Consider the following 72,089-nt stretch of genomic DNA (forward strand, 5'->3'; position numbering starts at 1 on the left):
GGGTTGAACTTCATGGGTTTCAGGGTCGGGGGTAAGTTTTCACGATCCAAGTCCCATCAGGCAACCCGTAGTCATTGTTGGTTGAAAAATGGCAGACGTAGTCTCAATGCACACCCATCTTTCTACCTTCATTTTTAAAAAATGACTTGAATCTCTCGGCAAGGTCACCGATCAACGTTTCAGACAAATCTAGTATGACTTAAAAATGATCAGAATTACTATCAAATTCAATCAATTTAAAATAATTGACGACAAGACAAGTAAAAAGAAGTTAGTTTCAATTCTTTCAATAATAAAGAATGGTATGTTGGAAGAGCTGAGAAGAAATATGAGAGGGAAATAGAATTGAAACATCGTTTTGAGCAGACTGTAAAGGAAACGGTCGACAAATCCCAAGGACTAAACCTGTATATCAAAAATCTTGATGATAGCATCAGTGATGAGAAGCTCAAAGAATTGTTCTCTTCATTTGGATCGATAACATCATACAAGGTTGGTGGATAATTCATGAATTTGGTTGGAAAATGTGTTTTGTTGATATTTAATCCTCTGGTATTCTCTGGCTTACTGAATTTGCTCTAATTCTTATTCAGCTGATGCGGGATCCCAAAGGAATAAGCAGAGGGTCAGGATTTGTTGCATTCTCCTCACCTGATGAGGCCTCTAGAGCTGTGAGTTTACTTGTGTGCATTCTCATAGTTTGTTACTTTCTCACTTAATTATCTTATTTCAATTTTTTTTAGCTTTCTGAAATGAATGGTAAGATGATTGCTAGCAAACCTCTTTATGTTGCACTTTCTCAAAGGAAGGAGGATAGAAGAGCACGTTTGCAGGTATTTGTGGTTGTTTTTTGAACTTATATGACGTATTGTCTAGGAACATTGAAACTGAAAATCTGAAGGCTCGATTATAGACTTGTTGGCCTGATAGATGATTGTTGTTCTGTACTGCTGCTATTTTTATTCACCATTTTTGCAAAGCTTTTTTAGTTCTTCCTTGAGCAGTTTGTATTCTCCATTTCTATATTGTTCAGCTTTATACTTGTCCCTTTTGTATTTGTATTACCTTGTGAATGATTGGATGAAAATATTGATTTTCCCAATCATTTTATTCAGGCTCAATTTGCTCAAATGAGGCCGATTTCAGTCATGCCTACTGCCACTCCTCGCATGCCTATGTACTCTCCTGGTGGCCCTGGCTTAGGGCAGCAAATATTTATGGAAAACCTCCGCCTGCCATACTCCCACCCCAGGTAATTATATTTTCACATGATACTTGGTTCGAGTAATTACATTTTCGCATGATTCTTGGTTTATGAAGTCTGATATTTAGTGGATATTACGTATTGGAAAAGAAGTATTGGATAACACAGCGTGTTTGAAACTAATATTGCAAATACTTGAGGTTCTAGGAGATAGGAGGGGGTGATAATATTACTGGTGAGTAGAAAATTTCTTTGTCGCTGAAAACTATCTCGCAACTGAATTTGAATGGTAGATTTTTTCATGAAATATTCCAACTGGTATCAGCTCCGGATTAGACCATGTGTTCGAAATCTTTATAATGAATGTCAGGCCATGTCTTTCTTGTCAGCCTGGATTTGGGTTTCAACAGCAGCTTGTTCCTGGTATGCTTGTGTCTATGGTCCAACAAGGGCCTCAAGGTCCACATCCTGGTGGTAGGCGTGCCAATGGTGTTCCTATGCAACAAGGCCCACAGCCAGTTCCTGTTATGCAGCAGCCGGTTTGTGCCCTTTGACTCATGCCTTTTCCCCTTGATTTCTTAACTTCTCATTTGTCTTCTCTGCAGATGCTTCCTAGGGGGCGCGGCTATCGCTACCCCCCTGTGTGTAGCACTCCTGATGTCTCTTTGCAAGGGATGGCTGGAAGCATGATTCATGTCCCCTATGAAATGGGTGGCGTGCCGTTGCGTGAAGCAGGAATCTCTCAGCCCATTCCAATTGGCGCGTTGGAATCTCTCAATATAAATGAATATAAGAACAAAGTAGTCATATGTTAATCGGCCCAAAAATATGTTATTTCATGTTTTTTGAAGGTAATGATTTAATTGAAACTAACTTTTTTGTACTTATCTTGTCGTCAATTATTTTAAGTTGATTGAGTTTGACCGTCATTCTAATCATTTTTTAGTTATACTAGATTTAATCTGAAACATTGATCGGTGACCTTGTCGAGAGATTCAAAAGGTAGAAACGTGGATGTGCATTGAAACTACATCTGCCATTTTTCGACCAACAATGACTACGGGTTGCCTGATGGGACTTGGATCGTGGAAACTTACCCCCGACCCTGAAATCCATGAAATTCAAACTGTCGTATTTGGCAAAATTTCATTTAGATTGAACTATTTATTGTTTTTCTTCTATATTTTTAATCGACAAACATCATCATTGTTATTTTTATTTTTGTCAAAACAGTGCAAGCTTTTTTATTTGCAAGCACTCCGGCCAGACAAAATTGCAGCCGATATTATTGCATGCGCCGGAGACGATGACATCCAGTGTGTGGTATTGAGGTATTATTCTGGTGGAGATTTACGTTGAAAAGTAGGAGGTAATTCTATTTATATTTTTTGGAAGCTTCAGTTTGAATTTTATCGACTACTTAATATTGAATGCACATACATAATAATTGCGATTATATTTGAGTTACTTCTATTCTTTAGTTAGTGCAACCTTAAACATGAACATATACTAATTGCATATTGGTTTAATTGCATAAACAAATTTGAAATGGTATGAGGCACTCCACACTTTGGTAAGGGTGTCATACATTTTTAATGTAATTCACATATTTTTTAATAATGTGTTTGTGAAGAATTTATCTGAATCAACAACCGAAGAAGATCTTAAGAAGACATTTGGTGAATTTGGATCTATAACTAGTGCGGCAGTGATGAGAAATGAAGATGGAACATCAAGATGCTTTGGATTTGTCAACTTTGACAATGCAGAGGATGCTTCTTGAGCTGTTGATTCTCTTAATGGCCTGAAATTTGATAATTAAGAATGGTATGTTGGAAGAGCTCAGAAGAAATCTGAGAGGGAAATAGAATTGAAACATCGTTTTGACCAGACTGCAAAGGAAACGGTCGACAAATCCCAAGGACTAAACATGTATATCAAAAATCTTGATGATAGCATCAGTGATGAGAAGCTCAAAGAATTGTTCTCTTCATTTGGATCGATAACATCATACAAGGTTGGTGGATAATTCATGAATTTGGTTGGAAAATGTGTTTTGTTGATATTTAATCCTCTGGTATTCTCTGGCTTAATGAATTTGCTCTAATTCTTATTCAGGTGATGCGATATCCCAAAGGAATAAGCAGAGGGTCAGGATTTGTTGCATTCTCCTCACCTGATGAGGCCTCTAGAGCTGTGAGTTTACTTGTGTGCATTCTCATAGTTTGTTACTTTCTCACTAAATTATCTTATTTCAATTTTTTTTAGCTTTCTGAAATGAATGGTAAGATGATTGCTGGTAAACCTCTTTATGTTGCACTTGCTCAAAGGAAGGAGGATAGAAGAGCACGTTTGAGGGTTTTTGTGGTTGTTTTTCGAACTTACGACATATTGTCTAGGAACATTGAAACTGAAAATCTGAAGGCTCGATTATAGGCTTGTTGGCCTGATAGATGATTGTTGTTCTGTACTGCTGCTATTTTTATTCACCATTTTTGCAAAGCTTTTTTAGTTCTTCCCTGAGCAGTTTGTATTTGTTTCTCCATTTCTATATTGTTCAGCTTTATACTTGTCGCTTTTGTATTACCTTGTGAATGATTGGATGAAAATATTGATTTTCCCAATCATTTAATTCAGGCTCAATTTGCTCAAATGAGGCCGATTTCTGTAATGCCTACTGCCACTCCTCGCATGCCTATGTACTCTCCTGGTGGCCCCTGGCTTAGGGCAGCAAATATTTTATGGACAACATCCGCCTGCCATGCTCCCACCCCTTGTAATTATATTTTCACGTGATACTTTGTTCGAGTAATTACATTTTCGCGTGATTCTTGGTTTATGAAGTCTGATATTTAGTGGATATTACTTCTCGGAAAAGAAGTATTGGATAACACAGCGTGTTTGAAACTAATATTGCAAATACTTCAGGTTCTTGGAGATAGGAGGGGGTGATAATATTATTGGTGAGCAGAAAATTTGTTCGTCGCTGAAAATTATCTTGCAACTGAATTCGAATGGTAGATTTTTTCATGAAATATTCCAACTGGTATCAGCTCCGGATTAGACCATGTGTTCGAAATCTTTATAATGAATGTCATGCCATGTGCAGCCTGGAATTGGGTATCAACAGCAACTTGTTCCTGGGATGAGGCCTGGTGGACCTCTCATGAAAAATATGTTTGTGTATATGGTCCAACAGGGGCCTCAAGGTCCACGTCCTGGTGGTAGGCATGCCAATGGTGTTCCTATGCAACAAGGCCCACAGCCAGTTCCTGTTATGCAGCAGCCGGTTTGTGCCCTTTGACTCGTGCCTTTTCCCCTTGATTTCTTAACTTCTCATTTGTTTCTTCTCTGCAGATGCTTCCTAGGGGGCGCGGCTATCGCTACCCCCCCTGTGCGTAGCATTCCTGATGTCTCTTTGCAAGGGATGGCTGGAAGCATGATTCATGTCCCTTATGAAATGGGTGGCGTGCCGTTGCGTGAAGCAGGAATCTCAGCCCATTCCAATTGGCTCGTTGGAATCTCTCAATACAAACGAATATAAGAACAAAGTAGTCATATGTTAATCGGCCCAAAAATATGTTATTTCATGTTTTTTGAAGGTAATGATATAATTGAAACTAACTTTTTTGTACTTATCTTGTCGTCAATTATTTTAAGTTGATTGAGTTTGACCGTCATTCTAATCATTTTTTAGTTATACTAGATTTATCTGAAACATTGATCGGTGACCTTGCCGAGAGATTCTAAAGGTAGAAACGTGGGTGTGCATTGAGACTACGTCTGCCATTTTTCAACCAACAATGACTACGGGTTACCTGATTGGACTTGGATCGTGAGAACTTACCCCCCACCATGAAACCCATGAAATTCAAACCATCGTATTTGGCAAATTTTCATTTAGATTGAATTATTATTATTTTTTTATATTTTTAATTGATAAACATCATCATTGTTATGTTTATTTTTGTCAGAACAGTGCAAGCTTTTTTTATCTTTTTTATTTGCAAGCACTTCAGCCAGACAAAATTGCAGCCGATATTATTGCATGCGCCAGAGACGATGACATCAAATGTGTGGTATTGAGGTATTATCCTCGTGGAGATTTGCGTTGAAAGTAGGAGGTAATTCTATTTATAGTTTTGATAGCTTCATTTTGAATTTTACTGACTACTTAAGATTGAATGCACATACATAATAATTGCGATCTTATTTTAGTTACTTCTATTCTTTAGTTAGTGCAACCTTAAACATGAACATATACTAATTGCATATTGGTTTAATTGCATAAACAAATTTGAAATGGTCTGAGGCACTCCACACTTTGATAAGAGTGTCATACATTCTTAATGTAATTCACACATTTTTTATTCACAAACCAGAACAATTTCTTCTTGACGCAAGTTTTTGAATTTAAATTGAAATTATATAAATTATTAATGTATTGTAAAATATACATGCATGTTGACGATAAATTTTTTCATGGCGATGATATCATCATTTGTGATTTAGAGTCAATGTGTTTCGATGGTAATACTTACGATCTTTTCGAAACAAAACCATATAATTATATGCTATACAATTGTAATTGTATTTTTATTCACATGAAGATATTTTAATATTAGGTAAATTTGTAATTGCATCCTTGACAATTATACCACTTCTAGATCCAAACACAGGGGATATGGTGACTAAATTTGGGAGATTAGTATAAAAAATGCTTGATGAACAACCATTAGATCGCTATATATTTTTTTAGCATTTTACGGTCTAGTTGTTTAGAAAACAATGTCAGAGAGATTATTGGTTCGACTACAATTTTGAAAATATGTCAACTGTAGATTTTATAGCAGATAACTTATTAGCTATCAAAGAACAATCTATAGTTTAAAAAATTTTGTAACTGGAAAATTCTTTTGTCACATTCATACTAATCAGAGATGGGTTAATCTGATAATGAGACTACATCATCATGAACCAGCTATAGTATGAATGTGACAAAAAAAATTCAACTACAAAATTTTTTAAACAATATATTGTTTTTGATAGATAATAAGCTATCTGCTATGAAATCTACAGTTGGTCAGTTTTCAGAATTGTAGTCAAACCAATAATCTCTCTAACATTGTTTTCTGAACAACTATACCGTAAAATGCTAAGACTCGTATAGAGATCTAATGGTTGTTCATCAATCATCTTTGACACTACTCTCCCAAATTTCGTTACCATATCCCCTGTGCTTGAATCTAGAAGTGTTATAATTGTCATGAATGCAATTATAAACTTACCTAATTTAAAAATATATCATTTTGGCGTGAACTCTACCCCGTGGTACATCATGTCCTACCTCTGAAAATTAGAAGTAAAAGCAAAATAAATATATTATGGAATTTTAAGTACTAAAACAAAAGAATTATTTTATTTTTCAACATAATTGCAAAAGTATAGCATATAATACCTTCCTTGTATGGTTTTGTTTCGAAAAGGTCGTAAGTATTACCATCTAAACACATTGACTCTAAATCACAAATTATGATATCATCGCCATGAGAAAAATTTATCGTCAACATTCATGTATATGTTACAATGCATTAATCATTGGTATAATTTCAATTCAAAAACTTACGTCAAGAAAAAATTGTTCTATTTTGAAATCTTGATATACAACTTTAGTTGGTGAATAAAATGTGTGAATTACATTAAGAATGTATGACACTCTTATCAAAGTGTGGAGTGTCTCAGACCATTTCAAATTTTTATATGCAACTAGTATTTGTTTATGTTTAAGGTTGCACTAACTAAAGAATAGAAGTAACTAAAATGATATCACAATTATTATGTATGTGCATTCAATTTAGGTAGTCCGTAAAATTCAAAGTGAATGTACCAAAAACTATAAATAGAATTACCTCCTACTTTTGAACGTAATTCTCCACGAGGATAATACCACACACTGGATGCCATCGTTTCCGACGCATGCAATAATATCTGCTGGAATTTTGTCTCGCTAAAGTGCTTGCAAATAAAAAAGCTCGCATTATTTTAACAAAAATAAGCACAACAATGATGATGTTTATTAATAAAATATAAAAGAAAAAACATAAATATTTCAATCCAAATGAAAATTTGTCAAATACGACCGGTTGAACTTCATGGGTTTCAGGTTTGTGGGTAAGTTTTCACGATCCAAATCCCATCAGGCAACCCGTAGTCATTGTTGGTTGAAAAATGACAGACGTAGTCTCAATGCACACTCACCTTCATTTTTTAAAAATGACTTGAATCTCTCGGCAAGGTCACCGATCAACGATTCAGACAAATATAGTGTGACTAAAAAATGATCAGAATGACCGTCAAACTCAATAATCTTAAAATAATTGACGACAAGACAAGTACAAAGAAGTTAGTTTTAATTATATTATTACCTTCAAAAAACATGAAATAACATATTTTTTTGACCGATTAACACATGACTACTTTGTTCTTATATTCATTTATATTGAATTAACCTAAAAAACTAAACTAAATATAAATACAGGGCATTGAATGAAAAATGAATAAAAAAAAAAGAGTGAAACATATAATAATATATTTTTGAAATGGCCAACATAAGGCTGCATACTTTTTTTGTTGTATTAATTTTCTACATTAAATTAAATTGATATTTGTACTAAATAAAGAAGTTACTCAAATGGTCATGAATTTAAACCAAAAGTTTAATACAAGTTTGACAGGTTGCTTTGGTCTCTATACTGTGACGATTTCTTTAGTTTTTTTTTTCTTAGCATCTTTTGTTGGTTGTATGGTATGTGATTTCACTTCCATTCAAGTTTTTTGTTCTTTTTCTAAGAAAAGGTTTTTCAGAAAACAAAACAGCGGAACTTTGGTGGATTTTCATAGTAGCCAGTATATATAAAGTTTCGATTTCATTCAATTCAACTTTAGCAGGTTGTTTTGGTGTTGGAAGTGGAAATTTTTGTTTAATTTTTGGTATAATCATGTATCGTATGTGGCTTCACTTGATTTCATTCGTGTTGGGAAGCCGCATTGGTGTTAGTGTAATGTTTAAAGTTAATCTTGTGATCAAGACAGCAACAAGTGACAGAGCAGGGATCATGCAAAAGAAGGAAGAAGATTAGAGATACAAGTAGCAATTAGAAAACTAACGATCATGGATCATCAGTTGATGTTCTTTAGAACTTTGATCAAATTCAGACAGAAAACGTATAATATCCTCTACTACTATTTTCCAACAATATATTTTGTAGTTACAAAACAAAATGTTTTACCACGTACAAAAGTGAAAAACATGTTTTAAATAAAGCTGAATTTTTTTCAAGAGAATACTAAATAATTCAATTTTAATGAAAAAGTACAAAACAAATAGAAAAAGAAACTACATAAAATATCTAATCGATATTTAAGTGATTGTCACATTGCAATACATGTTCATACTAAACCTCATTTCCAGTGGAACCTTTTGAGGAAAAACCCCACATATTGCAACAAATTTTGATCTCTGCTTATATATATATATATATATATATATATATATATATATATATATATATATATATATATATATATATATGATAACATGCGTGCAGCTCAACTAAATTGATTTCTTACTTTTGCATTGATAATAAACTACTTATTAAATAAAAGAAATTAAAGTTGTATATACAGAAATTAGTTGTATGATGTGATCGTAGTCATACTTAACCATTTTTTTCATAATATGATGGCAACTGCGATAAATGACGTTTCAATTTCGTTAGCAAACTCTTCGTTCCTAGTTAAACACAAACAATTGTGTTAGAATGACTTCTAATTAAAAAATTAAGGAAAACTCCAAATAAAAAGTGTATAACATTAGGCAGAGAGGTTCGCGCTCGAGCGGTAATTCTTTACCGCCCGAGCGCGAACGTCTGCCTCGTGAAAAAATTTCCCGAGAGGTTGACGCTCGAGCGGTATTTTTGTACCGCCCGATACATCTCAAAAAAAGTGCATTTATGGTCTAAAGTATTTGATAGAGTGGATTACTTGATCAAACACCTTATATATATAAAGATAAGTTGTATGTTCCTGAAAAATTTAATTAATAACAAGTGTAGAACTAAAGATACCACGTATTTTCAAAAAAAAAAAAAAAAAAAAAAGATACCACGTCACTTTCTTTGCCTAAAAATATTGAAAACACAAATGTCATCAAGGTTGTTTATATTGATTGACATTCTTCTTCTGGTAATTGATTTACCGTCGAAATCCCAGTGTGTTGATAATCCAATAAGTGGTTGGATATTGATTCTTGAATCCCTTTTATGTTAAGTAGAAACTCGATCACCGTATTTAAAATATTGTGTACAGTCGACATCTGGTTCAGTAATTTGGAATTGTACTTCATTCTCTTTTAAATAGAGAAATACAACAACAAATGTAACGGAATTCATTTCAGAAAATTGTGATGTTCAGAACAAATTGTAAAATCGATGAAATGACACACTATAATATTACAAAGCAGGAAAAGCAACAAAGTTCAGCGAACATTTTTTCGTTCATACTTGGAGGAATCAATATACATCAAAACAAGTAATAGTGGAAAAGAAAAAGGGAAACAAACTTTTTCTTCTAATCAACCTAGCAAATAATAAAACCCAAGCTTTATTTCTTCCGATCAATCCAGGCCATTTTTGCTAGAAAATCCAATGACATAATATAATATCACAAAACAAGAAAATCAAAAAAGTTTAGTGAACATCATGTCGTTCATGCCACGAGGGAACAATATTATTTTAGCGATTGAACATGAAAATTCAAGAATACATGTAATGGTGGGAAGGAAAAAAGAAAACATACTCACATGTTTTTTCGAATCAACCCAGCAAAGAAGAAAAACCCTAGATTTTTTTCTTTTAATAAACCCAAGCCTTTTTTGTTAGAAAATCCCAAAATAAATGTTGGTCTGCATAGGAAAGAGGTTTAAACGGCTTGATAGTGCAGCTAGATGTGGTCTCTGTCGGTCGGCTCGTGCAGAGGAAAGAGGAAGTATATGTACAATACAACGCGTCAGCCACAACATATTTATTTTTGTTAATTATTATAATTGATAGTAATAATTAAAATAATAAATAATTTTGGGTTAAAACATAAATATTTTAAAAAAATATGGTGTCTCTATTAACGGTCATATTTTAATAAATATAGTTGACATGCAAAATGTCATTATATAATAATATAAATACTAGTTTAAGTAATGATAATTTGAGCTAGTAATTAAAATCACTTCATAGTATCGACATTGGAGAAAGAGAAAAAAAAAACAGAATTTTACCCCTTTTCATGTATACACCTATGGATGTCTACCTTAAAGTATTTCACTTTCTAGCTTATTCGTATCTATTTTTCATAAAAGAGTCTTCCTTACTTCCATCTTGATTGAGTCTATTTTACTCTCCACAACTTTTAATTTTCTCTTCTTTTATCCCATGGTTAATGTTTCATAAACCCCTGCATGTTAATTTTTTATTTTTTGCCAAAAGTTACAAGAACTCAATTATATGTTATCAACTAATATATGATTCTCGTACCTTTTAATTTTAATTTAAATATAATCATTTAATATTACTACGAAAAGTACTTACACAGTAATCATCATGTTAAAAAAATGAGATACTTACTTTTCCAATATTTTCAGATACATACATTTTTACATTGCTCAAGTTCAATTTCGATTTGATTATCATATTAATTCTAATATGTGCTTTATTTTATTTGTTAAGTCGAAAAAGTTAAAAGCACTAAGAGATATATAATTGCACACACCAAATTAGAGTTGTGTGTTTGAGAGTTTGATGTCGAACACCAATAAGCAAAATCTCTCACTAATATCAAAACAAATAAAGATTTCCGAATTAATTAGTGCAACTTCACATATGATAGTGTATTGGTAAACACTAGAAAGATTTCTTTCATTTAAGATCATACTATAAGCCATTTTTAACTATAAATTAAAAAAAAAATCTGTAAAATTATTTTTATTTGTAACTACTTGAGTTATATAATTTTGGAACGAAAGAATGAACACTAAGGTAGCACCAAATATGTACGTTCATGTTTTCTTGTCCAAATTGTCATTTACGTGTGTGTGTGTGTGTATCGCTGAACTAACATGAAATCCTTAATTTAGTGATGTATTTACTCATCAAGAATCAATCTTAGACACCATTCTCGGGATATTTAAGAATGTGTGTTTACTACTTTTGAAATAAGTATGATTGGTGAGTTAAGTTTTTATCTTTAATTGGAAATTGAGCAAATGCATTATGGTACTTTTCTATGCCAAAGTAAATATCCTAAAAATTTGATTAAGAAATTTTAAAATGAAAATGCTAAACACATCAAAACACCTATATGCTCGAGTGAGAAATTGTGCAAGAATGATGTTGTCGAAAATGTTGACAACAACTTATATCGCACCATCATAAGAAGCCTTTTGTATTTGACTGCTAGTCGCCCTGACATCATGTTTAGCGTCTGCTTGTGTCCTCGATACCAATCAAATCTTAAAATATTGCATCTGTTAAGATAGGTTAAATTAATTATTGCACAAAATCTGGGAAATCCACTAACTTGCCTCCATCGGGCTTCTTCCATTTAGAAATTTATATTGTATTAAGTTATATATCCGTTAATTTAGGATCTAAATTAGAGGTTGTATTGTATATATTTTCTAATGTAAACAGACAATGATATAGAATTTTATTCTCTTTACATGGTATCAGAGCAGTCATCGTCCCACCTCCCTTTTCACAACCAATATTTTCCTCATCATCTTCTAGCCATAACACATGGCAGGAAAAGATGAAAACCAGAAGTCAGCCAAACACGAGGCTAAAAAATTTGATAATCCTAATGATCCTCTTTATCTGATCAACCTGGGCTAATACTTGTCACACAACCCTTAAATGGAGAAAACTACAGCACTTGGAGCCGTGCCATGCTCATGGCTCTCAACATCAAGAATAAAGAAGGCTTCGTAAATGGCTCCATCAAACAGCAACCGGAGACTTCCATCACGGAGCTTCAACAATGGAGGCGGTGTAATAATCTTGTAAAGGCATGGCTTTCCAATTCAATCTCACAAGATATTGCAGCAAGCGTGATATATTATGAAGATGCTAGCGAAATTTGGAGCGATTTGAAAGATCGTTTTTCCCATACCAATAGTGTCCATCTTTTCCACGTTGAGGAAGCCATATACAACTGCAAACAAGACAACATGACTATTGCAACTTACTATACCAAACTTAAAGGGCTGTGGGATGAACGAGATGCACTATATAGCTTCCCACAATGCTCATGTAGTGCTATGAAAGATGTTTTACAGTTCCAAAAAAACCAAAAGACCATGAAATTTCTTGTGGGACTTAATGAAATCTATGCCACAGTTCGAGGAAAGATTCTGCTTATGGATCCACTCCCTACTATCAATAAAGCTCATTCTCTTGTCCTTCAAGAAGAAAAGCAACGAGGAATGCCGAATAGAGGCTCACCATTGACCGAACCATCAGCTTTTGTTGTGAAAAACAATATGCACGGATTAGAGAGGTTTCCCACACCCAAACATCCACATCTTCAATGTGAAACTTGTAACAAACCTGGACACACTGCCGAGACATGCCGAGCACATCTGAAATGTGATTATTGTTGTTGGTCGGGTCACGCCATTGATATCTGTCGAAAGCTGCAGAAGACGAATTCCGTTAGTAATAAACCAAGACAGCGAGAACAGAAGAATTTTTCTTCCAAAGTCAATCACGTAGAAGCCAATGTACCAGCAACTCCTAAACAATTCATTCTCACAGGTGAACAATACCAAAATCTCATGGCACTACTTGATGGGAGTAAGTCCAATTCGATTGCTAATCACGTTGGTAGTACATCGGCAATGATTGATATCTCAGGTATGGCTTACCAAGCTTCAATTATTAATAGAAAAGTTTGTTGGATACTTGACACCGGAGCCACAGATCACATGGTTCATTCGGCTGATTTGTTGACGACAAAGTCTTGTGTAACCAATCGATCCGTTCACCTAGCTAATGGAACCACTGCCACTGTCACACATATAGGCAGTGTCCATTTTCCCAATTTCACGTTACAAAATGTGTTGTGTGTCCCTTCCTTCAAGTTGAATTTGATTTCCATTAGCAAACTTGTGCATTGCCCCGAATATGTCGCCACGTTCACCGATACTGCTTGTATGCTATAGGACCAATGATCGGGGAAGATGATTGGGACGGGAACTGAGCTAGGAGGACTCTACTATCTTGATACTCCACAAGCAACCAAATGCAATGCAATCACCGCAAATTTGCTTTCTCGTTTTGTCAGATATATTAATTTTTGTGATATTTCTGATTGTTCAATATGCCCATTAGCGAAACAAACTCGCTCTCCATTTACATTAAGCTCTATTCAGACTAAAACACCCTTTGCATTCATTCACGTCGACATTTGGGGGGAATCATGTTCCTTTCATCCAAGGGGCACAATATTTTCTTACTATAGTTGATGAGTACACTCGTTGCACATGGACATATTTGATGCATAAAAAATCAGATACTTGCCCATATATTACTAATTTCATCAATCTCATTAAGACACAATTTGGTTCGAAAGTCAAAGTTCTCTGAAGTGATAATGGACCAGAATTTACAATGGAAAGTTTTTATTCAAGTAAAGGTATAATCCATCAAACTTCCACCCCACAACAAAATGGAGTTGTCGAGCGAAAACACCGACACCTCCTCAATGTAGCTCGAGCCTTGCTATTCCAAGCTAATCTTCCTAAGAAATTCTAGGGAGATGCCATCTTGACTGCTACCTACCTTCTCAATCGAACTCCTACACCTCTTCTACGAGGAAAAACACCTTTTGAGATGATTTCTCACAAGCAACCCACATATAATCATTTACGAGTATTTGGTTGCTTGTGTTTTGTCTCTACACATCACCAACGTCCCACGAAATTTGATCCCCGAGCCACTAGATGTATTTTCTTGGGTTACCCATATGGCCAAAAAGATTATAGAGTCTATGATATATCAAGTGGTAAAGTTCTTGTTTCACGAGATGTTATCTTTCATGAAAATATTTTTCCATTTTCACCTTCCGCTACTGCAGACACAACTCCTATGCATCATCATTTATCCAAAAATGATGTAGTCCCATGGTTTTTAACCACTGAAGAGTCACCACTCGAGCATTTCACCAACAAAGAACCTTCTGATTCCGACATTGAATCTCCTTCCCCAATTGTTCCATCACTTACAAATTCACCCCCACCAACCAGCCTGATTCAACTCTAGTTCCCTAAATGCCTTCATCACGACCCTCAAGAACTACGACAACACCCAGCTATCTACGTGAGTATCATGTCGGTATTCCTCTTTCCTCAAGGAACGCCCCAACATCAAACTCGGCATTGGCTGAAGCTACAGGTACTACCTATCCTCTCTCTGATGTTCTTTCTTATGATCGACTATCTGCCAAACACTGTGCTTTCACAATTTCTCTTAATATTGGAAAAGAACCATCTTCCTTTGCACAAGCTGTTCGCGATCCTCGTTGGAACATGGCCATGCAAGAGGAACTTGACGCTCTCGAGGCCAACAACACATGGTCATTGCAACCATTACCTCCCGGGAAGAAACTAGTAGGGTGCAAATGAGTATATAAGATTAAACTGCATGCTGATGGTACAATCAGACGTTTTAAAGCTAGGTTGGTGGCCAAAGGATTCAACCAAGTCGAAGGACTAGACTACCGAGAGACCTTTGCTCCTGTTGCAAAACTTGTGACAGTTCGTCTACTTCTTGCAATTGCTTCGAGTCAAAATTGGCACCTTCACCAACTCGACGTCAATAATGCATTCTTAAATGGAGATCTTGATGAAGATGTCTACAAGTCATTACCTCCTGGTTTCGGACAAAAGAGGGAGACAAGAGTCTGCAAACTCCACAAATCCTTGTATGGCCTCAAGCAAGCTTCACGTCAGTGGTTTATCAAATTCTCTACTGCTCTCAAACAGGCCAACTTCAAGCAATCAAAGGCTGATTATTCCTTTTTCGTCCGATCCCAAGGTAATAAGTTCACGGTTCTCCTCATTTATGTAGATGATGTTGTCATTGCGGGGAATGACTTGCAATATATTGAAGATACAAAATTATTCTTAAAAAATCAGTTCAAATTAAAGGATCTTGGACAATTGAAATACTTTCTCGGTATAGAGGTTGCACGATCTAAGAAAGGCATCACTTTTTCACAAAGGAAATATGCACTTGAGATTCTTGAAGACGCTGGTTATCTTGGTGCAGAACCAGCCCTTTTTCCTATGGAACAAAACTTAACTCTAAGCAACTTTGAAGGTGAGTACATTAGTGACCCATCTTCGTACCGAAGACTCGTTGGACTCTTGATTTATTTGACAATCACACGACCTGATTTGACATATGCAGTGCATATTTTGAGTCAATTTATGGACAAACCACGGACACCACATTTGGAAGCAGCTCATCGCGTCTTGCGATATTTGAAACAAACAGCTGGACAAGGGATATTTTTCCCTGCTGAATCTACAATGCGACTGAATGCCTTTTGTGATGCTGACTGGGCAAGATGTCGTGATATTCGTAGGTCGGTTACTGGATATTGCATATTCCTTGGCAGCTCACTGGTTTCATGGAAAACCAAGAAACAAACAACCGTATCACGATCTAGTGCGGAAGCTGAATATCGATCTATGGCTGCCACTTGTTGTGAAGTGATCTGGTTGAGAACAATCCTAAATGATTTGGGAATCAAACATCTTCATCATGTCAACCTGCATTGTGACAATCAGGCAGCACTGCACATTGCCTCAAATCCGATCTACCATGAACGAACAAAACATATAAAAATCGATTGTCATCTTATAAGAGAAAAGGTTCAAGAAAGAATAATAAAGATGACTCATGTCTCCATGACAGAGCAACCAGCAGACATTTTTACAAAGCCTTTGACCTATCTGCAATTCTCTGCTCTACTCAACAAGTTAGGAATTGTCAGCATGCATTCCAAACTTGAGGGGGAGTGTTAAGATTGGTTAAATCAATGATTGCACAAAATCTGGGAAATCCACTAACTTGCCTCCATCGGGCTTCTTCCATTTGGAAATTTATATTGTATTAAGGTATATATCCGTTAATTTAGGATCTAAATTAGAGGTTGTATTGTATATATTTTCCAATGTAAACACACAATGATATATAATTTTATTCTCTTTACAACATCAAAAAGCTATAAAGCGTATTCTACGCTACATTTCTGGAACTATAGACTTAGGATTATGGTACACTCAAGAAACCAATACCAACCTGGTAGGTTTTTTCTGATACCGATTGGGCTGGAGATTTAGATGATAGAAAGAGCACAACGAGAGGATGTTTCTACGGCCGTCTCTTGATATAGTAGAAAGAAAAATTGTGTGTCACTTGTAACTGTTGAATCCGAATATGTGATAGCTGGAAGTTGTTGCTCCCAACTTTTATGGATGAATTCAAATAGTAGAAGATTAGGAACTTAAGAGTGAGACCCTAATTGTGTAATGTGATAATTCTAGTGCAATTGAAAATTTCAAAAAAATCCAATATAACACTCTCGAACAAAACACGTTGACATTCGACATCATTCTATTCGAGATTTAATAGAAAAAGATTTGATCCGCATGAAATTTTTTGGTACAAATAACCAATTGCCAGACATATTCACAAATTGATTGGATTTTGAGAGATTCTTCATTCTTATGAAATATCTCAGCATGTGTGTATCCTGATATTTCATGGATGTTGTTTTAGGTGTTACAACATCTCGGGCAACATCTAATGTGCATGTACATTTTTAGAACTTAGGTATTCTGCATTTACATTCATACTATTATATGTTGTGTTTTCACTGTGTTGCATAATCTTCTAATGTGCTTACAATTTCTTAGTTCTAGTTAAATCAACACAACTGGACATGATATATATTCCAACTAATTCACAAAGTAGCTGATGGATGTTCGTGTACACCATGATCTTGTCCCATGTGGAAAGTGACTTAAGAAGATTAAGTAAAGAAGCAAAATAAATTGTGTTATGTGTCAGAAGAAAAAGAATGAAAAAAGCTATTTAAAAGAGTCCAATGAAGACTGTGCTTTTAGTGTGAGAGCTACTACGTCTTCCGAATTAAATACAGAAATCCTAATAGAAGAAAATAGAAAAATCTACCTAGAGAAGTCCCAAGAAGACCGTTCTTCTAGCGTGAGAGCTACCATTTCTATATTCAAATAGCTAACAAGCCTCTGAGTTTGTAGAAAAATCAAAATTGTTTTTAGAAATTGGACGTGTTGTCAGAAGATGTTGCCAATATCAGTAAAAACACCCCATTTGTAAACATATCACATATGTCTTCATGTTTTTAATTATGTTACATTCTGTTATTAGGCATAATTAGATCATGCATATACATAACATTGTGAATATTGTCGAGTCAGAAGGTATGAGTATTCAACAAAGAAAATTCGGTGGAAAACTCGATTTTACTATAAATCCAATATTTATTATTTTGGAAGATTAAGTGGTGTTGACCGATGCGGAGTTTAAATCTGGAAACAAATTTTGGAAAACAATTATGTTGAATTTGAGTCACACTTCTTGGCTTGTTTTTCGGAAATTTTTCACCCGTTCATTTTTTTACCGTTGGGAACTAACTGAGCAATTTGTTAGGACTTGATGGATTTTAATTTTGTTACCATTGTACTGAGTGTGAGTGCTTCTATTTTAATTCACACTATTTCATATTTCACTCACATTTTCTGCAAATATCTCGGCCAAATTGCATTATACTCTTCTTGATTTTCTCTGAAACATTCTTGATTATATCTAAACTTCCTTCAATCGTCTCTGATTTTTGCAATGGCAGGATAAGGGTTTGATCCTCAAGACATCCGAAGCGAGATGGGTTACAAGGAGAATGTTGCCCATGTTCCCACAACACATACTGAAACACCTGTTGGTTCTAATCTAGAAATCGTCCCAGTCGAGGAGACTTTCGTACCTCTGGAAACAATTGCCCTAGGCGAGCCGGGGAATGAAATCGACGTTGACAATCTCCCGATTTTGGTGTTGTGAACCAGGTTTTTCCACCGCCTCCACCCGTTAGACGACCAAAGAGACAAGTAGGGTACAACCCTGATCTCACTCCCTCAAACAGATTTCGCCACGAGGGTGTGTCTTTGACAAGCCCATCTCTTGCAGACTCAGAGAACACCTCTGGAGATGACTATGACGATGTCTACTACGAGCTTGTAGCCCGTAAGAAACCAACAACACATGCTGTGAGAAGCTCCTATGATGATAATCTGCCTATTATGCTAATGAAGCGTCACACTCTGATCCAAAGGGACCAACTCCGTCCAATGAGGACGGGTCTCCTTGGCTCAGGTATTAGCAAACCTGAAGAAAGCAAATAACTATGCCTCTGGTTCCTGTCACCGTGATTATGATGACGAACCAGACTCTGAAATGCTGCAATAATTTGAGGACAACCGCACTAAACTCTCCACTGACTCTTCCTCCAAGAGCTCTGTTGATAATTTTGAGGATGACATGTAGTACTGATGTTGCACCGAATGCTGTCAACATGGATGCCAACACTGATCATGAAAGCTACGATTTGAGCACAACCTTCTCCAATCGGTTCTACTCCGAGAAATCAATGGGACAGTGGTCCTTGTATGTAAATTGTGAGTTCCTGGACGAGAAAAACTTTGACCCCAATGCCTTTTCTAGGAAAAATCTGATAACTTTTCTGAAGAATCGGAAGCTCTACTTCACGGTATCGGCTGTAATCCCATACTGTCGCAAGCCGGTCTTAGAACTTTATGCAAATCTGTCTCAGGGTGTTGCTGATGAGCAATCAGATAAGTATGGGAAGGTGTCAGGAACAAGGTGTATGAGTTCAATCCCACGGTGATCAACGAATTCTATCATACACGTCCTGATTCAGAGGAAAGATTTCTCTCTAACATTCATGTTGTCACTTCTACAATCACTGGGGTACTTATTCAACAATTCCCAGCTCATCCTAACTGTCTATCAACAACCAATCTCACATCATTCTACTATGTCCTACACAAACTTGCAATTTGCAATTGGATGCCTTCCACAAACTCTACCGTTGTGACACGACAACAGGCGACGACCCTCTATTCCATTTACACCAATGGGGTCTTCAACTTTGTGAAGTTAGTCTTCCAGACTATGTTTCAATTTTCCGAGGGGGGACTCAAATCATCAAAGCTCTCTTTTTCCACGTTGTTAAATGGGATTCTCGAATCTCAGGATTTGTGAGGGACATTGATGAGCACTAATCTGACATAAGTGATATGTTCAAGATTGCACCAGCTTTGTTCAAAGGCAATTGGAAGGTAGACCTTCCTTGGTCTGAGTCCCACACTGCCTCTGTTGTCTCTGATATGCCACAAGGCTCTCACAACATTGCCGCTCCCACGAGATATGTCATGCTATCCACCACTGCCACCCAAGCCAAAATTGATCATGCCCTCGATAAGATCATTCAAGCCAAGGTTGATTTGCTCTATTATGAGAATCTAGTTACTGACTACAGGCTGGCTCTGGAGGTTGCTGTCCATTCTGGACCAAAAAAAAGGGAGAAGCTGGAGCTGCACAAATAGATGAAGCAGGTACGTCGGGAATAAGAGAAAGCGATGTAAGAGATGAAGCTTGATTTATCATTTTGCGATCAGTGGCTTGTCATTTTGCTATGTGCATGTGTTATTTTGTCTTAAGTTTATGCTCTACCTTGATGATATGCAATGAATGTTTTTCTCTTGTGTTGTCTCTCGTGTTGTCAACATTGCTGCCAACACATATGCTAACATGATCAAATTTAGGAGGAGATGTGTTATCAAATTCAGAGGGAGATGGATTCTCACATACAGGGGGAGATAAAATACAACCAACATGGAAAATTGTATTTGTGCTTATTTTGTCCAGAAATGTAGAAAGGGAGATATTGAAAGGAAAAATAATTATTGGTTTCTTTTCCTTAAATATTTTTTCTTTATTGATAAAATTGCGTGAAATATTTAATTAAGAGTTTCGTATTTCTAGATATGTGATAATAATTATAAGAATTTTATGATATGATATCATTGTTTAAAAAAGTTTATTTTTAATAAAACTCTTATTTTCCATATATTGTCGGATTCTTTTTGGAGATAAACCTTAGGAGAGATGGATGATATGAACAAGAGAAATCAGGTGATGGAAAAGACTTTTGTTTTCACTTTTCTTGGTTTCGCACCTTTGCACTTTTGCACGCGCATTTTGTGAAGTGTTCTCCTGTCCCTGTCACCTGAGAGAAAGTAAACTGGCAACCGTGATCGGAGTCGTGGTTTGAAGATTCATTCGACAGAGAAGGGCGTGTTGGTTGCCGATACCGAGGTTGAATGAATCATTCCACCTGGCAACAGCAAAAGTCGAGTTTGACACAGGTCAAAGGGGAAAGGAAAAGGGCAGTTCCAAACGAAGGACCCAATCTCAAGGGGCAAGCTTCCCGGTGTCCAAGTGTCAAGTCCCGAGGGCTTGTGTCCGCCGAAAGCTGCCTTTACTTTAGCAGCGTCCGGGTTCTTTCTTTTTTGAGGCAGGTTTGACATTCGAATCCCCTGTTAGCCTTTCGTGAACTTAATAGAAATACAATTCACAAGGACGTTGTTGTTTCGAAGAAAATAAATTGCTTTCTAAAACAATCAATAAAACTAAAACATATTCAAGAAAGTAAAACACTGTACCGAAAACTTGAGCAATCAAAACACAATCTTCAATCACGTTTTGGTTTTATTGATTGAGCAATTAAAACACAATCAAAACACAATCGAAACTTGAGCAATTAAAACACAATCAAAACCGTTGTCAAAACTTGAGCAATCAAAACACAATCTTCAATCAAAATAAATTTCTTTCTAAAACAACTCAACTTAAATTTGATCATGTGATGGAAAGTACAGCATGCATACTATGTTGATTCGAATTCTTTTGGAGTATTCTTTGTCATTATTTGAAGTTTGTCTTATGAATTCAATTTTAACCGTTGTCAAAATTTTCAACTGATGTAACAATTTTTTTAAGCTTTATTGACATTTGCAAAGTATTGTAGAAATGTGGAGTTATGTAGACTCACTGAACATGTCATTTTTTTACCCCTACAAATTGTCTGAATATAACAGATGGACAACCCATTACCTTGATGCTGATGCTGAAGTATTTCGGGTGATAACAATTTGAAACTTGAAATTGCTGAGCTAAAATCCAAGTAAAATGCATATTGAATATCATTTCTTCATATTTTGTGTAATTCTTCTACCTTTTGCCTTATGATGTGACACAAAATTTTTTGTTTGGCATCTAGATTCTGTGAAAGAACCAAAGCTCTTATACATGGTGATCTGCATACTAGTTCTGTCATTGTTACTACTAAATCAACTCTCAAGTTATACATCCCGAGTTTCATCCTGGGGTTTGGCATTGTTCAACTTTTCTTCCGGGATGGATGAACTTGTGTGGCTTTGATTCTTTTTAGTCACGCTTTTGATCTAAACTAATTGCAAGGTTGCTTATGTTGAAAAATGTAGGCATTGAGTTTTTATTTCTACTACCAATAGAAAAACAATGCTTCACCAAAATTTTATTCTTTCTGCAAAGGAAGTACAAAAAAATTTATTTGCGTTCTGGATGCTAATTTCTTTGTATGAAACTCGACATTTTAATTTTGATCTCTTAATCATTTAACCTGGATTTAATTTTTGGTGAATGCACAAATGCACCCTTCACAAAACTATGACGTTTTTCAGTATAATTTCGTGAGCATTACATATTCTCTAGCATAATAGGATGTTAACCTGATCTACATGATTTAAATCAGGTGTACAAAGTGTGGATTTTGAAGACAATTTCAGACTTGGAACCTCTTCTACACGAAGTTCACTGCACTTTGGGATAAACACAAGGATGGTCCTGGTGAAGCATATCTCCCAGAAATTTATAATAAGCTAACCTCCAGCTTCTGATAAAGAAAAATATATGGACGATCTTTTCCACGACCCTCTAGGATTCGGTGCTACCAAAATGATCCGATTAGATAAAATATTTCCCTTTTTTATGAACTGTGATCTCTGTGCCATCATTTCTTTTGAGCTTTCAGACTTCTCAAATTTTCAAAAAAGAACAAGAACATCTATGTTTGACGGGACATGCCTTATAGAACTATCTTGAAATATTTGAATGAGACTGTAAAGATATTTATCCCCTATTTCCTATGTGTGCCTGATTCTCTATAGTCGAATTGACCTGTAATGGCCGGTTACTCGTACAAATAATAATAATGTGTTTATGTCATTTAATATGTAGTTATTTAGTTCATTATGTTTTACATGTTGATTGAGGTATCGATATTGAGATTGAATATGATTTCTAGATTTTCAATGGTGTATTGAGAATGAATATGTGTCTAAATAGTGATAGTAAGATGTGTAGGTAGAAGTAGTGTAATGAAATTGGTAGGAAATAATATGAAAATATGGCAGTTTTTAAGGGTTTTAGCATAATGATTAGAATATGCATCCAAATTATGTGAGGCCATAACCTTTAGAAAGCTAAGATGTAATGCTACAACTTTCATGTTTTGGGCTTTGTCCAAATCGTTTTGGAAGACAAGCCAAAAGCGCCCCGAAGTGTGTCGTGTATATCGTCATTCCTTCACTAACACATGTTGGGAGAATAAGCATAACTTTTTACTCAGTCCTCCAAATGACATGAAACCAGTTGAAGATTCAAGCCAGGACATAGGGCTACAACTTTCATGTTTACCACTTGTTTAGATTATGAAAGAAAGAAATATTTTGGAGCGATTTTTGATGAAACAGTGTGTAGAGCCGAAAGTTGCGCGCCCGGGCCGATGTGAAAGTCCGCCCGGGTGGACCTGCACAAAAATTAAAATGTTTAGGGGCGAGATTTCCTCGCCCGGGCGGTAAAAGACGTCCGCCCGGGCACCGCCTCATGTGTAAAAAGATAAGTATCGATTTTCCAAGCCATTCCAACCATTTCTACAGCACTTTTTCAGCAAGAACTCGAAAGAAACTCATAGAAATCTTCCTCCAAAGCTTTCTTCTTCATTTCTTCATCAATTTGAAGTTAGGAATTAGTTCTCCATCACAACAGCATCCTAGAGTTGTAAGTTTTTATCTTTTTAATGGTTGTTATACATGTAGAAGACCATGTAGATATAATGATTGGATTTTTGATATATTTGACAGTATAGGAGAGAGAAACATCGTCTCAAACCAGTATTCGTACACTTGGACTGTAAGTTGGCATGTTCTTTAAGTAATACATGAGTAATATTATGATTTCAAATGATTCCCATTGATTATTGCTATATGTACATTGTTAGTATGTTTATTGATGAAACATAGCACCATATTCCATTGTTATGTATTAAATATGAAAGGAACTCATGAATATTGAAGAGGGGTGCTATGTCATGAACACGAACATGAACATAAAAAGAAAAGGACTGACTTTACATGATATATAGCTTGTTGACATCATGGGTGGTTTTAAGTCCACCAAAGCTATTGGCCAATATATGTTCATGGGGCGAGGGGTTGCCAAAGGTTGCTCCCTGACGTCCAACACAGTAGTAGCTATATAATAAAGCAAGCACGGTAGTACAGGTCAACTAATGAGGCTCAAGTACAGAAATGAATATGAATATATGCTATGATATGACATGGTTTAAAGATTCATTGTTGTCACGACTTGATATGTATGTTCCTTCGACGCATATTGATACGTACAAGTGCCAACTTATTGAGTTTTATAAACTTGTGTAGGTCATGTATTACAGGATCAGGTAGTGAAGATGCGTAGGATGCCGATTCGCCAATGGATGCTTGTGACGTGCCTCACCTCGACAAGAACCGGGACTTATTATTGTATAGCTTCCGCATATGTATTGTATTAAAATATGTCAGGGTTTAAACAAGTTTTACGATGTTTATGATGATACAAAGTATTTGTATATGAGAATATGTATATGTATAACAATATGGTGTATGGTTGTGTATGAAAATATGCTTGATGTTGTTGCTTGAGTTGAGTTTTTGGCTTTGACAAAATATAGGGACATCATGCCAAAAATTTTATAAACCGTCAAATTGATGCCCCTTGTTTTGAATTGCTTCATAATATAGATATATCATTCAAATCATATTTTGATTATGGTAATTATGCTAAGTATAGAGTAAGGGTGTGACATGACCTGAGAGACTTCTGGTTAATTGTTGGCGTAGTTCACGTTGAAGATTTTGAATCGATCAGAGAGGCAAGCAAACGAGTAGCTCACGTGAAGATTTTGAATCGATCAAAGAGGCAAGAAAACGAGTAGATTGTGAATGCAAAGCTCTAAATTTTTCCAAGGCTCTGCTCTCAAGGACAAGAGACAATTCCAAAAGATCGATGAAGTTGTTTCGGCTATTCAGCTACTCAACACATGCTAAGATCTTATGTCAAACAATTGATGAATTGCCCGGTAAGTTTTGGTTTTATTCTAAGTATAGTCAAACATACATTAGGATTATAATTTTTTTATATAAATATTCTTAATGTATCTATTTTGTCCCCAATGACTTTATACTTGGTTTATGTTTCGATGAAATAAGATGATAAAACTTTTAAGACATGGATGTATTTGATATTATAATATATTTTTTATATCATAATTACAAAATGGACATATTCTTAAGAAATATATATAGTTATTTTTGGATCTCAAAATAGTTTATGGTACTTTGAGATAGCTTGATTTTGATTTAATATAAACGTTGATGTAAAAAGTGTCAAACCTCGAAACTCGAGATTTGACACCGGCGTCGTTTAACAATCACACAATTGAAAACAACCAACCTCGTAGCATAGTATAAACCGAAAACCAGTTTATTAATCATAATTTCTCAAAACCAATGTCTTTACAACTGAAATAACTAATGTGGAAGCGTCTTACATGAAATTAAAAACAACGAAATTCGAAATAATGCTAACATGTCTAACACTAAATCTCGAAGAATCACCATCCCCAGAATTGTTCTGATTCCTCCTCTTCGATTTTCTCCTCGGATTTCTCTGGGACAGGTTGTAAGGGAGTGAGTATTTTGGGAAATACTCAGCAAGTGGGGGATATTGAAAACAACATAAATATTTTTACAACATTTTCGAAAAACAACATATATCTACAGCATGCTTTTCATAATCGTAATAGCATAATCATATCATAATAACACTGCGATTTTTCACCTTTCATGGTTTACTGATATCAGTCCCTAAGTTTTAATCCTCTAAGGGGGCGAGGCCATAAAATAGTTCTATCCCACTGTTAAGGGCCATATGTTAGAATTCCACCCATTTTCAGAGAATTCTCACAGTGCCAATGTAAAAAACGTAACAAGATTTAAAAACGTAGACGGTGTTCAACCGAATTTTTAAAATCAAAAAAACGAAACCTTCAAATGCATAAAACCGAAATTTAAAACAGCCCACTTACCTTAAATTCTTGAAAAGAAAACGTGAAAAAGGCTAGGGTTCTTCGAAATTCCTACTTCACTGGTTGGACGGCGGCAGCGCTTCGCTGTGCTCGAAAATTCCTAAGGGGACTAGGGCACAAATTTCTAAAATTGGTGTGCAATTTTAGGTGTGGTTTTCGAAATACAGGGCCTTCCTATTTATAGGAGTTGGCTGCTATCGTGATCAAGAGTTATAGTTTCATTTGAACTCTGAATCAAATCTTCATCAAAAATCATGATCTATCCGTGATACTGTTCGAAATTTAAATCTTTTATCACATGCAAATTTCGAAATTTGCATATATATACACTGGTTAATTTCGAATTCTAGGGATTTTTTTATCCCTTGCTTGATCTTTTATCCCGATATCTCAATATCATCTTAAATCTTAGACATTTATCTGCGAAATTTCAAATAATAGACACAATATTATTTTTATTCACTCAATCTTGGTAAAATCTTACAAATCTCACATCCTAAACCGAGATAAATCCTGGTATCCAAAATATACTATCGTGATAAAACTTAAATGATAAAACTTAAAATTCTTGGATTTTACATCCCTCCCTCCTTATGGGATGTTTTGTCCTCGAAACTTGGGTTGGCTTGGTCTATGAAAAGGTACGGATATTGGTTTCTCATCCTTTCTTCTAGCTCCCACGTGGCTTCTCTTTCCGTGTGGTTAGACCATTGCACCTTGACGTAGGGGATGATACGTCGCCTTAGTACTTGGTCCTTGGTGTCCACAATTCTAATGGGAACTTCTTCGTACTTCAGCTCTTCTCCCAAGTTACTTTCGATCATGAGCGGTTCTGCTTCCAACATGTGGCTTGGGTGCGAGACGTATTTCCGTAGTTGGGACACGTGAAAAACGTTGTGAATTCTAGACATGTTTGGTGGCAGTGCTAATCTGTAAGCTAGTATGCCCACCTTTTCCAAAATCTCAAAGGGTCCCACATAACGAGGGTTTAGCTTCCCGGCTTTACTGAATCGGACCACTCCTTTCATAGGCGAGACTTTTACGTAGGCCTTCTCGCCGATATTGAATTCTACTGGCCTTCTTTTCAGATCTGCCCAACTCTTTTGTCGATCTTGCGCTGCCTTGAGTTTCTCTCGGACTACTGTAACCTTGTCTATTGTTATCTATACGAGTTCGGGTCCTACTATTGCTTTTTCTCCCACTTCATCCCAATATAAGGGTGATCGGCATTTCCTCCCATACAGAGCTTCTATGGATCCATCCCTATACTGTTGTGATAGCTGTTATTATAAGCAAACTCGATCAATGGTAGGTTATTGCTCCAATTGCTACTGAATTCTAGAGCGCAGGCTTGCAGCATATCTTCCAGGGTTTGAATTGTTCTCTCGGTTTGGCCATCGGTTTGAGGGTGATAGGCCGTACTAAGAGTCACTTTAGTTCCCATGGCCCCCTGAAAGCTCTTCCAAAATCGTGAGACGAACCTTGGGTCTCTGTCAGACAGGATGCTCACTGGTACTCCATGAAGTCGTACAATATTATCCATATATAGTGTGGCCCACTTGTCCAGATTATAGTTCATACGAACGGGTAGGAAGTGTGCAGATTTTTTAAGTCTATCTACAATTACCCATATTCCGTCTTGACCTTGTCTCGACTTTGGCAACCCCACCACAAAGTCCATGGAGATATGTTCCCACTTTCACTCAGGTATCTCCAACGGTTGCAATAATCCTCCGGGTCGCTGGTGCTCTGCTTTGACCTGTTGACACACTTGGCATCTAGAGACAAATTCTGCCACGTCTCTTTTCATTCCATTTCACCAAAAATTGCCTTTAAGATCTCTGTACATCTTCGTACTCCCTGGATGGACTAAAAACTTGGATTTGTGTGCTTCTGACAGTATTTCTTGGCGACGGTTATCGCATCCTGGTACACACAGTTGCCCTTTCATCCACAGGACTCCTTTGTCATCAATTTGTAGATCTTGAGACTTCCCGCTTTCGACTTGTCCTCTAAGTTTCTTCAGCTCAGGGTCTCGATCATGGTTCAACTTGACGGTCTCTTGCAGACATGGTCTCGCGGAGAGTGAGGCCAGAGTAATCTTGCTCTCATTTTTCCGACTCAGAGCATCGGCCACCTTGTTCGCTTTACCCGGATGGTAACTGATAGTCAGGTCGTAATCCTTCAGGAGTTCGATCCACCGTCTTTGCCTCATGTTAAGTTCCTTTTGGGTGAACAGGTATTTGAGGCTCTGGTGATCTGTGAAAATTTCGCACTTGGCGCCATAGAGATAGTGCCTCCAAATTTTTAAGGCAAATACAACTGCTGCTAGCTCCAGATCATGCGTAGGGTAGTTCTGCTCGTGCGGTTTCAACTGCCTTAATGCGTAGGCTATTACCCTTCCCTCTTGCATGAGTACGCATCCCAAACCTTCTTTAGATGTGTCGCTGTAGATGGTGAATTTCTTATATTCAGTGGGTAAGATTAGTACTGGCGTGAATGCGAGCTTTTCTTTTAATGTCTGAAAACTTTTCTCGCAACCTTCGTCCCAGATGAACTTGGAATTCTTCTGAGTGAGTGTAGTCAGTGGTATGGCGATTGAGGAAAAACCTTCGACAAACTTTCTGTAATAACCTGCCAGTCCAAGAAAGCTCCGTATGTCGGTGGCGTTCTTAGGGTTTGGCCACTCTGTAATTGCCTCGACTTTCTTGGGATCCACTGATACTCCCGCTTCAGAGATCACATGTCCTAAAAAGGATACACTCTTTAGCCAGAACTCACATTTCTTAAACTAAGCATAGAGCCCCTTCTCTCTCAAAGTCTGAAGTGCAATGCGCAGATGCTCTTCGTGATCTCTCAGGTTGGAAGAATAGACGAGGATGTCGTCAATAAATACCACTATGAACTGATCCAGGAATGGCTTGAAAACTCTGTTCATTAGGTCCATGAAAGCTGCAGGCGCATTGGTCAACCCAAAAGGCATCACTGTGAACTCATAATGCCCATATCTTTTCCGAAAGGCTGTTTTGGGGATATCTTCCGCCCTGACCTTCAGTTGGTGGTATCCTGTCCTCAGATCCAGTTTAGAAAATACTGCGGCTCCCTTAAGTTGATCAAATAGGTCGTCAATCCTTGGGAGGGGGTACTTGTTCTTGATGGTGATCTTGTTCAGTTCTCTATAATCGATGCACAATCTCATACTCCTATCTCTCTCCTTTACAAAGAGTACTGGAGCTCCCCATGGGGACACACTGGGTCGGACTTGCTTTTTGTCTAACAATTCTTGGAGTTGTTCCTTTAACTCCTTGAGTTCAGCTGGCACCATCCTGTAAGGTGCTTTCGAAATTGGTGCTGCACCCGGAACCAGATTAATTTCGAACTCGACTTCGCGGTCCGGGACTGTCCCTGGGAGTTCTTCTGGAAAAACATCCGGGAACTCACATACTACTGGAATGTCTTCTATTTTCAGTTCGACTTCTCCTTGCACTTCGCTAACCATTGCTAGGTAGATATCTTCTCCGGATTTCATGGCCTTCTATGCTTGGGACGCGGAAAGGAGTGATTTCCGTTCCTTGGATTTACCATGAAACACGATCTCTTTCTGATTCGGGGTTCGGAGTTTAACTCTTTTCCCTTTACAGTCCACTGTTGCATTGTTTCTGGCTAACCAATTCATTCCCAGAATGATGTCAAAATCAGTCATGACTATTTGTATTAGATATGCGCTGAAAGTCTGATTACCGATACTGATTAAACAGTCCCTATGAATCTCGTGAGTTTCGATGGCCTTATTTGTAGGTGTGGCTATCCGAAAAGGTTCGGCTAATAATTCAGGCTTAAGTCCTAGTTTCTTAGCAAGTCTCTTAGATACAAATGAATGCGTAGCACCACAATCAAATAACGCATAAGCGGGCACTTCTTGAATTAGGAGGGTACCTGAAACAACTTCGTTGGCATCGTCGGCCTCTTCTTGAGTCATAGCAAAGATCCTGGCATTAGGTTTGCCTTCTTTTGGCTTGTTGGGGTTAGCTCCTGTATTTGGCTCAGTTCTCTTATTGGCCCCGACGGCTTGGTTGGCGGCAGTAGGGCATTCGGCAATTCGGTGTCCCGATTTCCCACATCCGAAGCATACACCACTGTTTCTTCGGCATTCTCCCAGGTGTCGTAAGTGACAAGTTGGGCAAGGCTTAATATCCTGGTAGCTTGAGGTAGGCGGAGGCCCTTTAGATGGTCCACTGGACTGGTTAGGCTTCTTGAAAGCCTGATTGTTGCGTGAGGACTGATTCTTCATGGGCTTTTTGTTCTTAAATTCCTTCTCCCTGCGCTGGATGTCAGTTTCAGCTCGGATAGCTGCGCCCATAAGATCTGAAAAATTCGCGGGTTGGTAGACTGCTAGTGCTGATTGGATCCTGCTGTTCAATCCCTTTTTAAAACGGTGCAATTTCAAAACTTCGTCCGCCATGATTGCCGGAGCATAAGATCCAAGGGCATTGAACTGCGAAGTGTATTCCACGACTGACATATCCGGAGTTTGAGTGAGGTTTTCAAATTCACTCAGTTTCTGTAGTCTGGCCTCGGCTGGATAATACTGTTTCAGAAAAGCTTCTCGAAATCGCTGCCAAGTGATTGGTCCTGTGGCGGTCATGGCTGGCGAGACTGCTTCGCACCATTTAGCTGTTCTGTCTTCCAGGAAAGGCACGATCACATCAACTTTGAGTGCCTCTGGAACTTCCAATAGCCTCAACTGAGTCTCGACGCTCTTTAGCCAACTCTGGCCAACTTCGGGATCGGCGTCCCCTCTGAATGTCGGACACATGTTCTTGCGGAGTGATTCATAATGGAACTTGATTCCATTTGGTGGTGGAGGTGGAGGTGGTGGTGGCTGATTGACGTTCTGATTTCCCAACCCTTGCAGTGTTGTTGCCACAATGGTGGCTATGGCCATAAGATCAGCTTGGCTTAAGTTGACTGCCGGCGGGGGTCCATTCCCTTGCTCGTTTTCCTGTCCGCCTTCACGGTTGATATTAGCATAACGCGGGTGCGGTTCTGTCTTGGGGGTCTGTCGGCCGTTTCCTACATATTGCAAGTTCTAAGAATTTTTCGTACGAGTAAAGTTCATACAATAGATTGTGCTGAAATAAAATGAAAATCAATTAACCAAATAAAACAAAATTTTTTTTTTTGATTTCTAAAAGAAAGAACATGACCAATCTAAAGGAAACAAAAGTCATACTGAATAAAATAGTAACAACGGAAATAAACCACTAAAAATGGTCCACTAAAACGCTCAGAATATCATAAATATGAAAGAATAAAATATCAGGATAGAGTAAGGTACTGAAAATTAAAAGTTTTCAAAAATTTCCAAAATGGAAAGTTTTGAAACGGACATATGGATTCGAAGAGTATGTCGAGAGGATTTCAGAACAGTTGACGGAACCGAATTCGGAGTTTCCTACGAAAAAATCGAAGGACGTATGCTGACGGGTTGACTCGCTGACTCGGCCGGGTTGACTCGCCGGGTTGACTCGCCGAAGTATAGTCGAAGCAAAGGCGTAAGTCGGCGAAGGGGTAAGGATTACGGAACCGGTTGTGGCACGGCCAGAATCGGTCAGAAAACTGCCTAATTTGGCCGGAACTCGCTCAAACTCGGTTGACTCACTTGAAATTGGGCGTTTTTGATTGGTTCATCCGAACGCAAAATTGATAATTGGGAAATGTTACCCATGTGTAGTATCGTGTTCTGGTAAAAGGAATTGAAAATCGGAGTAGTATTGGTAGGGTAATTGGACGAAATAATATTCGGCGTTAGGGTTTCATACACCCCATCGTAGATCTGAAATTCCGGTGGCACCCGAACGCGAAACCTTAAATTGTTTAAGGGATTTTGTTCCTCTCGTCGAGGCGGTTCTGGAACTAATCTCCGATCGAAGAAAGAATACCGGAAGCGGCCGGAATCGGAGGAAACGCGGCGGCGCGTGCTAAGACCCTGTTTGGCCGAAAATTTTACGATTTTTTTTTTCGAAAATCGATTTTTCCCACTCGGATTATGAACCTGGCGGCTCTGATACCACTTAAATGTCATGCCCCGAAACTCGGGATTTGACACCGACGTCGTTTAACAATCACACAATTGAAAACAACGAGCCTCATAGCACCAATTTATTGATCATAATTTCTCAAAACCAATGTCTTTACAACTGAAATAACTAATGCGGAAGCGTCTTACATGAAATTAAAAACAACGAAATTCGAAATAATGCTAACATGTCTAACACTAAATCTCGAAGAATCATCATCCCCATAATTGTTCTGATTCCTCCTCTTCGATTTTCTCCTCGGATTTCTCTGGGACAGGTTGTAAGGGGGTGAGTATTTTGGGAAATACTCAGAAAGTGGGGGATATTGAAAACAACATAAACATTTTTACAACATTTTCGAAAAACAACATATATCTACAGCATGCTTTTCATAATCGTAACATCATAATCATATCATAATAACACTGCGATTATTCACCTTTCATGGTTTACTGATATTAGTCCCTAAGTTTTAATCCTCTAAGGGGGCGAGGCCATAAAATAGTTCTATCCCACTGTTAAGGGCCATATGTTGGAATTCCACCCATTTTCAGGGAATTTTCACAGTGCCAACGTAAAAAACGTAACAAGATTTAAAAACGTAGACGGTGTTCAACCGAATTTTTAAAATCAAAAAAACGAAACCTTCAAATGCATAAAACCGAAATTTAAAACAGCTCACTTACCTTAAATTCTTGAAAAGAAAACGTGAAAAAGGCTAGTGTTCTTTGAAATTCCTACTTCACTGGTTGTACGGCTCGCTGTGCTCGAAAATTCCTAAGGAGACTAGGGCACAAATTTCTAAAATTGGTGTGCAATTTTAGGTGTGGTTTTCGAAATACAGGGCCCTCCTATTTATAGGGGTTGGCTGCTATCGTGATCAAGAGTTATAGTTTCATTTGAACTCTGAATCAAATCTTCATAAAAAATCATGATCTATCCGTGATACTATTCGAAATTTAAATCTTTTATCTCATGCAAATTTAGAAATTTGCATATATATACACTGGTTAATTTCGAATTCTAGGGATTTTTTTCTCCATTGCTTGATCTTTTATCCCGATATCTCAATATCGTCTTAAATCTTAGACATTTATCTGCGAAATTTCAAATAATAGACACGATAATATTTTTATTCACTCAATCTTGATAAAATCTTACAAATCTCACATCCTAAACCGAGATAAATCCTGGTATCCAAAATATACTATCGTGATAAAACTTAAATGATAAAACTTAAAATTCTTGGATTTTACAAAAAGTATATGCAGGTTTGAACAAGATTATAAAACACATTATACCATAAAATATTAGATAAAAACTTGTGTGAGACGGTCTGATGGGTTATATTTTGTGAGACAGATCTGTTAGTTGGGTCATCCGTAAAAAAATGTTACTTTTTATGCTAAGAGTATTACTTTTTTATTGTGAATATCGGTAGGGTTGACTCGTCTCACAGATAAAGATTCGTGAGACCGTCTCACAAGAAACATATTCAAAACATTAAAGTTTGATTAAGATTATTTTATAAGACATTGTAAAATGGAATAACGAAATATGTATATGAACATTTCTCGAGTTTGTTATAATTTATTTGTGAACATAATAAAATATTAAAAAAATATATAACTCTCGATATTAAAAGTATTAGTAGTTCGCTCCAAATATATCACATTCCAAAAACACTTGGCAGAGTCTACTTCTTTCTCAAACTCTCGTTCGATCCTATATTTGTTTTCTGAGTCATCTTCCAATTAAACTCATTTTCATCTTGACTTATTTGAGAAAAAGACCGATTTCCCGTTCGTTCTTTTTTTCTAATATGTATGAATTTATTTTGTTATTTTTATTTTTTGAAATTCAGGGATGAGAATATTTATGATATCTATTGTATATTTAAAATTTTTATCTATACCGCTTACAATAATATAAAAATATAAAATATTATTAAATATTATTAAATATATATTATTTTCACGCAAAGGTCTATAAAATTCAAACATTCTAGAAATGGGGAAATCCGGATGACAATTTATTAAACCCAATGTTTAATTGATTTATTATTGTTGATCGTGTTTTAACTTTTGAGTAGGTCTTTTGTGAGATGATTTCGTGAATTTTTATCTGTTAGACGGATCAATCTTTCCGATGTTCATAATAAAAATAATATTATTTGTATAAAAAATAATATTTTTTTTATGAAAAATCTAAATAAAAAAATCTCGTGTAATTAACTTTTTTGCTCTAAAGTCTAAATAATGACCAGATTCAATGTATTAGCCGTGTAAAGGAAGCATCTCATTCCTTCACCATTAATCGAGTCAAATTATCAATTATTTATTTGCAAATTCCTCGTTTTACATGCCTCCACTCAAAATGCTCTGTATATGCCCTTCCTCCACTCCACGGTGTCTTTGAGCTGTCGCCTCCGCTCTTAATGCCATGGCTTTCGACGGGTTTCGGCCGCTGGACGAGAAGATATTGGTGGAGTACTTGAAGGCCACCCCTTCTCTGGCGGCGAAGCTGGGTAACCAGTTCGATGCTTTGGAAATCAAAGAAGTGGGCGATGGAAATCTTAACTTCGTCTACATTGTTATTACCCCAGCGGGCTCTTTGGTCATCAAGCAGGTAGGATGATTGTTATGCTTTTGGGTTTTTAGTTTTTGTGGGATAAATTTCATGATCTTGAAGTGGGGTTCGCTTAGTTCTTCCTTTCGTCATATCAATTTAAGGTGCTCTGATAGTAAAATTAGAGATGAATTGAGGCAAAGGAAATGACGGTGATGCTTTTACTCGAAGAGAAATACCCCTTTTTTTGTGTTCAAGTTTTTTAGTTATCTTATACTAGATGCACTTCTTGAATTTGAGGTATTTTCCTTTTTGTCTAGTCGTAGAATTCTCTCTCTCTCTCTCTCTCAAATGGCTGAGATGCAAGTGCCTTAGAATCTGCGTCAGTGGCTTTTTTGAGAACTTCTATTTCCATCTTTCTTAAACTGGCCAAAAATCTCTACAGGCTCTTCCATATATTCGTTGCATAGGGGAGTCATGGCCTATGACAAAGGAGCGTGCCTATTTTGAAGCATCAACTTTGCAAGAACATGGCCGTTTGTGTTCTGAACATGTTCCTGAAGTTTACCATTTTGACCGTACAATGTGTCTGATTGGCATGCGATACCTAGAGCCACCACATATCATCTTAAGAAAAGGATTGATTGCTGGGATTGAGTATCCATTACTGGCAGAACACATGTCTGGATATATGGCCAAAACATTGTTCTATACTTCCTTACTTTATCTGACCACCACCAATCATAAAAGTGCAGGCAAGCCGTTGAACAACCTGAAATTCATTTTATCTTATGGTTATGTTTATACATGCATCTTAATTGTGTAATATGTATTTGGCATTACTCCATTTGATGACCATCTTGCACAATCCTGGTAGGACTATCATAAAAGTAATCACTACGAGAAACCAAAAAAAAAGTTGTGCTAATAACTACTAAGACCAACTTTACAAAATATACAAGGTTTCATGCTGCAAGAGTTTTGAACATGTGGTGTATGGCTTTGATTGTTGTACATTTAATTTTCTAAAATAACCCTACTTAAATTTGATTATGAGGAAAGTAGAACATGCAGACTATGTTGATTTGAATTCTTGTGGAGTATTCTTTGTTATTACATCAATAGATTCGAAGTTTGTCCTAGGAATTGAATTTTAAGCATTTTAAATGTTTCAACTGATGAAACAATTTTTTTACGCCTTATTGACAGTTGCAAAGTATTGTGGAAATGTGGAGTTATGTAGACTCACTGAACAGGTCGTTTTTTCTGATCCCTACAAAGTGTCTGAATATAACCGATGGACAACCCCTTACCTTGATGCTGATGCTGAAGTAGTTCGGGGGGATAACATTTTGAAACTTGAAATTGCTGAGCTAAAATCCAAGTAAAATGCATATTGAATACCATATCTTCATATTTTATGTAATTCTTCTACCTTTTGCCTTATGATGCGATACAAATTTTTTTGTTTGGCATCTAGATTCTGTGAAAGAACCCAAGCTCTTATACATGGTGATCTACATACTGGTTCTGTCATGGTTACTACGGAATCAACCCAAGTTATAGATCCCGAGTTTTCTTTCTATGCGCCTATGGGATTTGATGTGGGAGCTTTTATTGGAAACCTGATTTTAGCTTATTTTGCACAAGATGGACATTCAAACGAGGGGGCTGATCGAAAAGTATGTTATGTCACTATGGTCCTATTTACCAATATTTCGGTCTTATTTATATATACCATCTTAATTTTGTTTGTTCCATTATACCAGTTCTATATTATTTTTATGTATATACATTTTTTTCTTGTTCTCTAGGGTTTATTAGTCTATACATTTATTATCCTGTCCCTTTCTCTGTATCTTGAACACCCGAAAACACATTTTTCATCCTGGGTTTTAGTATTGTTCGACTCTTGTTTCGGGATGGATGATATTTTGAATAATGATATCAATCAAGCATTGCTGGTTACAGATGGCCCATGTTTACAGTAGTGATCCATGGTAGATGGGTATTATGTGGAATCATGATTACAACTTTAAGATGGCTTCAAGTCTTGTTAGTCACACTTTTGATCTAAATAAGTGCGAGGTTGCTTCTGTTGAAAAATGCAGGCACTTATTTTTTTTTAAAGTGAACGAAGTACGAAGGAATTTTTGTTTGCATTTTCAAAGCTAATCTCTTCATACGAAAGTAGACATTTTGATTTCTGAATCATTTAAAGCGGATTTATTTCTTGGTGAATGCATGACCGCACCCTTCAGAAAACCATGATTGTTGTCAGATTGTTTTGTGAGCATTACATATTCTCTACCATAATATAGCATGTTAACTTGATGTACATGTTTTACGGACATAAATATTATTATGGATTTTACTAAGGTGGGCTAGGGCCCTAAACCAATGCAGTTCAAGTGATGCAACCCCAAGCCCTTGGAAGGATCTAGATATGGGGAAATGGAATAAATCGTGAGGGGAGGGTAATTAGGAATCATTCTGTTAGTTTGTTGTTAGAGAAAATACTAGCATAGGCTAGGGGAGAGGAGTCTTCATTTTTTTTACAGAGTTCATCTCTGGGTTTATTTCAGCTTTATTTTAGTTTTGTTCATCAATTATTATATACAAATTGTGGTTGTAACAACATGATTCAACTCAGCTGTACAAAGTGTGGATTTTGAAGACAATCTCAGAGACTTGGAACCTCTTCAACATGAAGTTCACTGCTCTTTGGGATAAACACAAGAATGGTCCTGGTGAAGCATATCTCCCAGAAATTTATAATAATCAAGACCTCCAGCTTCTGATAAAGAAAAAATATATGGACGATCTTTTCCATGACACTCTAGGATTCGGTGCTGCCAAAATGATTCGGTTAGATAAAATCTTTCATTTTTTATGAGCTGTGGTTTTCTCGATCCGTCAGAAAAGCACAAGAACCTCTATGTTCAATGGGACATGCCTTATAGAACTATCTTCATATATCTGAGCAGTCTAATGAGACTGTAAAGATGTTTATCCCCCATTTCCTATGTATGCCTATTTTTCACAGGCAAATTGACCTGAGAAACTTCTGGTTGATATACAGGAGAATTGTTGGCGTAGCTCACGTTGAAGATTTTGAATCGATCAAAGAGGCAAGCAAACGAGCAGATTGTGAACGCAAAGCTCTAAATTTCGCCAAGACTCTGCTCAAGGACAGGAGACAATTCCAAAAATAGAGGAAGTTGTTTCAGCTATTCAGCTACACAACACCCGCTAAGATCTTATGTCCAACAATTGATGAGTTTTGGTATGTTTGTTGTTTTTGAGTGTTGAAGCTTGCAAAGAGGATATCAATATCACATATTCTTACTACATATATTTAGATGTGAATTTTAATGGCTCAATTTGTGTTCTTTACTTGTAGTGTTGGGTAGTATTCGACTTGATTCCATTAGCTCACTTCCCTTAACAGTGCATCTTTTATCCAGATAATGTGGTTATAACTTATACACATTTGGAGTTGAGATTCAAACTTGTTACTCTATCGTTATCCTCCAAGTTCATACGTTTACCCGTCAGCAACCTCAACAAAGGCAATACTTGGGGCTCTGTTTTTCCTTTCAATCCTTTTTTTTGGATTACTTTTCCCTACGATTTCAATCCTCCTCGTCTATCCCAAAATCGTCGTTCCCCAAAAATCGTATTCTTTAAACTTTTTCTAATTCCTTCCCGTAAATTATCACTTGAAACGTTTCCTCAAAGTTCATTCCATGTATCAATCCCTCTTAATTTCACCTTACATTTTTCTACTTTTCTATATTTTCCAAGTTAAGATAGCTATGGATAAGAACCAAAGAATACTATTTTTTTTGACTAATATTTATTTATTATCTCACTTGGAATCAATTCACCTTTTTTAAAAAAAAAAACAATAAACCATGCATAATTGCAACAATTTAACAAATTATGGGGTGTTAGTACGAGGAAATTATATTTTTGGTTATTTATATCTTTATGTTCTCAAATTTTTATTTCAATCTACTACATTTTTTTATAATGTCTATCTATTTTTCCCATAAAACAAATGTGTTATTGATGTGATGTGACAACAATTTGTTCAAAAATATTTCATGGAATTGCAATTACACCATACTAAATTTCAATTTGACATTATAGCAAACAAAAACCATAAACAGATAAATAGTGTTTGTCACGAAAATTTGCGGGCGTGCCAGGCACGTGTTCGTGCCAAATGTGAATTAATCTGACTTCGTTTACCAAGCGTTGTGAATCTCGATTCGGTCGTAAGTTCTAACTCCTTCGAAATGGCTCCAAACTAAACGCATAAAATAAAAATCAAATACTTGGCTGCTGGAAATTGAAATAAACAAACGTAGAATTGATGGAATTCTGCAGAAACTTTGCTGTGTATTTTTGTGTTGATTTGTCGGGGGGCCCTTTCTGATTCCTCCATCTGCCTTTGTCACACTCCACGAGAAGTTTCAACCACACTCCACGATTACTCCACGTCTTCCATATTGGGTAATGGAGGTAACCGGCCGCAACTTTCTTTCACTGGGTCAACTGCAACTCTGATAGGCTTTATCTCTTGGGCTTCTCTTTTGGGCTTCTCTAAAAAAATTAATTTTAGGCACAACAATTGCCCCCCTAGTCAATTTGGGCCAATGGCCAATTTGGTCCAATTTGGCTATTTTTAATAATTCAAATATATGTGGCCTATTTACAAGTTGGCCAATTTACATAATACGATATATATGAGGAGGAAGAGGAGGAAGATGATAAAAAGAAAGCAAACAGTGTATTCACAATACCATGCTTCCCAAACTTCTTCCTTGTTCTTCTTCCCCCAAACCCTCCAATTCTTCGCTGCTTTCACAACCTATTCTCCTTCACTTTTAGATAACTACTCAACCACTCACGGAGATCTCATTTCCAATATCACCACCGATTACATCGCCTTTGTAATGTCATCCAAGTTTCTGAAAATTTCCATCATCAATCTCTTTTACATCAAGTCCCACCTTCTCAAGGTAGGTATATTTCAGCATTTTTCTCAATCCTCCATTACAAAAACATTGTAGAATATGTGACATTTCATGCTGCACTCAAGATGTTTGTGAATATGCCTGAATAAGTTTTTGATGAGCAACCCCTTGCAACACCCACTGCAAGATATCTTAAATAATCTGCTTTCAATGTTTTCAACTTTTCAGGATTCAAGCCGCACTTGTTCGGAGACGTTGATTCAAGTGGGAGATTTCAAAGCATAAAGAGAGAGGTTGGACAGTATGCACTCTGAGAGAAAGATTATTCTAACAACTTTCCAATAGAAGAATGTGAACTTTGACTCCAAGGAAAAGCTAGTAAAGAAATTGGAGGCCGAACTTGCTCAGCATAAAACCGACATGATGGCCCTTCTGCATGACAATGAAGCCTTGAAAGTTTTCTCCGATAAGCTCAAGGCCAATATCCAGCACTTGGGTGATGATCTAGTGCAACAAAGCATGCTTACCAGCAGTGGGAAGACCCCTTGAAAGCAGCATAACATACTCGTGCAGAGTGTCTGTCCAAGTGGGAGGAATTGCGCCATCTTGACCTTTCTTGAATGCTCACGCACCACCATTAACATTTCATTTTAGTATTTTGTTTGATGTTCGGACCAGACCACCATGTGGTAGATCTTTTGATTGGTTGTATTTCTTTGCCATGATTTGGCGTAATGTTGAATTTTGGATGTTGGATAATACCTGGAAATCGAACTTTGTTGATGGAGTTATGTTATATCTGTTGCTTGGGTTTGTCCACTGGTGTTTGCACATATTTGTATTTCTGGGATGTCACGTTTACAAGGGAAACTCTGCCCGGATTTCTGTAAAATAATTAAAAACAACGGCTAAATAGCCTGTTTTCTTCAATATTATCACAATATACAATCACCATTGCTCACTATCACCCATATTTTCCAAACAACATCAAAGTATCGGAATACGTAATAAACGTGCTCTACACGTCATCAATTCGACTATCAAGACAACACATAATTCCTCTCAAAAACCATATCAGCTGCAAAGGATTCCATGAGCAATGATTTTATTTATTCACAATGCTCCATCCATATTTACAAACAAATTCAGCAAGGAATGGCTTAAAAGCCTATTCCTCGCATATTTACAGAAACTTTCTACGAGTCAATATCTCAAAATTAGCCAAAGTGGCTATCCAGCCTACTTTGTACAATACTTCTCATCTATTCCATCTTTATAAAACCTCTGTCTCCAGCTGTCGATCTTTCATCTGAGCCGGAGCTAAGATTAAATCCTCCATTTGTAACTCTTTCTCCTTGCTACCTCCATATTCCTCCTCAAATATTTTCTTTTCTTTGAATGATTCCTCCACCTTAGATCTGCGCTCAACAGCTTTTTCCCTCAACAAACGGCGTTTTTGGGTTCGAGAAAGCGGTTTTGGGAACTTTGGATGCTCCACCCATTTCCATACACCATTGGGGATTGCTCTGGGAGGAATAACAAAACGAGATTTTCTTTCATATCTATTATCGGTGTCTAGAGGTGGTGGCCTCTGTATTAGCTTCTGGAATGACTGTCGGTCACTCATTCCCTCGCCATTCATTGACCCATGAAATGAAACTTTGCCGAGGTGCTGGTTCTCCGGCCTTTTGGCCATGGATCCCCTACTGTACCTCATATTCCTCCCACTATAATATATATCATCTCCACTGTGACAGCGGCATTTTCCATGAAAAGTTTCTGTCTTGTTCTCCTTTACCTCAAACATCATTTTCCGAGGCAGTGTGGCATACCAAATAAAAACAGTACTATTCAATGAATTGGGAAACAAACGTAACTTGTAGTTGGAAAAATTATCCAAATTTGCTAGTTCCCCACACTGTATTGTAAACCACGCCACATGTTCCACGTTAGATTGACGGTTTTCCCCCGAGTATAAAGTAAAGTCTGAAATGTGATATCCTCGTGGGTAAGGATTTTCACGATCAACAACATCGGGGTATGGTTTATGAAACTCTGGTCGGTTGAATGGCCTCACTCCCGGGCCATACAACTCTTGAATAACATCATGTACAGCCTCGGAGTCCAAGACTGGAGTTTTTCGCAATGGGTGCGGGGAATAATTTGCCCCCCGAGTGTTATTCCCCGAACCTGGAACTGAACACCCATGCATTTCCCCATCACCATACATCTCTGGATGCTTGCTAGGAGAAGTGACAGCGGACATATTCCCTGCTACTTGTTTACCGTTACTGTAATTTTGGTATTTCAACCCCAACTCCTCGTCCTTTTTGTGTGGAGGAGTATATCTTCCTTCCTTGGTAGATTCAAGAATCGGTGCTTCCCCCAAGCGGCGACTTTCACCTGCTTGAGAAACCCCTGATCCTTGGCCTTGATCTTTTAGCAATTTAACGTCAGTTTCTTGAAGTTCAACATTTTCTGGTGTAACAGCCTCTCCTTTTGCAGACTTCCTCCATTCCTTCACTTCCGCCACAAATTCCATCATAACAGTAGCGAAAGTTTGGGTTATTTCTCTGAGATCACTGCGGATGTTTTTCTCCATGGCCAACATAAAGTTCAGTGAAGGTCCATCACTACCAGAAATAGCAATTCCTTCCTTCATAGTCTCCTCCTCGAACTGGTGAACAAGTCTTTCAACAGTTCTTCTATCTGCATCAGTTTCTTCTTCCTGTGAGCGATGAACTTTCCCCTGTGATGGAGGAATTCCCTCATTCTTCTCAGTACGCTTTGGAGGCATTTGGTCCCACTGGGCGTGCCAACTTGTTTGTCACGAAAATTTGCGGGCGTGCCAGGCACGTGTTCGTGCCAAATGTGAATTAATCTGACTTCGTTTACCAAGCGTTGTGAATCTCGATTCGGTCGTAAGTTCTAACTCCTTCGAAATGGCTCCAAACTAAACGCATAAAATAAAAATTCAAATACTTGGCTGCTGGAAATTGAAATAAACAAACGTAGAATTGATGGAATTCTGCAGAAACTTTGCTGTGTATTTTTGTGTTGATTTGTCGGGGGGCCCTTTCTGATTCCTCCATCTGCCTTTGTCACACTCCACGAGAAGTTTCAACCACACTCCGCGATTACTCCACGTCTTCCATATTGGGTAATGGAGGTAACCGGCCGCAACTTTCTTTCACTGGGTCAACTGCAACTCTGATAGGCTTTATCTCTTGGGCTTCTCTTTTGGGCTTCTCTAAAAAAATTAATTTTAGGCACAACAAATAGATATGACGGAAAATAATAATTCTTCCTAAAAACAAAAGTTTTATACGGACTAGGAAATAAATTAATGATCTAAATGTTAAACATTAAAATTTTGTAAAAAAAAAGTTATATTAATTAATTATTATTTATACATACTTGTTTTTTAGGCAATTGTATTTTCAAGACAAACAATATTATTATTATATTATTAAGTTTGAGATATTTAGAGTAACTAATTTTTGATGTCATGGTCTGTTTTAATATATATATATATATATATATATATATATATATATATATATATATATATATATATAATACTAAAATTCTAATGCAAGTCACTGTAGCTTAATTGATAAAGTCTTTAAATATTAAGTTGCAGTTCAATTCTTACTTGAATTTTTTTCTCATTCTTTTTTCTATTCATTTTTTAAGTCATGTATTATACAACAATTTAGTTTATCACTAATTTTTATATTTTTATTTTAAGTTTTATTTAAATATAAAGTAAATAAATTAAGTTTTATTTAAATATAAAGTAAATAAATTATAAAAATATTAATATTAATGGGCAACAATTCATCGTCATCTTACTTCAAAGTTGAAATATAGAGGTAAGAAAAGAATCAAGCAAGACGATTATACAAGCAAACGTGGGACCCACTTGTCATCGAAGGTTGACAACGTAGCTCATATCATCGACGGTCAAAATTCACACACGTCATCCCAAACTCTTTACTCCTATAAATCACTCACTCGCGGTAACCCTAAAACTTAGCAGTTGCGCAGTTTCAAACTGCCCTTCGTTTTACCCCTCCTCCTCTCTCCGCTTCTCTCAGGAGTCGCCGCCCGTCGGTCCGGCGGCGATATCTACCCCCTCCGTCGGATATCCGACCTATGCATCCTTCCCTCTCCTCCCTTTACTGAAAATCCAAAAAAAATTGAAAAATCTTGCGAAAAATCCAAAATTCTTACCCCATTGTCTGTCTACCTTTGGTCAAGTGTTTTCAATCCTGTTTTGAATTTTTTTCTCTGATTTTGGTAATAAGAAAGAGGAGAGGGAAGTCATTTGGAAAAAAAATTAAAAAAATTAGAAATTCTCCGAAAAGTAAAAAAATTAGTTCTCCTAGGGTTTTGAGATGGCGGCGCCTGTTCAGATGCAGCCTCAGGTCCAGGTGGTGAATGCGGTACCCTCTGGTGGTGCGCCGTTCGTGACGTCGCTTTACGTTGGTGATCTCGACGCGAACGTGACGGATTCGCAATTGTACGATTTGTTTATCCAGATGGGAGATGTGGTTTCTGTTAGGGTTTGTAGGGATTTGACTAGCCGACGTTCACTTGGATATGGCTATGTCAACTACGGCAACCCTCAAGAAGGTTTGAATATTTCGCACCGTTGTTATAATTCGAATTTTGATTTAATATGGACAGTCAATCTTGTGTCTTTGTGATTAATTGTGATATTGTTTCTGGACAGTAAAAGTACTTCAAAGTTTAAATTTTTTTTCGTCTACGCTGCTAATTATTTGGATTCAGGATCTTCTCTTATATGCTATATATTGTGCTGTGTTGTGAATAATGATACTTGTGATTTTCCCATTGAACTTGTATACTCCACATTATTTTTTAGTTGTCAGATATTAATGTACTTCCATTCTTTAGATTTGATGGCAATTAAACATTTGATTTTTCTTTGGAGTTGCCTGTCAAAGGTTACCACATATTGTCAAGCTTAATTGTAATAATGTTTTCATGTCAATTTATTCAGTAAGAATCGGTGGATCCCTTTCTTATATTCTTTTTCTGTCAACAAATTCCTTTTATGATGACAGCTGAGAGAGCAATGGAGGAGCTGAACTTCACTCCTCTCAATGGAAAGCCGGTTAGGGTAATGTATTCTCATCGAGACCCTAGCATGCGTAGAAGTGGTGCTGGAAATATCTTTATTAAGGTTTGTTTTCCTATACATCCGTCAAAATATTCCTTTGCATGCCTGCGTTGCACATCATGGTGTTACAGGCTGTGAGGTCCATACGATTACTAGCACATTTTAAGATGCAATTGGTTTGAACAGAATTTGGACAAGGACATCGATCATAAAGGTCTTCATGATACATTTTCTGCATTTGGGAACATTCTCTCTTGCAAAGTGGTTACAAATTCTTCTGGTCAGTCGATGGGCTATGGATTTGTGCAATATGCTGGTGAGGAATCCGGTCAGAAGGCTATTGAGAAACTCAATGGCATGCTACTGAATGGAAAACAAGTCTATGTGGGACCATTCCTGCGCAAGCAAGAAAGAGAGATGTCGGTAAACAAAACAATATTTAATAATGTGTTTGTGAAGAATTTATCTGAATCAACAACTGAAGAAGATCTTAAGAAGACATTTGGTGAATTTGGATCTATAACTAGTGCGGCAGTGATGAGAAATGAAGATGGAACATCAAGATGCTTTGGATTTGTTAACTTTGACAATGCAGAGGATGCTTCTAGAGCTGTTGATTCTCTTAATGGCCTGAAGTTTGATAATAAAGAATGGTATGTTGGAAGAGCTCAGAAGAAATCTGAGAGGGAAATTGAATTGAAACATCGTTTTGAGCAGACTGTAAAGGAAACGGTCGACAAATCCCAAGGACTAAACCTGTATATCAAAAATCTTGATGATAGCATCAGTGATGAGAAGCTCAAAGAATTGTTCTCTTCATTTGGATCGATAACTTCATACAAGGTTGGTGGATAATTCATGAATTTGGTTGGAAAATGTGTTTTGTTGATATTTAATCCTCTGGTATTCTCCGGCTTACTGAATTTGCTCTAATTCTTATTCAGGTGATGCGAGATCCCAAAGGAATAAGCAGAGGGTCAGGATTTGTTGCATTCTCCTCACCTGATGAGGCCTCTAGAGCTGTGAGTTTACTTGTGTGCATTCTCATAGTTTGTTACTTTCTCACTTAATTATCTAATTTCAATTTTTTTTAGCTTTCTGAAATGAATGGTAAGATGATTGCTAGCAAACCTCTTTATGTTGCCCTTGCTCAAAGGAAGGAGGATAGAAGAGCACGTTTGCAGGTATTTGTTGGTTGTTTTTCGAACTTATGACGTATTGTCTAGGAACATTGAAACTGAAAATCTGAAGGCTCAGTTATAGACTTGTTGGCCTGATAGATGATTGTTGTTCTGTAATGCTGCTATTTTTATTCACCATTTTTGCAAAGCATTTTTAGTTCTTCCCTGAGCAGTTTGTGTTTGTTTCTCATTTCTATATTGTTCAGCTTTATACTTGTCACTTTTGTATTACCTTGTGAATGATTGGATGAAAATATTGGTTTTCCCAACCATTTTATTCAGGCTCAATTTGCTCAAATGAGGCCGATTTCGGTCATGCCTACTGCCACTCCTCGCATGCCTATGTACTCCCCTGGTGGCCCTGGCTTAGGGCAGCAAATATTTTATGGACAACCTCCGCCTGCCATGCTCCCACCCCAGGTAATTTATATTTTCACATGATACTTGCTTCGAGTACTTACATTTTCGCATGATTCTTGGTTTATGAAGTCTGATATTTAGTGGATATTACGTATCGGAAAAGAAGTATTGGATAACACAGCGTGTCTGAAACTAATATTGCAAATACTTGAGGTTCTTTGAGATAGGAGGGGGGTGATAATATTACTGGTGAGTAGAAAATTTGTTTTGTCGCTGAAAACCATCTTGCAACTGAATTTGAATGGTAGATTTTTTCATGAAATATTCCAACTGGTATCAGCTCCGGATTAGACCATGTGTTTGAAATCTTTGTAATGAATGTCATGCCATGTCTTTCTTGTCAGCCTGGATTTGGGTATCAACAGCAGCTTGTTCCTGGTATGAGGCCTGGTGGGCCTCTCATGCCAAATATGTTTGTGTCTATGGTCCAACAAGGGCCTCAAGGTCCACGTCCTGGTGGTAGGCGTTCCAATGGTGTTCCTATGCAACAAGGCCCAGTTCCTGTTATGCAGCAGCCGGTTTGTGCCCTTTGACTCGTGCCTTTTCCCCTTGATTTCTTAACTTCTCATTTGTTTCTTCTCTGCAGATGCTTCCTAGGGGGCGCGGCTATCGCTACCCCCCTGTGCGTAGCATTCCTGATGTCTCTTTGCAAGGGATGGCTGGAAGCATGATTCCTGTCCCTTATGAAATGGGTGGCATGCCGTTGCGTGAAGCTGGAATCTCTCAGCCCATTCCAATTGGCGCGTTGGCATCTGCTCTTGCAAATGCTTCACCCACAGAACAGCGGACGGTGAGTATGGCCACTTGTCTCGTCATTTACATGTTATCATCGTACAATTTTTACCCTCTAATTGTGAAATATTAGTTAGTTTATGCAAGGATTATAGAATGTCCTTTAATTCAAGTGCAACCATATGACATTTCAAGTCATTTCTTGTTAGTCTTTTTCCATTGAAGGAGTTGGTGCGCCAAAAGGTTTTCTTTTTCCCCTTCAGCTGTTCTGTCTATATGGCCTCCAAGAATATAGTAATCCTTGAGTTGAATTGTCCAAGTCACCATTTATTCTTGTCAAATTTGAGTCTAGTTAATTTTGGCATGGCTTATTTCTTATTGCTTGGAATTCAAGCGAATCTTCAAGACTGCATATTCGATTATATTTGATTTCTTGGTTAAGATTGTGCACGCAACTATAGTCATTTAGTCGATAAACCCTTCACAAGCAGCTTGGCTTTGCCTTTATTTATCTCATGATGTCCTTTGATACGGATGAGTTGGGTTTTTTTGGTGTACATAGATGCTTGGTGAAAATTTGTATCCACTTGTGGAACAATTGGAACCAGAGATGGCAGCCAAGGTGACAGGCATGCTATTGGAGATGGATCAGACTGAGGTTTTGCACTTGTTGGAGTCACCAGAGGCTCTTAAGGCTAAGGTTGCGGAGGCTATGGATGTCCTGCGAAATGTGTCTCAGCAGCAGGCTGGCAACCCTGCCGACCAATTGGCTTCTCTGGCTTTGAATGATTGACTTGGTTTGAGGAAACATTGTCGTGGTAATGTGTCAGTTAAGTGAAACTGGTTTAGTTTATACTTTTGATGCGTGAGAGTTGAGACTTCAAAATTTGGCATTTTCTATGCCACCTTGGATCCATTTTTTTGTTGGCAAGTTGAATACTTGAATGCGTGGATGTGGAACCTTTATTGTCTGTGTTTTCATTTTTCCGTTATTTAACCTACCGATTTTGGACTTGATTGATTGATGGGTTTAATTTATTTTTGTTCATGGCTTGTCCTTGTTGGTTAAGTCCGATTGATTTAATCGGTAACATTTAGTGTCGATTTGCCTTCTGAAAGTATAAAATGCGTTACGATTCATATTTAGTTTTAAAAAGTAAATATTTTGTAATATCTAGATATGGTATTAAGATTTTTTTGGCTTTTTATAAAAAGAATCTTGTAAATTCAGACATCAATAGCATATTCTTTAGGATGTTGGATGGAATCAATATATTTTGGATAATTTATCAGATTCATTGTTGATTTGACGTAATCAATGTATTCCAATCCTCCAGCGTTATGGTTATTTTATACATACTTGCAATGCATTTGAGATTTAACATCCATAATCCCAAATTAGTTATTTTATAGAAAAGTTACTATTTAAAAGTAGCTAATATACATATCCATATTTCTCAAGAAAACATTGCTCCTCTTTTAAGAATCATATTTGCCTATTGTATCAAGTAGATTAAATAAACCATTGTGAATTCAGGATTGATTATGGAACTCACTACCAAGATCGTGTATTTCTATGGTCATATTCGAACTGTTGAATAAACAAGCTTCGTACGAACATGAAGGTCCTAATTAGTACAGAAAATAGTGATATATACAAAACCCGCCTAACCTCGAACGACCCTTCTTCACTCTTCGGAAGGTATCAAATTAGTCACATGGGTCTCAAAACAGTTTCCCCGTTGATACAGCACAGCACGTCTTCACATTAAGTATCCAAGCGAGCAACTTGCCTTTGTCGCATTCCAAACACAGCAGCTGCCGGATCGTGTTGATTAAAGTCAGTGTCATTACCGGTAGAATCTTGGTTCTCAAGCGTGGGATGGAAATCAGATTGTTGATTCTCCTTCTTCTCGCCGAAATTATGGAGTCTACGACCAATCAAATATCGGTCATCACGTATAGAATTGTGGAGATTGGTGAACCAGACATGAAAGCGTTTGGCGCAGAAATATAGCAAACTTAGGATGAGACATCCCAACCAGGCGAATCGATAGACAGCAGAGTTCACTATTAATGGGTACCCGAGTATCGGAAAGACTCCTCTTGCTAAAACGTAGGGAACACATAGGGCCGTAAGCAGCTTCATAATGATTGGGAAGACTATCTCGCGCATCACCCAAAGACCTTGGAGCCTTGAGAAACCATCGTCTCTTACCCTTTCAAATTTAACACGCCAGCTCTCGTCCATTAGTGGCATCATATTATCCAGCATAACCTGTTAAAATGAAAATACAAGTCGAACCTACATTGAACCATCTACAATCCCTTATACACTCAAAAGACTTGGATAGAAAAAACACGATCGAAATTTGTGGAGAAGCGGTAACTAATTGTGTTGCAGTAAACTAGGAGGTTTTCCTGAGAAGATGTAGACAAAGAAGTTTACTGATTACCAGTCTAGTCCAGATCTTCAAAAAGATTAGTCCTAGAGCCCAATCCTGGTACAAAAGAAAAACGGGACTTTCATCCACAGGCACCCGCATAGGCACGATCACGAGAAGTTCAAAGAGTAGTCCAATCAACACAGGAATGATAAAAATCTGGAATATTAAGGTGATACACAAGTTAGCAGAACAAAACCATATGACACTATTTAATCACAGCCCGACGCATTCTTACCCATATCGACAATAGAAAAGAGCTCTTGAGAATAATGCCACACCATTTTGTAATCTGTTTGAGCAAAACTCTAGTTCTTCTGGTTCTTACAAGCTCAATAAAATACCTTGTTCCAGCCAAAGCCGTCCAAATAACATAGCTTCCGATCACAAAAGCATATAAATCTAATGAAAGAAGAGAGCAATTTTAGCTTATCCTAATATCAAAGTAATAAAAAGGGGATCATTAATTGGTTCATCCAATAAAATACCATTGCATTTAATTCCATGAGTAATTGGGAGAAGTGGGATGGCATTGAAGAGTAGTCGTCCAATTGAAATGGGTACAATAATCAACGCAGAGTTGAAGACTAGCAGGGTCATCCAAGCCACCACCAACAGCAACACGATACGAAGCACAAAAGCCCACCTTCTGAAGATTAAAGTAGATGGTATAAAGGTATAAATCCAAAGACGACAATTATTTTAAAATGAGATATTTAAAAACATGCACAGAATGTCGATACAATCATAAGCTCTACAAAAGGCATAGGTAAGATTTGGCTAACTAAAAAATAATAAAATTTCAAAAAACAGATGATAACGTATTAGGATTCACCAAATTCATCAATCAGTAAACTTGACAGCTAATTGTAACCTATAAAGTTAAAAAGATAGTCGGTGCAGAAATTAATAATTGCAATTCCAAGGGTTTCACCAGAAGCATCTGGGTCCTACAATACCTTAACAAACTCGAGATATTGATGTGACCCAAATGCATAATAAAAGAAACTCTTAAACAATCAGACAGTGTCGTAACAAGCTCAACCAGGCAAAAATTATCAAAAAACTGAAAGCTTGATATTAATTAGCCAGCAATCCACTTCATAGAAAGAACATAAAATGCTTATGAAAATGCAGGCAGCTTCATAGAATAACAGATGAATCACACAAGCTGCTAAATAAAAAATCTCATCCAAAACTAAAACTATAGATTAATTTATTTCATGAAGCTTAGCAGTAAATCTCCTTTTTGGCTTACTTTCAACGCCATACTTAACAAGTCACCTTATCCAAAACCTCAAACTTGGAAAATTTTGAGACCCTTCAATATTTAGTTATTTACTGATGAATAGAAACGCAAGATGTTTTTTAAACAATTTTATGGTGCCATTTTCCAGGAATAGTCATGAATTTAAAATCACCCCTAGGCTGAAAAATATTTTCTTTTCTCAAAAATTAGTCTGCCATTAATTTTCCTAAAAAGTCACTCAAGATATCAATATAAATATAATCTCGACTCAATTTCTATTGGTCACTCCCCCAAAACCATGTTCAAAAATGTATGTCAACGTGAAAATTTGACAAGTGCAAAATTAGGAATAATTAAATTAACTGTTTGAATCGTGAGTAAAATTAAGGCAGCCAGACCCTTTCTCGTGCATAATGGAAAGATGATAGAATACCATCAAACTTACTCTGGGTCAGTTGTTTCATCAACTTCATACTCTCCAACATTAGTATTAGTCGAAACACGTCTAGGTCTATTTACAAGTCCAAGGGGCAGAGCTCGTTCCTGCAAAGCAGCGTGGGCTTGTCCTCTATCCTGCAGACCCAGATCCCCATTCCCGTTTTCTTGTCCACCATTATCCTCTGGCTTTGGTAGTAGAAAATCTGTTAGACCAAGTGCCCAACCAACAGCAGTAAACCAATACCGGAGAATGGATTTGAGAGTATGTCTTAGTTTAAAATGTTGGACAGCGAAAGGAATGCATATTTGAAAGAGAAGCATGTCTGCAGGAATTTCAGTAAATGGATCGGATACCCTGCAAATAACAAAAGTCGTCTTACGAATTGAAAGGAAATGGTCCGTTAACAAGACTATGCAAGACCGAATTAACAATAACATTTTCAAGCAGGAAAAGCAATCTTACGAAATATCAAGAGGGAAAATGGAAGGAGCCATCCTCATTGCAAGCTTAACTGGCAAAAACACAAGCATCACTATCAAACTCCCATAGACGACGACGGACAACAGAACCCTACGAGCATGTTTGTGGACAGGATCATCAATCAGATCACGAAAAGGGTTGTAATTCGGATCAGCAGGATCCCGGAGAAAATAAAGCACACCATTACGCAATACCTACACGGACATATAAAACGATTCAGGGGTACGTAAAATAATGTCTTAGTTTATACACCATACAATCGGATATTATTAATTTGGAACAATAAGTACCCCTCGAAGAAGGCTGACGAAGATGCTTATTTGCAGCATGTAAACAATTCCTACAACCCAATGAACCAAGGCGCTTGCCAATGGTGAGACTGAGAAGAACTCAACCCTCTGTGATATTGTCTTCCCGAACATCCTAATAGTGCAAAGATCAAGCCACCAACCGCACATTAGAGGAAAAACCCCAAGTTCAATAACCAGGAGGAACGCGACCTTAATCATTGTCATTAAATGTCTCATGGCTGCCACAAACTGCCTGAAGAGAGATGGAATAGTTTCTGCGATGGACGAAAAACCATAGAACCTCCCCATGGTCAAGGGCTCCCCTCTGGAATACCGAATTAAGGAAATAATCCCGACATAGAAGATAATAAATGCAAATATAAACATGTATCCAACAGCAAGGGTGGTGACATCAGAAAGGCGTGACGCCCCTGTAGGCTGAACTTTCAAAAGGTCCGCTGCAGCTGCAATGGCAGAGCTAACGTTGACCTCAGTTTGTCCTGTTGCATTTACTTTCAGAGCATCAACAACCTGACCAAGTAAACTATTTTCATTGCTATCAGATGTCAAATTCACAGAAGCAGTCAATGCATTCTTCAGTGTAACATTGGCCAATGAAAGCGCTGACTCAGTAAGAGGCACAACTGCGGATAGCAAAGGACTGGCAGCATAAGATAAAAACCATGACATATAGAAGAGTATGAGTCGTCCTAATGAAAAGGGGACGAAGATCACAACACCAAGGAATATCATGTTGCTTGCAAGAACCTGAGGAAAAAGAGAAGGAAATTGAATGAACTACCATACAACATCTTAGACACACACAAAAAAAAAATTGACTGAAATAGTGAATACAGCTTCAACTAAAACGGGGAGACTAATTAGCTGGTCAAATTAACAAGACAGAGAAATTTCAAAAGCCAACTGATTCCAAAAGAAAGACAGATATGGGATTTAAAAATTATATTCAATCCTGTAAGAAACTTAAAACTCTCCTACATGCATACATACAGAAGCTAACGGAAGCCCATGAAATCTAAAATGCAATAGATCGTGGAAAAGAAAAAAAATTAGACAGTTAGTCTTAATCATAATATTTGAAAGAAACACGATCCAATCACAAGTTTTACAGAGATTAAAATTCAAGGACCACTCACAGTGAATGCATTTTCCACCAGATGAAATACAGGTCCCTGCATGCCAACCAGTTCATCAAAAGGTACATCCTCTGCACCATCGGCATCATCCAGACCATCAAAGATCTGCTCAACATGGGCCTCAAGGCGAGCTGCCTGCATCTCCCACCTAGCTGCAACATTTTCTGCATTTCTTCGGATCATCTGACCGGCCCCACCAATTCCCTGTGCTCCACCATCCTCACCATTCCCGTCTGCTGCAACATTTCTATTGGCTTGAGCAGCTTGCCTTCTTGCACCTCGAACTCCATTTCGATCTCCTTCATCTTCTCTATCAGCATCATGTCCCCCAAGTTCGCGTAAATGTCTGAAATAATCTCTCAGTGAAGTTGCTCCAAGGAAAATGAACACAATGCTTGCCGAGAGCAGAAATCCATGCAAACAGTCTGTAAGAATGACCGTTGTACCCAAATGACTCAAAAATAGACTTTGAGCTTCGCCAAAACTTCTAACAAAGGCCAATCGCCATATCCAAAAGGTGATAAATGGAATTATGAGAAGCCAGACACATAGCACAAAGCTGAGGCGTAGAAAGAACTGTAGAACATGGTAAGCTTTCATGGTAATCCCAGCAATGAATTCCAGAAATGGAAGCCTCGTTGGAGCATTTTCCGCATAAACCGGAGAAAATGAAAATGGATGTTTGCAGACCTACGTTGAATGAAATCAGCAAGTGAGGCTTAGAACCTCCTGGAATTAAGAAGTAAGCACCAAGTACAGAAACAGTCTTTTATTTAAACTTCTTCCACGACAGGATTAAAGTGATAGATTCATGAGAAGTCTTAGATAGCCGTCCACCATAACTTTTTGTTGTATATTAAAGATGCCAGATTCATGAGAAGTCTTATTAAATAATCGCTGGAGAAACTTGAATGACTCACAAATTCAGGTTCCGAGTGCCTCCCTAACAACAGTCGTAAACATTTTTAGTCAAACATGTACCAAAAATTGAGCGAGAACAATCAGACAATCGAATTCAACCTTACAAAAGGGAAAACACAGAAAGTCGGTGATTTATTTCCTGTCTCGTCTTACTTTCATTTCCATACTAACTAAACCAAAACAACTAATTACCTGCACCCTAATCAGCAAATAAAGTTCCCGAAACATCTTGAATCACCAAAAATATCATCAATCGGTCCGTTTAAAAAAAGATAAAATCATGTCAACAGAAATCACAGCTACCAAACTAGTAACACAACCGAACATTCGTAAATAATAACCACAACAATCAAATACATACTACGAACCTCGCATTGGCGAGCGTTACTGTGATTAAGCCACTGAAGAAGACATTCCTGGTGCACAAACTTGATGCTGCCGCTACACGCGCAGGGGTACTGCAGCGGATTATCAATCTCCCCGGGATTCCGGCAGATCCGGCAAACATCTTCCTCCTCCTCTTCATCCAACAAATCGTACTTGCTTCCGCTGTTAATATCAATATTTTCCATGCTGCCATAGCTGCTCGCACCTGGCGAAGAATCCACCGACGACGGCTCCGCCACCGCGTGAGAGGAGGAGGACGACGAAATCCCATCCGCCGATTTAGACGAGGACGACGCCGCCTCCGTTGCCGATCCGATCTCCATCCAGCCGGCGGAGGAAACAGGTGAAGCCTTAGGGTATGAGTTGGGAAATGGAGGTGGGGTTAAAATTCGGAATCAATTTAATCTTAGAGGATGCTATTTATTAATTGAGAATCACTGAGATGACGGTTTTGTCCCTCACTTGGAGGTTATTTAGGTCCATGTACTAAAAAATGAGATGAGACCGGTGTAAGCATCTAGACGCCGTCTACATGATTTTTTTTACTTATATATTAAACTTTTGTTATTGTTATTTATTTTTATATTTCTTTAATAATTTTTATATATTATATTTAAATTGGAAATTATTATATATTATTTATATACATATTGATTAAAAATATTTCAAACAATCTTTTTTTAAAAATATAAAACTATATATTATATTAGGGGACTGTTTAAGAAGACTTTGAGAAACTTAGGTGCCAGCTAGACAATTTAGACGGTCAATTTTTTTAACAACGTCAAAATATGATATTTTTAAAAAATGGGGATGGTGGCCGACCGTCTAGCACGTAGACGATCTTAAACGACGCTTTTTAGAACACAAATTTTGATAAACGCGTATTGTTTCGTGGGGTGGCCAAGCATTGACTTGGAAATTTAATGATAGGGTTTCGATTGAAGGATACTTTCTAGTGACGGTTTCCATAATTTTTTTTATAGAAAAAAATTCGTGAAATATAATTATGTCATATATATCACAAAAAAAATCTTATGAAACTATATTGTGAGTTGATTTTGTTTGATAGATCATATAATGACTCGATCAATGAAAAAGCAATATTTTTTATATAAAAAATATTACATTTTATTTTAGATATTAATCAGATCGACTCATCTCACATATGAAAAATCAATAAAATTGATTCACAAAAGATCTACGACTCATCCAATCTCAACACATCATCTCCTAATTAGTTAATAAATATGTGATTTATTGAATACTTTAAGCGTTTTACCCCCCTTCAATTTTTTTATGAGCTCTCATTCCTAGTCATTGTCCCACCAATTCTTTCAATACACTTTACTTAGTTTTATTTGGAAAAGTACACGTTCCTTCATTTTAGTAATAATTCAACACCACAATGGCTCAATATTTGTATGAATTTTTATTTTAAGATTATTTTGAAATATAAAAATATTAAATAAAAAAATGCAAAAACTCTTACGATATTGCTTTACGGATTAATTTGGTGAGATGGATCTCCAACCATAGTCAACTCATAAAAATATTATTTTTTATGTCAAAATATTACTTTTCATAGTAGCTATGCGTTGGATCCACATGTATCATGGAAATAGACTGTGAGACAATTTCACAATAGAGCAACCCAAAGTAAAACCATCAAAACACAAAATAGATTTTAGACTGATTTACCAAAGTTTTTTTTCCTCTACTTTTTTTTTTAAAAATATGTTAAGACAATTATATTCGAGTAAGTCTCATGTGAAATATTCTCAAATATTTAAATTCGAGAGATGAGTCGACTCGATATATAACTGAAATAAAAAAGTAATCAATTTGACATAAAAATTAATATTTTTTATATATCGGATCGGATAAGTGATATGTCTCACAAAATTGATTCGTTTCACGGTTTGATAGTAGCTCTTGTGATTATATTTTACATTTTTTTTAATTATCATATTTCACCCATTAATCTAATTGTATCAAAACAAAATTGCTTAATTTTCAAGTATTATTTAACGATTAATAAATTTGAGTCACAAACAAACATCGTACATAATTTGAGACGGTTAAATATGATTATGAATAAATAATGATCATATAATCCTTTTGTTGCATTAATTGATAATAATTGCTAATTTTTAATATTTTTTAAAATCCTATTTTTAATGTTTTAATTTTAATTCTACTAAAGGTGTTTTTTATAGTAATTTCTTATAAAATATATTTATTTTATAAATAATGGGTATTATTTTTCACATATATGTCAATTAATATATTTTTATTTTGATATTTAAATATCTTAAAACATGATATGTTTCTCTCCTTAACGGAATTTTGTGGCTTCTTTGAGTAGACAATGTAAAACATTTATATTATTGTTGATTATTTAAAAACTCCCATTTTTGATAATGTCCTAAGGTCGAGTTTACTTCATAAAAATATGCGAACATAATATTCGATCAAACACAAACTATTAAAAGGAGAAAGAAGAACTTGAAGAGATAAGTTCTTTATTATTATTAAAATTGTATTAAAATTCAATACAATTTCAATTCTCTCCTTTTATTCTACTCACCCCTTTATAGTTTTACATTTTATGTAATATATAAAATAGACTAAAAGTTCACTCATACCACGTGTTTTGCTTGTTCTTCGTTATATCGAATTTTGTCGGGCTTTCTAATTTTTGTCGAGACGCAGAATCAGATGATCATATAACATACATATTATTATAAATGCGAAAATAGAATAGACCCGTCGTATAAAATAGGAGAATTTAAGACTATTTCTCAATCCGTCAAAATGATGTACCCTCTAAGTGCTTAGTTGCATCAATTGCTGCTCTTGCAACTGAGATTTGGGCTTTTCACCTTCAGTATTAAGTTAGGACAGAGATTTTTTTTAAAAAAAAAATGCCATCAATTGGACCAATAGTTATTAAATAACGTTATCCATCACATTTAATACTGATTTGCTTCAATTTTAATAATCAAAATATTATAAGATATGACTGGGCCAGGGAAATAATGATTTGGGTGCAAACATATTAAATTTTTGTCGGTTTTTAATCTTTGATTTTGCTACATGACTTGATAGCATAGTGATGAAGTGAGGGGTGCACACGAGTCGAGTTGAGTTTGAGTATCGTATTACTCGAGCTTAATTTGAGTGAAGAATCGAAGCATACGAACTCGATCAAATCAATTTTGATTCGAATTTTGACGGAACTGTTCATAAACTTAATTCGCACTCGGACATCACGTAATAAACAATATTTAGTTTAAAAATCATTAAACATATATATTTTGTGTCAACGAATCATTCGCTATTAAACGTGACAAGTGTATGGAAATAACTAATACATAAGTCGTGGAAACTACATAAACAACATATAGACCTAGACATCAAATTTCAATAAGGATATCATTTATGGTGTTTAAAGGGTTGAATACGGCCCGATATTACACCCATACGGCGTACCCGATGTTATTCGGGTTGGTGTTGGGTATTTTTCATCTCACTCGACATGTCGGACATCTGAATATAATTATTTACATATAAACTCATACAAATAAAATCGATTCAATATTAAATAGATATTGTTTATTTACCAAGAAAAAGAATGTTGTGTGGCCCATGAGAAGGAAAGAGAGATAAATCGTTTCTTTATTTTTCAACAAAAATAAATAAATGGCTATTCAAGATTAGTATTTTAATTGTTTTATACATAAATATGAATGTGATTATCATGAGTTCTAAGATCCATGTCAAATTATATGAATTTTAATTAAATTTTATATGATTACACGAACTCCGTATGTCAAATATTTAATTCCGAAAACTTAGATTTATATTTTTATTGCATAAATTAAATTATTTATCGTTTGTATATAGTTGTAGTCTTTGAATTAGAGTTTTGCGTCAACAATTTCTAGTTTCTTGAAATAAAATTTTGATCATCAATCAAAACTCCTATTAACTTTTATAATTTATCATAAAACTATCAACAAATTAATAGCTTTCACAATACCACAAGAAGAATGTCTCTTGTGAGATGGTCTCACGAATCTTTATCTGTAAAACGGGTCAACCCTACCGATATTCATAATAAAAAGTAATACTCTTATCATAAAAAGTAATATTTTTTCATGGATAACTCAAATAAGAGACTTATCTCACAAAATACGACCCGTAAGAGCGTCTCACATAAGTTTTTGTCTAACACAAAAGTACATGTTATAAACATAAATTTACATAAAAAAAAAACTCATAAATATGATTGTTTTATGGTCAGATAACATAATAATTGTTTACGTTTATTTGTTTGTTACAATTAAATATCAAACTCAAAACATCGTTCCAAACTTACTAACTCGATATCAATCGATCAATAAGTCATAACATACTCATACAATCTAGCTGGACTCAACTAGATTCCAATAAAACACCATCATATAAATTATGATAGAAAGTCAAAAGATATCTATTTGATGAAAAAGTAAAAAAAAAAACAAAACGAAAAGATTACTAGATTGATTCCTTTTGGTACAATTGCAGAGGAAAAACTTTATCCCAAATGCAATTAAGGCATCGAAGTAGGGCAATGTGTTGCTTTGAAATTTAATAATTAAAAAGGAAATATTGAAAAATCATTATGCTTCAAACCTTGGGCCAAATTCTATTATACACAATGCGAATAATTTGTATCATTGATTTATTTTTATTTTATTTTACAAAATTTATATTGACAAATTTGAGACTATACAACTAGAATAATTGCAAGATAGGTTTTAAATTTTTCAATAAATATAATTTTGTTGATATATGAAAAGTATGATACAGTCTAAAAGAAATAATTTTAGGTTTCTGTAGGACCGAGTGTTTACCACTTTACCGAAATCTGTAGCTGGTGGTAATGGTGCAACTCAAATCTTTTAAACCGCACAACAACTCAAGCACCACGGTTCGATCGCTATACTAATAAGAGACAATTATTGCACCCAACAATCTCCTTCTCAATAATTGCACTCATTTCAATCAATGGAAAGCGAATCCGTGACCTTGGCTCTGATACAAATTGTAGGACTGAGTGCTTATCGTTTTACCAAAAGTTATAGCTAGTGATAATTGTGCAACTCAAATTTTTTAAACCGCACAACAACTCAAGCACCACGGTTCGATCGCTCTACCAAGCATTGATGATTATTGCACTTAACAATTTCAGATGTTATTTTTTTGTGAAAGTTAGATTTTATTTAGTGAAATGTTTTAGAATTCGATTATTTTATTATTATGAAAAAAAGAAGTAATTTTTACTATCTGTGCCATAGTTCTTTTCCTAAAATAATAGATAAATTGCTGGAAAAATATTAAATGGATTATCTTCCACAACTACCCAAAATTCTTTTTTTTTCCTCTTCAAGTCGACAAGCATAATTAATGCTCTAGATCTCTTTGTTCCTCAAGCGTGTTATCGATTGATACTAAATATTAAATAAAGGCAAAAACTTGTGTGAGACGGTCTCACGGGTCGTAGTTGTGAGACGGATCTCTTATTTGGATCATCCATGAAAAAGTATAAGTTTTTATGCTAAGAGTATCACTTCTTATTGTGAATATGGGTAGGGTTGACCCGTCTCACAGATTAAGATCCGTGAGACGGTCTCACATGAGACTTACTCTTAAATAAAATAAAAAATTAGATAAAATAAAAACGCAAGCAATAGTCGGATTCAAGGATTCGTTTCTTGATGGTTTCAGTTTCTATTTGTTGTAATGATAAGAATATCTTATAAATTAATCAAAATAATTTTAATTATTTAATAATTATGTTGCACAATTAAAATTTTGATAATTTGCAAAAAAAAATATAAGGTTGTTTGAACTAAAGCTAACATCCTCTTAGCAAAAACTTGTGTGAGACAATCTCACAAGTCGTATTTTGTGAGACGAATCTCTTTTTTGGGTCATCAATGAAAAATATTATTTTTTATGCTAAGAGTATTACTTTTTATTGTGAATATCGGTAGGATTGACATGTCTCATAGATAAAGATTCGTGAGACCATCTCACAAGAGACCTACTCCTGACTCTTTATAAGAATCCGACCAAATTGAAATATCGAAGACTGCTGATCTTTCAGGACGATTGATATTATTTCAAGATTAGATCAGACAAGCACATCAAACCTCATTGAATTCATAATAAATCAGACTTAGAGCCGTTTATAATTACTCGTCGATTTATCATATCATTCTTCCGTCAGAATATAAAAACATTCTGTAGTCAGACTTATGAAATCAGATGAAAATTATCTGTACATAACACATTTTTGGAACCGTTAAGTTTCAGAATCCATGCAAATTACATGTCTGTATTATTATTGGAAAGAACGATAAAAATGCTGTTTTTTGTTACGAATAAGTTTGATTCAAAAAAAGTTGTTCAGATTTGAACATTGGAATTCTTCTATAAAATGGCAAGTATTTGAACTTATCAAACTCTACAATTACACTCTCAAGAAATTATTTTGTATTACTACACATCAAGAGTAACTGAATTTAAGATTTGTCTCAAACTAGTTAGATAAAATGACGATACATGGACAATTTAAGATTTGTCTGAAAATCTCCCGTAATGTATATATGTAACATCAAATTAATTTTGCATGTCATTTCACATACATCCACTCGACTAGTCCCCGTCGATCAACATTTAAATTAAATAATTATCCATTAATTTTTTATTACAACCACTCATGTTGTTTCATGCCTTTCTTGACTTTTTCTGTTAGCCTTTCAATTTTTAACACGATCCATCTTAGACATATATGAAATTAACATATATAGTGAAAAAATATTCATAAAATATTTTTAATTGAAAAATTGTTAAATATATTCCGCACATAATAATTTTAAATATATAATAAAAGGAAAGTTATTTTGGCAACAACATTTTATATAGACAAAAACTTGTGTGAGATGATCTCATGAGTCGTATTTTGTGAGACGAATATCTTATTTAGGTTATCCATGAAAAAATATTATTTTTTATGCTAAAAGTATTACTTTTTATTGTGAATATCGATAAGATTGAACCGTCTCACAGATAAAAATTTGTGAGATCATTTATCAATAGACCTACTCTTTTATGTATGATTTGTTTAAATAATTTGTGGGGTGTTTTCAAAATCCAAAGTGTAACATAAACTTTTTCAAGAAATGATAAGAATCGAATACAAAATGTAATGATTATATCGAGGATGTAAAAAATGATGTTTAATTATCCTTTCTTAAAAGAGGAAATTACAGTTTTTAAATAAAACTTATTTTAGAATAATTACATTTTTTAATCTTGTTATTTACATTTTTTATAACATTATTGATTGATTATGGTCTCACTACATTAAATTGCATTTTTTCCAAATTTAAATATTCTTTTTATCAAAATACTGATATATATCATCAATCATACGACAATATTCAATGTTACATCAATATTCTTTTACTGCTGCCATGGAAATGATTCACATTTTCACTGTTGAGTTAACCCCAAAATTCACCCACTGCAATTCTTGTCGGTGGAACTTGAAATAAAAGCTGTACTTCTTCCCTCATTACAAATGAATATAAACTCCAATTACAAACTTTAAGCTACCAAATATATTCAAGAATTGAAGTTTACAGCCAGGTTGTTTGTTGTTTCTGTAAACAGATTAAAAATAATAATTTCTGCCATTTTCATTACTGGAAATCAAGAAGATATAATGGACCAGAAAACTTGGTTATGGAAGAAAAGATCTGCAGAGAAGACAATACTTGCAAATGGGGAGGAGGTAATATAATTATTACATGTTCTAAATTTATTTTTGGAAATTTATAAGCTTAAAAATTAAAATGACAAGATCAATGTGATATTTTTGTCTACAATGGAATTTATAGGTGCAATCATATCCAAGTGATGTTGAGAAATCTTTGATTGAAAGATTGACTTTTGTGCTTGAAGAATCTTCTGCTAAAGATGATATTGTGCAGGAGCAGAGAAGAATTGCAGGAGATGCTGTGCAAGGTCACATGTGCTCATAAAATACACAATTATTTTAACATATAGCATTTTCTTATTTTCAAACTTCTTTAATTATTTATAAATTTAAAATTCATGCAAAATCAAACTACTGACGAAAAGTTCAAGGTAAAAATGTTTTAGCAACATGTGAATGATGACTTGGAAATTTAATGAACAAAATGTATTGGTTGAAATATCATATGATATTTGAATAGTTTTCAAATGAAATAATCAGATTTGGCTTGTTTGTTTGTTGTGTGTTCGAGGCTCATCTAGTTTTTGTTTGGATCAAATTCAGACAAGCTGAAAGCAGAGGAAGAATTGATGCGTCTAAGACAAGAACTAGATGAAACTAAGCAAGAAAAAGTGCTTGCAGATGAAAGATTATCCCAATCAAACTCTGCGTTGAAAGTTAGTATGGATCAACTGAGCCGAATTCAAGAACACCAAGATAAAAGCACCCGGGATGCTGTCATGAAAACGACCCTCGAATTCAAGAACTTGCAAAAAAAGATCGAGGAGAAGTTGGTGGAAACGAGAAAAAGGCTTGCGGATTCGGCGGTCGAGAGTTCTTATCTTAGCAAGGCCTTATCAGTAAAAGAGAAGCTGATTGAAGATCTGAACAATTACAAGTGTCAAACAGAAGCAGAGTTAAAAGCTTTGTTGGAAAGATTGGACTCTGTTGAGAAAGAAAATGTGTTTTTGAGATACGAGTTTCGGGTTCTTGAGAAGGAACTCGAAATTCGAAATGAAGATTTGGAATACGGCCGACTTTCTGTTGAGGCTTCACAGAAGCAAAACTTGGATAACGTGAAGAAAATGAAGAAGTTGGAAACCGAATGCCAGAGGTTACGTGCTTTGACACGTAAAAGTCTCCCGAGTCCAGATTTCTTGGTGAATGTAAAGAGTAATGTTGAAATAGTGGGAAGAAATCAGATTGATGTTAGGAGGAAGAAAGGTACAACCACTTGTGGTTTAGTCCCTGAAGACGCAAGTAAAAAGGTCTTCTTTTTACTTGATCAAGTGAAAGATTTGGAGAAAGAAAACAAGATTCTTAAAGAGAGTGTGGCTAAGAAAGATGAGGAAATCATATATCTGCTGAAAATGAAGAATTCAAGTGAGGCTAGTGCTTGGGATTCTTCTGCACTTGAATGCAGAATGATTGGAGCTTCTTCTGATATGAGATTAATGGACGATTTTGTCGAGATGGAGAAACTAGCAATAGTTTCCGTTGACACCCCATATACCAGATCGTATTCTGCTTCTGAAAAGAGCCACTCGTTATCAGATTCCTCGAAGGAGAGAGATGGGAATCGTTTGATTTCCACGAACATGGAACTTGTTCCAATAGAACTACCCAAGTTTCCAGAGGATAGGTCTTCAAGAAAACCAAGGGATTGGCTTCAAGATGTGACTGATGTGGTTTTGAAGGAAAGTGAGTTTTCGAAAAGAAGCATCGACGAACTTCTTGAAGACGTCAGGCTTGTTTTGAACAGTGCGATGCGTCCTGAGACATCTCAGATACGTCCCATCAGTGGTTACCTTACATGGAAATCTTCAACACCAACTTCCCCTGGCACGGCTCTTGAAGAATCGAGCAATGAAATTTATGGATCTGAAATGAAAAAATCAACAGTTAGGGATGAATTCAAGAAGCACTTAGGTGGGGATGGGCCTGGAACTGCATTTAATCTTGAATCTGTGCAGAATCTCATGCTTGAAATGGAGAAGATTCATTCAAGTTTTCAAACACAAATTACAGGACTGAAGAATGAGTTAAACTCCATAAAATCTTCAGAGAAAGATTTTGAGGCCACCAATCAGAAGAACGAGGCATTGCTGCATAAACTTCAGCAATCACAGCAAAGAGTTACAAATCTGCAAGATGAGATGGAACTCTTGAAAGAATCGAAGAAACTCTTGGATGATCAAGTCCAGGATCTGGAAAACCGACTTTCGGTTACCAAAGCTAAGCTCAATGAAATTGTGCAGAAGCTATCTACTGCTGAAGTAGTGTTGGATAATAAAACCCAAGGTTGTGAAGAGTTGGAAGGCATGATCCTTGAACTTCAACTACAGCTACAACTTAAAAGGTACCTTTAGTTTTTTTATTTCAACATTTTGAAGAATCAGTTCTAAAAATTGACTCCCCCCAACATTTGATGAATAGCAATACCACCTACCAGCATTCAGTGGACAAAGAGAATCCAGAAGAGCTTCTCCAAACAGTAAGCTTTCATTCTTTATACACGTGTAACTTGAGTGATCGTGTTTTTCATTTGACCATTGAGGGGTAAAATGAAGTTTTGTGGTGGTGTTCTTTTATTGAAACTGCATACTTGCTGTATACATGATTCTATGTTATAAAGACTGAATTAGACGGCGGCTGATTACCATCATCTCATATAAATATACATGATATACAATATATTACATAAATAGCTTACGAGGTACGTCTCACCCGATATAGCGAAAAAATATGAAACTTTTATGCACGATTTCTCTAAAAATTCAAAATTCGTCCCCCAAATACATTAAATCGTTCTCTTTTTGCCCCAGTTCAATTTCCTATCTTCTCGTGTATCATATGGGCATCCTTACATTACTAACAAAATGACTGTTGAAACTGGCAGGGAATGGAGATAACAAGAGCATCAGAAAAGTTGGCAGAATGTGAAGAAACCATACTCAAGCTGGGAAAGCATCTTAAAGCACTAGGTTCAGCCAAAGAAATGGCAGTAGTAGACAAGGTTCTATCCATCACAGACAAGAGCATTAACAAGTTTAAGCTACGTCCATCTCTACGCGATCAGATGTTACTCGAAGATCGTGCCAAATTGCAGCCCTTAGAGTCCCCTAAGACCAAAGAAGTCATAAGCATGACTAAATCAGGCGTCCAATCTGTCCTTCTAGATAAAGCACATACAGGGTCTAAGCACAAAACTAAAAGTTCAAATGAAGGGGCATTGGTGATTTTTCCGAGCAGAAGGAAGGGAGGGCGACTTGGTTTTCTTAGAAAGCTTATGTTTAGAAAGAAGAATTCCAGCAACAGGAACACAACATTCTACTTTGGATAATAGATGACACGCAGTTGTTACAGCAAAGATCCATGTTCTTAACAATAAAGATCTCTGATTGTTGTGTGTATTTTGTATAAAAACTTTGTTAAGGTTTCTGTTTTGCCTTTAGTCTTAACGGGTGCTTCGTTTTCTTCTACTGATGGCTGCGTTGTTGAAGAGGGATTTCGATAAACCAAGTATGCACAACAGTGTTATGTGTTCGCATATATATATACATGTGTTGCTGTGTTCTCATTCATAAATTTAGTTTAAAAAAATGTGCTAAACCAGCATAATTCTAATCCCAGTGATCCTCTTAAATATGTATCAGTACAATTTCGAATTTTGCAGATCCTTATGTTATTATAAACACTTTCCTCAAGGCTTTACTGTCGACACACGGTGCAGCTTTCGTTTCGATTGTTACATCTTCAGCTCTGGAAGTCTAGAATTGGCTTCTTGGCTGTGTACATGGCCGATAAAACAGGGGGATATACAAGATATGATCTATCAATTCTCTTAGTGGTTTAACATCCGTTTAAAATCACACGCGAGAATAGTGGCTAGTTTGTGTCTCGATGCTTCTAACCAAGCAAAGATCGAGCCCGAATCCATTGTGATATACCACAGCCACATTTCAAACATATTTTCTGCTCAAAATACTTTTCATGTGGTTCAAGATTAATGAAATTCGTAAGCATTCATGATACTGCTAAATAACAAGGTATGATATCAAACCCCCATCTCATGCACTCCCAACCCCATTACTCAACATATCAAGCAAGACTTGGACTACAATTTTCCTAAACAAATAGTCTACATCATGGTAATAACTCAAAAACTCGGCTAAATGATCAATAGAAGGCACAAAGAACCAGAGACTCAGGCGAGAAGTTGATTAAAAAATACTGACCCTTGTTACTAATAGGAACACTCGGCTAAATTAAATGTAGACACACATAAATGCATGAAACAGAAACAACATAGAACCAAACGGACTCAGCTGAGAAATTGATTCAAATATACAGCCCCGTGGTGCTGATCTAAATCTTAGCTAATCAAGCCGTAAATTCACAGAAATGTAAGTAAGCCATGAAAACTATCAAGAACCACAAAGTCCCATAAGAGAAACAGATTCAAACAATACAAATACGTGCACCAACACAATGAATGTGATCACAAATCATAGTAATAGAGGATATTATAATTTTCTGCCTGAATTTGATCAAACTTCTAGAGAAAATCATATATTAGCAAATAACTTTTATAACTATCAACTAAACATTCATGACCGTTGGTTTTCTTATGGCTACAGTATCTCTAATCTTCATCTTTTCTTTGCATGATCCCTGCTCTGTCACTTGCTGCTGTCTTAAAGTGTAACACTAAACATTACACTAACACCAATGTGGCTTCCCAACTCCAATGAAATCAAGTGAAGCCAACATATGATTCATGATGATACCAAAAATTAAACAAAAAGTTACACTTCTAGCACCAAAACAACCTGTTAAAGTTGAATTGAATGAAAGCGAAACTTCGTATTTACTAGCTATTATGAATATCCACCAAAGTTCCGCTGCTTTGTTTTCTGAAAAACCTTCTTTTTTTAGTAAAAAACACAAAACTTGAATGGGAGTGAAGCCACGTACCATACAACCAACAAAACCAACAAAAGAAAATTAAAGAAACCATTACAATATAGAAACCAAAGCAACCTGTTAAACTTGTATTAAACTTTTGGTTTGATATTCATGACCATTTGAGTAACTTTTTTATTTAGCATAGATATTTATTTAATGCAGTAAATTAATAGAAGAACAAAGTATGTAACCTTATGTTGGTCATTTCAAAAATATGTTGTTTCATGTTTCACTTTGTTTTTTTGTTCATTTTCCACCAAATGTCCTGTATTTATATTTAGTTTAATTTAATTCTATATAGATGAATATAAGAACAAAGTAGTCATATGTTAATCGATCCAAAAATATGTTATTTCATTTTTTTTGAAGGTAATGAAATAATTGAAACTAACTTCTTTGTGCTTATCTTGTCGTCCATTATTTTCAGTTGATTGAGTTTGACCGTTATTCTGATCATTTTTTAGTCATACTAGATTTATCTGAAACGTTGATCGGTGACCTTGCCGAGAGATTCAAATCATTTTTAAAAAATAAAGGTAGAAATGTGGGTGTGCATTGGGTCTACGTCTGCCATTTTTCAACCAACAATGACTACGGGTTATTGGATGAGACTTTGATCGTGAAAACTTATCCCCGACCCCGCCCCTCAAATCCATTAAGTTCAATCCATCGTATTTGGTTTTCATTTAGATTGAAATATTTACGATTTTTCTTCCATATTTTTAATTGATAAACATCATCATTGTTATGCTTATTTTTGTTAAATCAGTGAGAGCTTTTTTATTTGCAAGCACTCCAGCCACACAAAATTGCAGCCGATATTATTGCATGCGCGGGAAACGATAACATCCAGTGTGTGGTATTGAGGTATTATCCTCGTGGAGATTTGCATCAAAAGTTGGAGATAATTCTATTTATATATTTTTTTGGTACCTTCACTTTGAATTTCACTGACTACCTAAGATTGAATGCACATACATAATAATTGTGATCTTATTTTAGTTACTTCTATTATTTAGTTAGCGCAACCTTAAATATGAACAAATATTAGTTGCATATTAGTTTGATTGCAGATACAAATTTGAAATAGTCCAAAACACTCCACACCTTGATAAGGGTGTCATACATTTTTAATGTAATTCACATATTTTATTTACCAACAAAATTTGTATATCAAGATTTCAAATCAGAAGACATAAGGTTTTGAAATTAAATTGAAATTATATAAATGATTAATGCATTGTAATATGTACATGCATGTTGACGATAATTTTTTCTCAGGGCGATAATATCAATTGGTGATTTAGAGTCAACTTGTTTCTAGATTAATTCTTACGAACTTTTCTAAACAAAACCACATAAAAAATGTATTATATTTTATACAAATTGCAATTGTGTTGAAAAATAAAATAGCTCTTTTGTTTTCCAAGATTTAGTACTTAAAACTCAATAATATATTTATTTTGTTTTTCCTTCTAATTTTCACAAGTAGAATATGATGTACCACGGGATAACGGTGCATACCAGAAAGGATATTTTTTAAAATTAGGTAAGTTTATAACCGCATTGTTGACAACTATACCTCTTCTAGATCCAAGCATAGGGGATATGATGACGAAATTTGGGAGAGTGACATCAAAGATGCTTGATGAACAACCATTAGATCGCTATATGCGTCTTAGCATTTTACGATATGATGACGAAATTTGGGAGAGTAGCATTAAAGATGCTTGATGAACAACCATTAAATCGCTATATGCGTCTTAGCATTTTACGATATGGCTGTTCAGAAAACAATGCTAGAGAGATTATTGGTTTGGTTATTCAATGTCTTAATACCAATTCTGAAAACAGGTCAACTGCAGATTTTATAGCAGATAGCTTGTTAGCTATCAAAGAACAATATATGGTTTAAAAACATTTTGTACTGAAAAATTCCTTTGTACTATAGCTCTTAATTTCTTATTATTAATTTTTTTATTGATTTACTTTTTTTCAAATTTTTTAGATATTTGTTTGTTGTTTCATCAAAATATCATTTTTTCATGCAATTGTTTATTTAGGATAAGAACTGCATTAACACCCCCTTGTTCATGATATACAGTTCTTATCCTAAATAAAAAATGGAATGAAAAAAATCATATTTTGATGAAACAACAAATAAAGATCTAAAAAATTGGAAGAAAAATAAACCAATAAAAAAAATTAACAATAGAAAACTAACAGCTATGGTATGGATGTGACAAAATAATTTTTCAGCTACAATTTTTTTTTAAACCATATATTGTTATTTGATAGCTATCATGAACCAATAATACAGCTTTTTTCCTAAATAAACAATGACAGGAAAAAAAAATGATATTTTGATTAAACAACAAATAAAGATCTAAAAAATTGGAAGAAAAGTAAACCAATAAAAAATTAATAATAGGAAATTAAGAGCTATAATACAAAAGAATTTTTTAGCTACAAAAATTTTTTTAAACCATATGTTGTTCTTTGATAGCTAATAAGCTATCTGCTATGAAATCCGCATTTGGCATACTTTCAAAATTGTAGTCAAACCAATAATCTCTCCAACATTGTTTCCTAAACAACTAGACTGTAAAATGCTAAGACGCATATAGCGATCTGATGGTTGTTCATCGAGCATCTTTGACACTACTCTCCCAAATTTTGTCACCATATCCCATGTGTTTGGATCTAGAAGTGATATAATTGTCAAGAATGCAATTATAAACTTACCTAATTTAAAAATATCTCCTTTTGGTGTGCACCCCTACCTCGTGGTACATCATGTCCTACCTCTGAAAATTAGAATTAAAAAAATATATATATATTATGGGGTTTTAAGTACTAAATCATGGAAAACAAAAGAACTATTTTATTTTTCAACATAATTGCAATTGTATAGCATATAATACCTTCCTTATATGGTTTTGTTTCCAAAAGGTCGTAAGTATTACCTTAGAAACACATTGACTTTAAATCACAAATTATGATATCATCGGCATGAGAAAAATTTATCGTCAACATGCATGTATATATTACAATGTATTAATCATTTATATAATTTCAATTCAAATTCAAAAACTTGCGTCAAAAGAAACTATTCTAGTTTGAATTCTTGATATACAACTTTAATTGGTGAATAAAATGTGTGAATTACATTAAGAATGTATGACACCCTTATCAAAGTGTGGAGTGCCTCGGACCATTTCAAATTTATATATGCACTTAAACCAATATGCAACTAGTATTTGTTCATGTTTAAGGTTGCACTAGTTAAAGAATAGAAGTAACTAAAATAAGATCGCAATTATTATGTATGTGCATTTAGTCTTAGGTAGTCAGTAAAATTCAAAGTGAAGATACCAAAAAATATAAATAGAATTACCTTCTACTTTTGAACGTAAATCTCCACGAGGAAAATACATCAACACCATACACTGGATGTCATCATTTCCGGCGCACGCAATAATATCGGCTGCAATTTTGTCTGGCTGGAGTGCTTGCAAATAAAAAAGCTCGGATTGTCTTAACAAAAATAAGTATAACAATGATGATGTTTATCAATTAAAAATATAGAAGAAAAACCATACATATTTCAATTTAAATGAAAATTTGCCAAATACGACGAGTTGAACTTCATGGGTTTGAGGGTCGGGGATTGAGAATAAGTTTTCACGATCCAAGTCCAATCTGGCAACCCATAGTTGAAACGTCCTGTCCTTTTTATTGCTTTAAAAGTACTAGAAATTTTTTTTTTTTTTGTCACTCAACCCTTGGCCATGTACATTTACCATATGAAAATATTTTGCCATTTGAAATAAAACGTCGACCAACTAGCATTCAAAATCAAGTGATAAAGTCATAAAAACGAAGTCGTCAAATGTTTTACCAAACCTAGAAAGCAATAAATGTTGAAAAGTATAGCCCATTCTAAACCTCTCAAAATCTCTCAAAACATAGATAAAATGTCGTAAAAATCTTTAACTTAAAATCATAAACTTAAACGCGGAAATAGAAGCGCTGGTCCTCGGGTTGTGTGCACCGACAGTCCAGCAAGTCACTCGTCAAGGCCTCCAACATCATAATTATTAATATCATCTGAATCAACACACCTAGTGAGTCTAAAGACTCAACACGTTCTATCTTTGATAACAAATAATACGTAATACAGTTAACATATAACAGTGAAAAATACTTGTACTTAAAATATCATTTTAATGAAGATGCATAACCCTAAACTTAAGCATTTTCGTAAACATTTTCATGATGCATAAAAAAACATTTTCATAAAAACATAAACATATTCATATTCATATTCGTATTCGTGTTCATGTTCGTGTTTGTTGAATTCAGATCGTGATTGTGACTCGTATTCTTAATCTTAATGGGCGATGGATCCATCTAGAAAACCACAGTACTGGGCGGCGGGGACACCAGCAACACTCTCACCGGTCAACTGGGCCTTGGCCTACGTATTAACATATTCGTATTCGTATCATGTATTCGTATTCGTATCCGTATCCAAGGAAACACGATCGTCGGGCTCCCACTGGGACCATAACCCTCACGACATTTCCAACATATTCAGTAGTCACAATCTCTTCACATCCTTCAACATGTTATCATCACTTAAAAAAAATCATGTATGTACATATCGTTTTATTTTTGAAACCAAGCATGCAACATATCTTTTAAATGTCAAAGATTAATCCATAAAAATCCATGAACATTTAACATAAACGTTTTAACATATAAAAATCATAAAAAAACATAAACGTTTTTAAAATCAACATCATGAAACTCTTAAACATTTCAAGTAATCATATTAACACATAAAACAGCATTCAGGGCACTGCCATGACGTTTACTAATTTTTAGGTGTAAAAAGACTGTTTTACCCCTGGACGT

The 72,089-nt window shown here is 35.8% G+C and overlaps 6 protein-coding genes and 1 pseudogene across 7 annotated transcripts; 5 read left to right on the forward strand and 2 right to left on the reverse strand.

Moving 5' to 3' along the window:
- The first annotated feature begins 12 nt into the window (after positions 1–12).
- LOC140809053 (polyadenylate-binding protein 2-like) lies at positions 13–5,050 on the forward strand (annotated as a pseudogene).
- On the forward strand, positions 1,134–2,191 carry LOC140809231 (polyadenylate-binding protein 8-like). Its single transcript, XM_073166776.1, has 3 exons — positions 1,134–1,439; positions 1,530–1,743; positions 1,810–2,191. Exons 2-3 carry the CDS (start codon positions 1,564–1,566, stop codon positions 2,017–2,019), a joined length of 390 nt encoding a protein of 129 aa, XP_073022877.1. The 5' UTR covers positions 1,134–1,439; positions 1,530–1,563; the 3' UTR covers positions 2,020–2,191.
- Positions 5,051–29,441: 24,391 nt separating the features above from the next.
- On the reverse strand, positions 29,442–34,430 carry LOC140809104 (uncharacterized). Its single transcript, XM_073166587.1, has 2 exons — positions 34,352–34,430; positions 29,442–30,979 (listed from the first exon to the last, which is right to left on the reverse strand). Exons 1-2 carry the CDS (start codon positions 34,428–34,430, stop codon positions 29,442–29,444), a joined length of 1,617 nt encoding a protein of 538 aa, XP_073022688.1.
- Positions 34,301–37,950, forward strand: LOC140809230 (methylthioribose kinase 1-like). The gene is made up of 6 exons (XM_073166775.1): positions 34,301–34,614; positions 35,000–35,309; positions 35,764–35,938; positions 36,035–36,236; positions 37,208–37,422; positions 37,637–37,950. Exons 1-6 carry the CDS (start codon positions 34,429–34,431, stop codon positions 37,767–37,769), a joined length of 1,221 nt encoding a protein of 406 aa, XP_073022876.1. The 5' UTR covers positions 34,301–34,428; the 3' UTR covers positions 37,770–37,950.
- A 5,610-nt stretch (positions 37,951–43,560) lies between these two features.
- LOC140809228 (polyadenylate-binding protein 2-like) lies at positions 43,561–48,038 on the forward strand. The gene is made up of 9 exons (XM_073166774.1): positions 43,561–44,177; positions 44,633–44,751; positions 44,875–45,531; positions 45,633–45,710; positions 45,783–45,872; positions 46,152–46,289; positions 46,634–46,807; positions 46,876–47,079; positions 47,584–48,038. The coding sequence occupies exons 1-9, from the start codon at positions 43,940–43,942 to the stop codon at positions 47,812–47,814; spliced, it is 1,929 nt and encodes a 642-aa protein (XP_073022875.1). The 5' UTR covers positions 43,561–43,939; the 3' UTR covers positions 47,815–48,038.
- A 522-nt stretch (positions 48,039–48,560) lies between these two features.
- Positions 48,561–54,783, reverse strand: LOC140810689 (probable E3 ubiquitin ligase SUD1). 2 transcript variants are annotated; one of them, XM_073168560.1, is made up of 10 exons: positions 54,370–54,783; positions 53,081–53,770; positions 51,924–52,691; positions 51,616–51,827; positions 51,160–51,507; positions 49,954–50,114; positions 49,704–49,867; positions 49,478–49,624; positions 48,771–49,299; positions 48,561–48,693 (listed from the first exon to the last, which is right to left on the reverse strand). In XM_073168560.1, exons 1-9 carry the CDS (start codon positions 54,709–54,711, stop codon positions 48,790–48,792), a joined length of 3,342 nt encoding a protein of 1,113 aa, XP_073024661.1. In that variant the 5' UTR covers positions 54,712–54,783; the 3' UTR covers positions 48,561–48,693; positions 48,771–48,789. The 2 variants fall into 2 exon arrangements, with proteins under 2 accessions (XP_073024661.1, XP_073024660.1); XM_073168559.1 differs by having other exon boundaries at positions 48,561–49,299.
- A 7,231-nt stretch (positions 54,784–62,014) lies between these two features.
- Positions 62,015–65,757, forward strand: LOC140808791 (filament-like plant protein 7). Its single transcript, XM_073166052.1, has 5 exons — positions 62,015–62,237; positions 62,344–62,470; positions 62,766–64,560; positions 64,638–64,695; positions 65,101–65,757. The coding sequence occupies exons 1-5, from the start codon at positions 62,169–62,171 to the stop codon at positions 65,542–65,544; spliced, it is 2,493 nt and encodes an 830-aa protein (XP_073022153.1). The 5' UTR covers positions 62,015–62,168; the 3' UTR covers positions 65,545–65,757.
- Positions 65,758–72,089: the final 6,332 nt, after the last annotated feature.

The sequence above is a fragment of the Primulina eburnea genome, chromosome 13, assembly GCF_022965805.1.
Source record: "Primulina eburnea isolate SZY01 chromosome 13, ASM2296580v1, whole genome shotgun sequence".
Lineage (NCBI taxonomy): Eukaryota > Viridiplantae > Streptophyta > Magnoliopsida > Lamiales > Gesneriaceae > Primulina > Primulina eburnea.

Excerpts from the sequence above, each read along its gene's own strand:
- LOC140809231 (XM_073166776.1), top strand. The coding sequence starts at position 1,564 with ATGAATGTCAGGCCATGTCTTTCTTGTCAGCCTGGATTTGGGTTTCAA. Across the intron at positions 1,744-1,809 it reads TTCCTGTTATGCAGCAGCCG|ATGCTTCCTAGGGGGCGCGG; the intron begins GTTTGTGCCCTT and ends TCTTCTCTGCAG.
- LOC140809230 (XM_073166775.1), top strand. The coding sequence starts at position 34,429 with ATGGCTTTCGACGGGTTTCGGCCGCTGGACGAGAAGATATTGGTGGAG. Across the intron at positions 35,310-35,763 it reads CACCAATCATAAAAGTGCAG|TTGCAAAGTATTGTGGAAAT; the intron begins GCAAGCCGTTGA and ends CCTTATTGACAG. Across the intron at positions 35,939-36,034 it reads ATTGCTGAGCTAAAATCCAA|ATTCTGTGAAAGAACCCAAG; the intron begins GTAAAATGCATA and ends TTTGGCATCTAG.
- LOC140809104 (XM_073166587.1), bottom strand. The coding sequence starts at position 34,430 with ATGGCATTAAGAGCGGAGGCGACAGCTCAAAGACACCGTGGAGTGGAG. Across the intron at positions 30,980-34,351 it reads ACAGAGCATTTTGAGTGGAG|GAAACGGCCGACAGACCCCC; the intron begins GCATGTAAAACG and ends TGCAATATGTAG.
- LOC140809228 (XM_073166774.1), top strand. The coding sequence starts at position 43,940 with ATGGCGGCGCCTGTTCAGATGCAGCCTCAGGTCCAGGTGGTGAATGCG. Across the intron at positions 44,178-44,632 it reads CTACGGCAACCCTCAAGAAG|CTGAGAGAGCAATGGAGGAG; the intron begins GTTTGAATATTT and ends TTATGATGACAG. Across the intron at positions 45,532-45,632 it reads GATCGATAACTTCATACAAG|GTGATGCGAGATCCCAAAGG; the intron begins GTTGGTGGATAA and ends ATTCTTATTCAG.
- LOC140810689 (XM_073168560.1), bottom strand. The coding sequence starts at position 54,711 with ATGGAGATCGGATCGGCAACGGAGGCGGCGTCGTCCTCGTCTAAATCG. Across the intron at positions 53,771-54,369 it reads GTAACGCTCGCCAATGCGAG|GTCTGCAAACATCCATTTTC; the intron begins GTTCGTAGTATG and ends CATTCAACGTAG. Across the intron at positions 50,115-51,159 it reads GATGAAACAACTGACCCAGA|AAGGTGGGCTTTTGTGCTTC; the intron begins GTAAGTTTGATG and ends TTTAATCTTCAG.
- LOC140808791 (XM_073166052.1), top strand. The coding sequence starts at position 62,169 with ATGGACCAGAAAACTTGGTTATGGAAGAAAAGATCTGCAGAGAAGACA. Across the intron at positions 62,238-62,343 it reads TACTTGCAAATGGGGAGGAG|GTGCAATCATATCCAAGTGA; the intron begins GTAATATAATTA and ends TGGAATTTATAG. Across the intron at positions 62,471-62,765 it reads TGCAGGAGATGCTGTGCAAG|ACAAGCTGAAAGCAGAGGAA; the intron begins GTCACATGTGCT and ends GATCAAATTCAG.